General features: G+C 43.4%; 1 protein-coding gene across 1 annotated transcript; it reads left to right on the top strand.

Moving 5' to 3' along the window:
• Positions 1-22,888: 22,888 nt before the first annotated feature.
• HS3ST1 (heparan sulfate-glucosamine 3-sulfotransferase 1) lies at positions 22,889-54,318 on the top strand. The gene is made up of 2 exons (XM_081304801.1): positions 22,889-24,240; positions 52,604-54,318. Exon 2 carries the CDS (start codon positions 52,712-52,714, stop codon positions 53,645-53,647), a length of 936 nt encoding a protein of 311 aa, XP_081160927.1. The 5' UTR covers positions 22,889-24,240; positions 52,604-52,711; the 3' UTR covers positions 53,648-54,318.
• The last annotated feature ends 17,771 nt before the right edge of the window (positions 54,319-72,089 follow it).

Raw genomic sequence — 72,089 nt, 5'->3', positions numbered from 1 at the left:
TTTAGGAGTTCTATTATCCTCAACCATGGTCCGTCCACCAAAAATTCAAATACAAGTAGATCAACTTAAATCACTTAATGACTTTCAGAAGTTATTGGGAGACATAAATTGGATAAGGCCTTATCTAGGCATACCAACAGGAGAGTTGGGACCTTTATTTGATATTCTAAAAGGTCCATCAGATCCAAATTCACCCCGCATATTAATGCTTGAAGCAAGAAAAGCATTAAAAATCATTGAGATATATATGGAAAATATGCATTTGGATAGAATTGATATGTTTGCCTTTATTATTTATTGTACTACCAACAAAAAATATTCCTACAGGAGTATTTTGGCAAGAAGGTCCATTATTGTGGATACACTTATCTTATTCTCCTGACACTATTCTTACTAGATATCCTGAGGCTGTAGGACAATTAATACTCAAAGGAATAAAAACAGCAAAGGGAGTATTTGGAATTTCTCCCAATAAAATTATTACTCCATATACTATGAATCAAATTGATGAATTAGCTAATGAGTTAAATACTTGGGCAATAATCATGTGCAAATCTAATGTTTCATTTGATAACCACTTACCATCTAATCCTTTATTGTCTTTTTGGTCATTGCATCCTGTAATTTTTCCAAAAATGCCAAGAAAAACACCTATCATGAATGCTCCAAATATATTCACTGATGGGTCAAATAATGGTACAGCAGCAATAGTTACACCTGATCAAACTTTTACATTTTTAGTACCCAAACAATCAGCTCAAAAGGTAGAGCTTAATGCAGTATTACAAGCTTTTATGATGTTTAAAGATTCTGTATTTAATTTGTTTTCTGATAGTCAGTATGTAGTTAATGCTATAGTATCCCTTGAAGATGCTGGTAGGATTTCACCTTCTTCTACTGTTTTCTCTTTGTTTTCCGCTATACAAAGTCTAATCTGGGACAGAAAAGATCCATTCTTTATAGGACATATCAGGGCACATACAGGATTGCCTGGAGCCCTTAGTTTGGGCAATGAACTAGCAGATAAATCTACACATGACATACATATTTTCTCCACAATAAAAGAAGCTATAAATTTTCATAAAAGGTTCCATGTCAATGCTAATACTTTACAAAAGCGTTTTAAAATAACTAAAGAACAAGCTAGACATATAATAAAACAATGTCAAAATTGTGTGACATTTTTACCACAAGTTACTCTTGGAGTCAATCCTAGAGGACTGATACCTAACCATATTTGTCAGATGGACATCACACACTTGCCAAAATTTGAAAAATTAAAATATTTGCATGTTACAGTTGATACTTCTTCCGGATTTTTGATGGGCTCCCTTCATGCCGGAGAAAAAACTAAAGATGTTATAGCTCATTGCTTACAAAATTTTGCCACTGTGGGCATTCCAAAACAGTTAAAAACGGACAATGGTCCTGGTTATACTTCTACCTCTTTTAAACAATTTTGCTCATCATTTGGCATTACTCACATAACAGGAATTCCATACAATCCACAAGGACAAGGCATAGTTGAAAGAGCTCATCAAACTATTAAAATGTACTTATTAAAACAAAAGGAGGGAATTAGAAAGGGGTATATATCCCCCAAAGATAAACTTAAAATAACCCTTTTTACTCTAAACTTTTTAAATTTGGATTCATCAGGTCTTAGTGCTACGGAAAGACATTTGTACCCCAAAAATACACATAAACCTAAGGTACTTTGGAAGAATATTCTAACAGGACAATGGAAAGGTCCAGACCCAGTGATAGTCTGGATTCAGGGCTCTGTCTGTGTTTTTCCACAGGATTAACAGCAGTCGATTTGGATTCCAGAGAGGTTAACCAAAACAATTTCTACAGAAAAAGAAGATGATTTGACTCAAATCCATAACAGCTGATATCCAGAGCTCCAGCTTGGCTATTCTTACATCTGCGACAGTGATCAACCAGGATGCTTTTTTCAATATCTATTTTATTATTGCTTTTTCCCACATCATAAAGTTCCATTTTATTTTTGAGCTCATACAGACATAAATTAATGTTTTTCTGATCAGTTTTATTTTTTGACTATGGAGTTTTTAAACATTGCAATGGAGATTTCACCTAGGTAAATCTACAAGGCCTTTACTATTGTCTTATGTGTTGTATGTTACGTGTGCACATTTCTGTTTTGTGTTGTATGTCTGTATGTGTGTATGTCCATATATCATATATAAGGAGCGCTCATAAAAATATGGATCCAAATTTTTTTTTTATTATTCACGTAATTTTAATGGTTTAATTTAATTTGGGTAAACAGCTGTTGAAGACTGTTTTAATATGTGTACAAATAAGCAGGTTAACAGATCTGTTTGTTTACTTTCACCTTTCCTTTTCATTATATTTAATAATTCTGTTCAGGATAATGTAAATTGTTCTAAAAATTGTTTTCTTAATACCTGTTAAAATGTTACATTTTTTTCTTTTCTTAACATCATTGTCAATCCCTATTTTCATCCCAGTGCTGGTGAAGACAAAGATGAAACCAAACTACAACTTCTTCAATAATTATCACAACAAACTGTATAAACTGATGCATCAATGAATAATAACTCAACAAGTAATGCTCAATCACTGAGTCATTTATCTTGGGAGGAAATGGACATATTGATAGATTCCTCCACTTTGAACTGCTTACAAAACTTGCCTGGACTATGTATCACTTGTATGCATTGTGTTCTATTTGTTGATACAGCAAATTATGGTAGTGCTGGCGTATCTTAGCTGATGTGTCACCAGTGTTACAATTTTTCCTAAGGAGCCGTCAATTGACTTGATGTCGTGGCATTTCTGTATTCTCCTCCCTTCTACTAGTGATGGTCTAATTTTGGGGGCCAACTGAGGTGAGGCAAAGAACCTCACCCCCCCACCGGCACCAAGGCCAAATTTGGGGGCCAACAGAGGTGAGGCAAAGAACCTCACCCCCCCACTGGTGCATAGGCCTATCCACAGGTATGGCTATATACTGGACCGGTAGTCAGTGATGGGTATGATTCAGTTTCAGTGGTATCAACCTAAGACAGGAGGCTGACGCCTAGAGGTCAGTTTTCTGATGACGGGTAAGAACCATATGTTGAATTGGACATACCTAAAAGGCACGGTCCCTAGCCACAGCCACATTGCCTGTTGATTAATTAGAAGGGGGCAGATGCTAGGAGCCACAACCAAATAACATGATGAATGGCACTTTTGGTTGTAAGGTGACGCCAGCTAGCCACTGAGATGATATGATTATGTTAAGATTTACATTCATATGGAAATTGGACTCCTGCTGTTCACCTTGGCCTGCTACAGGACTCATGTTACGGGACTCCTGGAGAGTTCCCATTGGTTGGGGAAGGATAGTAGGAGGGAATTCCGGGGGAGGTCCTGGGCCCCAGTTCCGGTAGACGCAACCACGTGGGTGGACCGGCTTGCTTGCCGGACGCGTACGGGGTATTGGTGGCATTTTCAAAAATAAAGTTTTGTTCCTGCTTGAATGGCTCGTGATTCTGTGCCCAGCCAGACTGCGGCAAAACTCCTTTTATTTTTGAAGTCTTCTTCAGGCATACAATTTTATTGTATTTCCAATTGCAAAAGGATGAAAACATGGGGAACTCAGAGAAGGACATTGTCTGGGATTTAGGTCATGTAATCACTGGTTTTTAGAGAATTGTGTATGTTTTAAGGGTGGACCCAGTTTACACAGAGGCCTGTGGTGATTTCAGCAAGAGATTATCCATCTCGGTATGTCCCCAGGCAGACTGGACACACATAAAGTCCATGACTAAGCAAAGGCATTTGGTGGGAGATAGAGGGATGTTGTTAACAGATAGTTATTTTATGTTGGTATACAGAAATCTACTCATGCCGAATGTGGAATTTTTGGAAATTAAACAAATGCAAAAGTTTGAAAAGAAAAATATTTTTAAATCTTTCACCAAGAAGCCTCTCATTTAAAAGCAATTCCTGTAATAGCATGTCTAACTCCTGTTCTTTCTCACTCCATAGGTTTCTGTTCTTTGTACTTACTCTATATTTTATGCAACATCTAACTTCACATTTAACTTCAACATCTAACTTCAACATCACTTCACATTTTAACAAACATTTTCCAAATTTTAAATGCTTCAAAAACATTCATACTGTAAAGTGAGCATGCAAGGAGTTACTTATCTCATACAGATGACTTCCAATTAGAAAGCTGTTATATGCAAAGCTGAAATGTATATTTTTCTGTATAAAAATTTTCAGGGGTTATTTTCTTGCAGAGGAATATCTCTAGGAACATTTCTGAATTAAAGGTTAAATGTTAGAAGTACCTTCAAACGCAAAAGCATTTGTTTGGTTTGTTTGTTTGTTTGTCATCTTGGGATCAGACCCAGGGCTTCAGGCAGGCTAGGCACAAGCTCTTCTTCCATTGAGCTGCACCCCCCCGGCTTGCTCTTAGGGCCTGTTTTAGTGAACACCTGGATGCTGTACGCTGGAGAGACCCCCCAAAATTGATGCTACAAACTCCTGGTAGCTTTAGATCATCGACTCTCATGAACATTCAGAACCCTACCTTCCAATGTCTTCTCTGAAGTTCGTCTAACCATTTTTCCAACACTGAACAAAACATCATGGTTAGTAAAAGTACAGAAAGAAACGATCAGACACAGATAGAAGAGGAAAAGAAGAGGAAAGGAGAGGAGAGGAGAGAGGAAGAGAAAAGAAAAGGAAGAAAAGAGAGGAAGGGAGGGGGGAGAAAGAGGGAATGGGGGAGAAAAGAGTGAGGAGGAGAGGTGAAGGGAAGGGAAGGGAGACGAGAGGAGAGAACAGAAGAAACACAAGAGGACATTTAATACATTATATTCAAAAAGGCCACAAATCTTGTGTAACTAATACTTTTCTCCAAATATTTGAGTTTGTAGAGGCTGGATCACTGGCTTCCCAATTGCAGGTCCTCTGACAACCAACCCTGGGTTGGTGTTGTCCCTGTCTCCCCGTGGGGAAGCTCTTCTCAAGAGCCACTTCCTCTTACCAGAGAAGGAAAGCACCCGCAGTTCTTCCTGCCCTGTTCTTGTTAAAAAAAAACTGGTCCCTGGCGGGGCTCAGCAAGTAGACAATCAATTCTGGGTTTGCTCAGGGGACAGTGACACAATAATGTGGGAGCCGGGGTTACCGTCATCATCAACATGTCAGCCCACACCTCTGCCGTGATCTCTGCTGCGCTCTTTGAGGATCAGCTCTCCTGAGTGACAGCCATTTCTGTCTGGTCCTCTTGCCCCGTTGCTTCATGGCCCTAGTGACACTTTCAACAGTCTCTCTTTTTTAAATGTAGCTTGCAGTTTGCAGGAGTCCACTTTTTATTGCTCCTAAAGAAGTCTCTGCCTGAGTCAGATAGGAAGGACTAGGTTACATTTAAAAGTTTAGCCTTGATCTTTAGAGCAATGAGAAACCACTCCATGGGTAAAACTCTTCCGGCACAGGACTACTTATCTGGGGGAGAAAATAGAGACATGGAGCATGAATAAAATTAGGTAGTAAAAGAATGTCAGTAAGATCAGGTAGACACACATGAGATTGCGGGGAGAGTAAGAGCAGAGAGAAGGCTTCTAAGAGGGGCTGCCACACTAGGACCAAATATGACCTCACTGAGCATCATACAGAGACCAGGAAAGGACCGGCAAGGGACAGAGACTGCACTGTGTGTGTGCAAGCAAGTGCAGGAGGAGATGGGCAGAGACAACTTATGCCACTCTTGAGTCGTACAGAGCTTTGTGTTGTCTACTTGTGGAGACAAAAATAAAAATAAAAAACACTTTGGTCATAATTTGTTCTGATGGTTTCTGACCCTGAAATACTTATCTTTATTGTGTTAAGTAGAAAAAAAAAGGCCACCTCCGCACAAAGCCACCTCTGTCACCATCAAGTTTCCCCACTGATAAGATTAACTTGAAACTGGTTAAAAACTCATCTTCTCAAGCACTGTTCCTGGAGATTCTGACATGCAGAGTCAAGGGTCAAACATGAAAAGAATATTGATGAGTACTTTCATGTGGGTCTTGTCATCATGAAAGGTGGAGAAACACAATCACACCTTATCTCATGTGAGGGATTCCCATAGTCTTCTGTGGTACCACCTCAGGAGAGTGGCTCAAAAGCCTGGAGGGATTGTTCTTAATATTGCACATGACAGCAGGGACTTGGAGGACTTGGGAAGTACAGATTGGTAGTCCCACTACAGAATTTGTACTTCTGTGGGTCTTGGATGGGGTCTGATAATCTATATTCCTAAAAAGTTCTTGGGTGATGCTGTAGGAGCTAGTGCAGGACCACACTTCAAGAATTGCTGACAGAGGGCTGGGGATGTGGCTCAAGCGATGGCACGCTCGCCTGGCATGTGTGCGACCCCGGTTGGATCCTCAGCACCACATACAAACAAAGATGTTGTGTCCGCTGAAAACTAAAAAACAAACATTAAGAAATTCTCTCTCTCTCTCTCTCTCTCTCTCTCTCTCTCTCTCTCTCTCTCAAAAAAAAAAAATAATGATTAAAAAAAAAAGAATTGCTGACAGAAAAGCATATAAAGTCAGTGGGTGTACAGCACATTGAAGACCAGGCCTTGGTAATTACCGTCCATGGATTCTTGCCAGAAAACCCCACCCGAGTCAGACACCTCAAAACAGCACAGAGGATCCTCTATTCAGATTTGCACAGCTTGAGCCACCAGCGATCAAGGTTGCTATCCCACCCCTCATGATTCTGTCAGAACATAAAATGAAGAATTTTGAGTGTTATTCTAAATCCTAACTCTCGGGGATTACATAAAGAGAAAGTTTAGAGGTTAAAGGAGAGAGATGCTCCTACAGCACTGTTGTTTCCATAGTTCAGCCTTAGAGGAACTGTGATAGAATTTAAATAAGGGAAACGCAGGCAAAAGATGTTTTGGTATGTGTTCCTGCATTAAGCAGAGGGCAAAGGAGATGTGGGGAAATTGTGCTGGAAGTGAACTTGGGGGCAGAGACTGGGAAGTGTTGCTTGACAGAACCGAGTCTGAGCTTCTGCCATCACCTATCAAGTAAAGACCACAGGGCCCCAGGCTCAGGGATGACCCTCAGGAGGGCTTTCCTATGCCAGTGATGGAATGTTCTAAGTGTTTTTCTGAATTAACTATCTTAATATTTACACCAACCCAATGAGTAGACATTACTAACATGATGCTTTACAAATGTGAAAACTTGGGTGCAGAAATGTCAAGCATTTTGGTAGAAGCCAGAGGGTAAGAACTTTGGGAGCCACATTCCAACCAGGATGATTACAGAGGTCATAGCCTAACTTCTGTGTGTTGCTGCTTTTTTTCTATCAGAATACATACTTCTTGAGCACCTGCTAACTTAAAATTAGTATTTTAACCACTTGGAATGAGGTTTAAGGAGTAGGTTTATATTTAAAAAAAAAAAAAAGATGCATTCCCTGCACTGAATGATATTATAATTATGGGAAGGACAGGCCTCTTCATAGCTAACTCTAAGACAAGGCAGACTTATGTTCAAGGGTTATGAGCCACAGAAGATAGTGTTAGGGTAACAGATGCCAAATCATGGATATCTGATGATAAATGGAACCTTTACCAGAGCCCTAAATGGATTCTTAGCAAAACTTAACAACACATCCCTCCACAGCACCAAAAAGAGAATTCTCTGGAGGAATTTTAAAAAACAGCTTTGACCTCATTTTCAAATTCCACTTTGCTTTGCATCCCTCTCTGGTTCCCACTATCCCCATCCTGCTGGCCTCAGAGGGTAATAATCTTCAAATTCTCCAGCCGAGACAAAAAGACCTTTCCATTAACTCCCCACCGTATGGCTGAGGCGAGGCTGGAATTAAAAATAATGAAAATCAATAGGCCTTTTACTAAATGCTGAAGAGCAGAAACAAGGAAATAAACAGTCCCATAATATCAAAATTTCATCTAAGAGGCTTGCCGTATCCACATGGGACTGCAGAGAGAAGAGATGGTGCCTGACTCTGTGTCCTCCAGATCCTGGTATCCCTTAACTTGCAGATGCTATTTTTACCCCACCCCTATTATCTGGACTCCTCCTGGGCTAGACAAGGAGATGGAGAATGATTCTCCTTGGATCCGGTGACTGCCCCCTTGGGTCTATCCTCCTATGTAAGAACTCACCCCTTCTCCAAGTAATTGAAAGTGATTGACTTTCCCCTCTGGGCTTCAATTTCTTTACAGCCTTTCAAAGCACACCATTGCTCCCCTGTTTGAAGTCAAGTCTGAAAGCTGCCATTAATTAACCACATAAATTTGGTCCAAACGTTAAACCTTTCTGAGTTTCCATTTCTCTGTCAGTAAAATTAAGGGTTTGTATTAACATTCTCTCAGTCCCATTTCTGATTTTTCCATAATTCTGGGACTGTCCACTGGTCTGAGTCAAATTGTTCATACCATATGTTTTGCCTCTACTGTAATAGATTAAGGAATTGCATGTCCCCAAAAGGTCGAAGCTAAGAGAAGTGCTCATATTCTGAGGCTCAAAGATCCCTTTGTTTCTGAAGAACAAATCTTAGTGTATAGCACCTGGATTCTCTTCCTCTCCATGCATGACATTTAAAGTACATTAGGACAATTGGAATCTAGGAAACTTTTCTCTGGCAATCTCAGTACATGTAAAAATAGCAGAGATGTATAAACAAAAGCCAAGTCATCAGCTCCTTGCTCAGATCCCAGTGTCCATCTCTGAACCATCACAAACGTCAAGAAGAATTTGAACTAGCTTCATGACTGAAGCACATTCTCAGAATCCACAAATTATGGCCTGGGATCATTCACCAAAGAGCCATTAGCACATGCATGGAAGTGACTCTTGGCCAATGCTGGTGCTCATGACTTTCATTTTATACGTAATATATGCATAGAATTTCAATATGATGATGATGATGATGATGATGAAGAAGAAGAAGAAGAAGAAGAAGAAGAAGAAGAAGAAGAAGAAGAAGCAGCAGCTCAGATTCAAAGAGGAAAGGGACCCTAATGGAAGGAACAAAATAGCTTCAGGTGACTTTGCTGATGTTGTCAGTATCTGTCATTGAGCTGAAGTTTGCAGCATTAGCTGGAGGCTTTCACAATTCCAGAAGCCACTAGATATTTCTCCTTTGGCAGAAGGTCTGGGAAGTTGGAACCAGAAGAAATATGTCAATGTTTCTCAGTGACTGTGGGAGGGATCAAATTCAGAAATTTATTGCAAAGGAGAATCAATGTTAGGATCCCAGGAGGACAGGTAGCAAGCATTTAGACCTGGGTACCAAACCAAGCAACCCAAAAGGCAGAGAAAGATGATACCCAGAATCATAGAGGAAAAGGGTGAGCAGAAAGCCGGCCTAGGGAAATGGCAGACAGCATCTCTAATAATGGTATTTACTGGTGCCCCTTTAACAGCTTGGTAATGTGGGGCATGCGCATCATCAAGCTTCAGTAAGCCAATACGACCCACCAAAAGGAGAAAGTAGGTTCGGGTCTCTTGGCTTCATGATGTCATGGGCCTATCACTGAATTTTGTTTTCCACCATCTGATTACATGGTATATTAGAGACATCTCGAAAGATAATGTTTTACAACAAACTTAAAAGCTTAAAATACCACACACTTAGTGTATCGATTGTTGTGTGTCACGAGCTAAGCCCTGGTTTTGTCAAATCCTTGCTTCCAAGTCTCATCTGAAAGCTGCCAAAAGGTGGCAGCCAGGGCCACACGCAAGTCAAGGCCTGGCTGCAAAAGCATCCTCCTCCAGGCCCATGTGGTGCTTGGCAGCACCCTGCTTCCTGAAAGCCACCAGACCCAAGATCTCAGCTTCATTGCTATCTGTCAGTGTCAGGTTCCTCAGTTCCCGCAAGTGGCCTCCTTACAGGGCAGCTCACAGCCTGGGGCCCTCGCATTCTAATAGCTCACAAGGTGAGTCTCCAAACAAGACCATGTCACAATCTCCCATAACCTAATCATGTACGTGGAAGCACATATATCCTAGTACCTTTGCTGTATTTGATGGGTTAGAAGCAAATTACAGGACATGGCCCTATTTAGAAGAGATGATTCAAGGGCATGATTGCAAAGAGACCGGGGTCAGGAGCTGCCTAGAGATAGAGTGGCTCTATCACGTTCCTGAGTGATATCAATGCCACTCTTCTACCTTCCTTGAAAAATTAAGCAAAGACTCCACAGTACTAGCAATGAGCTACATCACAAAGTTAAGTACAGATAGTTGGGTCAGACAATGGGCTTCTCATATCATGCTAGGTTAGTGGGACAAGGTTGGTTTTTCTTTCTCTTTGGTCCTGGCTATATTTCTTTCCCAGAAACCAAAGCCTTCCTTTTCCCAAATAGGCAAGATTCATGAACTAGAAGAAATCAGATGAGTAATCCAGAAGGGAAAAGTGTAAGGCTCAACAATTTGGGTCCCCTAAATATACTGCACAAGTTGAGGCAGGCTTGGTAATAAAGGCTTGTGAATAAGACTAAGAGATTTGGTTGACTCTGTGAGTCAGCAGCGTGACGTGGCTGCCCAGAATAGCAAAGGCGAGAGTGGGCTGTGACACACTGTGGAAATTATCTGGAAGGGAGGAGGAGATGACCCTTCCTCACTTTGTGCTACTGTGACGACCTGTGGAGGCTGGAGCTCCTGGCAGGTCCTTTCTTCCAAGGGGGGCGGCCATGGGTGCATTTGAGGTCCTGCAAAGGAGAAGCCTGGGGAAGATGAAGAGGGTCAAGCCACGGGGATCACAGAACAGAGAAGCCTGAGAATATTTAATCTGCAAAGACAAAATCATAAAGTGGATAGATATATCCTTTAACCCTGGAGGGCTCTCCTAGGGACAAGCAATTAGATGGTTTTATGTGAGCCCAAGGGGCAGAACTAAAACCCACAGAGGAAGGAATAAAGGATCCGATTTCTGCTCAGGCTGAAAAACAGCTTCAGAGGCACAGCTGCCACAGCAGAGAATCAGTGCTTCTCGTCAGGGTCTTCATGGAGTCCTTGCCTTATTCTCACTGACCCCAAGCACCAAATATGCAGAAACCCAGCAAAGGAGATGCTGTCCCCTTGTGCAAGGAATGTACCTTGAACAAGACAAGCCAGCAAATGACTTCTAAAGAACAGGGGAAGTGTCAAGGGCTGGAGGAACCAACAGCCCCCATCCTCTCAAGTTTATTTCTTGTCAATGTCACATGTAGGAGACCATAGCTCAGCTCCTGTGACTCTGTGTGCTTTCTTGATTTGGGGACCACACTGAAGGAACTTGGGGCAGAAGAGCAAGAGAGATGGTGAGAATTTGCTGCAGGTTTGAAATTTTCCTCTGGGAAATTTTCCCTGGTTCAGCTGCTCACTGCACAGCGGACATCACAAAGGAAGTCTGCTAACCCTTCACAGGAACAGGTCTTCTGAAATGACTATGGGAATGCAGAGGACAGAATATTCCTTTCCCCCAGGGGATACCAGAGACAATTTCATGGCAGAGGTAACTCTTGGAAGGACCTTTGAAGATGGAGGGGATCATCCTCAACAGCCTGAGACTAATCATTCTCTTGAAAAATCTCTATTACATCGATTATGTAGAATAATGCATTTTAATGTGAACATTTATAAATCAGTTAGCTCTGGTCTAAGAGGGATCGTTGTCTTGCCCAGAAGAGAGGGGAAAGGAATAAACAATCAGCCTTCTACTAGGGGGAGAAATCTACAGAAATTTAAATGATGTAAATGAAATTTAACAGTTGAGAAATTACAACTTTGAAGAGCTAGGTTAATCTGGGAAGGAATGGGAGTGAATCAAGAGAAAAATAGAAGAAGCTGAATTTAATTAAGGGACCTAGAAGGAAGATATTAGTAGCTGTTCTCCGTGAGGAATAATAAATGAAAGATTGTCTGTCATTTTGGGTTGCAAAGGCATAAATTATGGTTCTCTCATGTTTCCCTCCCCAAAACAGAATATATTTAATCTAGTTGTGAACATTCCACAGATGGAGGGAGAAGAATCATGCTGATTAAAGTTTGTTTGTTTGTTTAAAAGAAATTTTTATTTTCTGAACACCAGGAGCAAAGCAATTCCCAGTAGCGTAGAAGAGGAAAATTGTTCCTTTTCTCTTGAGTGAGGCCAGTGCATAGGGGAAGTTGGATGAGGCAAGGATGGGCACATAGCCCAAAGCACCTGAAGGCCCCTGTCACGCATGCTTTAATTTTTAATACATTTCATTTCTGTGTTTGGGGAGTGGTTTTGTTTTGTTTCCTTTTTATCCTGGTGAAAAATCACTCTTGTAAAGTTTTTGGAAGGAACAAACCAAATGCCAATTGCACCACGCCAAGCCGGTGAGAAGGAGGTTTCCCTGGGAATAATCAACGTGAAAACCACTGTCCCTGCTCGTGAGGAGCAGCATGATTTCCCTGCATTAAAAAGTGCTGTGATGTAATAAAATGACAACAGTAATCGCCTCAAATGCTGGTGTGGGGAGGAATACGATGCGTACCCATGGGCGAAGCTGCTGCTACACAAGGCTCAGTCTGGAGAGTGGGATTTGAAAGGCCCCGATGGGGGCAGCTCTGTGTCTGCAAGGCCAACCATGTGATCCCCGCGAGTGGTCATAACACTGGGTCCTAAGTATGTGCCACACTTGCTTCTCAGATATTCCAGGCATTTTCTCATGTATTTCTCCTACGAATATCATATATGAACATACAAGTCAATAAAAATAAGTGAAAATTACAAATAGGCTCTTCTTAAAAGAAGATCTGCAGATAGCTATTAAGCATAGGAAAAGTAACCAACCTCCTACGTCATCAAAAAGAAAAGAAAAAAAAATCAAGTTAAAACCCACATGACACCCTTGCTGCGGTCAGCAGAGTGGCTACAGTTGAACAGACTGGAACCTACAGGTTCTGGAGAAGAAATGCAGGGACATCACTGGTAGAGTCTGAGTTGGCCCAACCCATCTGGAAAATAGTCCCGCCTCAACAACTGGGATGGGGTGCTGGCGAGTCCAGTGATGCAGCGATCCTATGCATAGGGGTGCACCAGACAGACATAAATATTTGCACAAAAAATACACACTAGAGTATTCATAGAAGCATGATTTGTGAAAGTCCTAAACCTGAAACAAATATCATCCACAGAAGGATTGCTAAGAATAGTCATAGTGTTCATACAGCACAGCACTGTTCACCAAGAGAAATGAACTTCATCCAAATACAGCATTATGGACGAATTTACAAAGTTGGGCCAGAGGACACCAGAGGACATGGTGTTATGGCATCAAAATAAAGTTCCAAAGTTTGCAAAATTAAACTCTAGTTGTAAATCTCAAGATGCTGGTGGCTCAGGAAGGGGTGAAAGAATATTGATGAGGGAGAGGTATAGCAGCCTCCTGGAGTGGCCCAGTGGCCCTCATCTTGTCCTGGGTGGTCAGGGAAACCTGTCAGTGTCTCCTGAGCCCACTTTAATCCTGATCCAGAAGAGGGGAAAAGCCAGGTTTGATGTGCTGTTTGCCTTCCCTCTAATCTCCATGCACAAATGAATTTTCACTTTATTTTCTTCCTAAAGAGAACATTGAAGTCCTACACTAATTGATTTAAAAAAAAAAAAAACTCTATCACTAACCTACTCCTAATAAATGGGAAATCTAGCCACACACAGTGGCACATGCCTGCCATTCCAGCTACATGGGCAGCCGAAGCAAGAGAATCACAAGTTTAAGACTATCCTCAGCAACTTGGCAAGGTCCTAAGCAACTTAGCGAATCCCCATCTCAAAAAAGAAAAAAAAAAAGATTCTTAAAAAGGCAGGCGATGTGGCTCAGTGATACAGTGCTTGCCTAGCATGTGCAAGATTCTGGATTCAATCTCAGAGAGAGAGACAGAGACAGAGGCAGAGACAGAGACAGAGACAGAGAAAGTAAGGAGGAGGGGGGAGAAAGGGAGGGAAGGTAGGAAGAAAGAAAGGGGGATGGAGGGAGGGAGGAAGGAGGGAGGGGAGAGAGAGGAGAGGGAAGGAGGGAGGGAAGAAAGGAAGGGAGGGAGGGAGGGAGAGAGAAATTAGGAGTCTAAATATATAATAAATGCTTCATTTAATAAAGATATGCATAAACAACTTTAAATGTTAAAGACTTACAAGTACACAGTACAACAAACTAATAATTTCGTTTTCCTTTTTCATTTTAACTTGTTATTTACTCAGTCTCAATCTTTGAATTGCCTTTAGGTAGTGAAATTATTAGTATTATTTTTCTTCTTTCTAATTTTCTGTAACTTTCCCAATTAGCTGTAATAAATAATTAGTACTTCTCAATAGAATGAATGCAAAAGTAAACTTTAAAAATTCAGCTTAACTCTTCAATACATGTGCAGCCCTTCTTTGGGATCAGTGGAGAATTCTGCCATGTGAAGTTGCTCCTCTGGAACTCAGGCCACGTTCCCTGGCTGCTATGGTCTGGCCTCCTCCGTGAGGCTCCCATTCCCTGTCCATCCAGCTGGAGGCTGAGCTTCCAAGCCTTTGCACTAAAGCCATCTTATTTATTTCTGTATGACCGACATTTTAAGGGTTGTTTATCATTCCTAGAAAACTAAATAGTATCCATCTCTTGACTGATTAGATGATTTACTGATTGATAAATGCCCCAACATTTGATTTAGGGTTGCTGTTTCTTGCTTTTGCTATTATAATACCATTCCCTCTTATATAATACAAAATCTAATGTTAAAGTCCAAAGGAAAAAATGTCATAAAATATGATTTTGGAGTGTGGTTTCAAAGAGTTTGAGAAATAACATATTGCATCTCATTGACCTTAAGATTTTTTTTTTTCATTTTAATGTTTATAAAATTGGGAGCATCTTGTGATTGACAGCATCACAGTGCTGGTCTCACTGCCTCCTCCTTCCTGGATGTAGCCTAGTGATCTAGTGGCCAGGAGTCTCTGGACTAGCCACAAGTGACATCAGCTCCTAATATTCATGCTCTTTGGTTGGACCTAGTGACTTGCTTCCAACAACTGTAAAATAGTAAATGTGACAAGACATCACTTCTGAGGCTAGTTTCCAAGAATGGTATTGTATTTGTCTTGGATGCCCTCTTTTGCTATCACCTGCTTACTCAATGAAGCAAATTGCCATGTTGTGATATGCTCTACAAAGAAGACACTTCAGGGAGAGTTGAGGCAATTTGCTGGGATAGACAGCCAGGAACTCTGGCTCCCAGTCCAATCACCTTCACCCAAGTTTGTCCTCTCAGAAGCCACATGAGTGAACTTGGAAGCAGATCCTTCCCTATCCAGGGTTTGCAGTCCTGGTTAACACCTTGAACACAGCTTAAGTTGGAAGACACAGCCAAACCAAATTTCTGACGCATAGCAACCATGATTTAAAAAAACAAAAATGTGTGTGTGTTGCTTTAAGCATGAACTTTTGGGTCCTTTGTTATACAGCATTAGGTAACTGATACACTCACACTGGCTTCACTTCAACTGAAATATTTACATGATTTGAGGACATGTATTAAGTGGAATTGCCATTTGTAGGATCGTTAAAATACATTAGATTTGACATTAGAATGAAAAGGTTTTTTTTCTGTAGGCAAAAAGGGCAAAAATACAGTTTATGAAGTCAATAAGCTTAGTTGCAGGAACGATCAGAAATTCTATATTATTTTACTAAGCCACCAAGTTCTTTATGGGGTTGTAGAAGTTTGCCAGGATTGCTGAAACACAGTACCACAGACTAGGTGACTTAAAACAACAGAAATTTATCATTTCCATTCTGGAGGCCTAAAGTAGAAGATCAAGGATTAGCCCAGTTGATTTCTTCCAAGGTCCATTAGGGACGATCTGTTCTATGCCCTTTTCCTTGGTTGAAAGATTGCCAACTCTTCCCTGTGTCTTCTCTGTCCTTGTCACCATGCCCAAAGTTCCCCGTTTTTCAGGGATCTCTGTGTCTAGGGCCAACTCTAATGTCCTTACCTACCTTGACTACTTCTGCCAAGCCTCCATCTCTCAATCCCATTCTATGGTCCTGGGGTTGTGACTTCAAATGAATTTGGGAAACATATGGCTCAACCTATAATACCAGGCAAAGTGACATACTCATAGATTCTGGGCATTAGGTTGTACACATCTTCAGAGGCCACCATTATGCCCCAAATCACATATTTTGTTGTGTTCCAGTGTGAGTTGTGTGTTGCCATGGAGAGAGGAGAAATGGCAAACGTAGAAGAAAATGATGTTCTCTGCCCTAGAATGGCTCCCTGTAATATTTTTCCAATGGGAATGGGCTGGTTGTCTGTTTTTCCATCGAGGGTCCCTTCTCCCTGCTCTGCCTTTTCAGAGTCACTTGCTTTGGAGGTGAACACAGGTAAACTCACAAGTTAATTCTGGTAAAAGGCACTATTCAACCTCAGTGGCAGAAGGAATTCTCCCTATATCCAGTCATTCAAAGTATATACACCAACTGTATGCTATGCACTGTTCTGATGAACCATCTAAACTGAATCTAAAAATATGGTATCATACGTAAATACCACTGTATCCATTTTATAAAAGAAGAAGTGAGGTTCAAAGAGAATCTGTGAATGGATTTGGAGGACGGAAATTCAAACTTAGGACTCCAAAGTCCTGCTCTTTGAGAATTTTCTTTGCACCCTGTGATTTCCAACCATTAACGATGTCCAGGGCAGTTATTGTCTATTCACAGAAATGGTCCCGCAGAGGATCTGTATGTACCACAAAGCTCCTTAGGATGCTGAGGAGAGTATCAGAGTCATATGTGGACTTTATCTACCTAAGGAAGAAGGGATCATCTCATTTAATTACTTGTTATAACAACAATGCACATTTACTTCCTGTACACTGTGTGTTATTACTTAATGGTTAATAACATAAGAAATCTATCCTTAATGTTTTTCTCATTTTATAGAATATAGAACTGAGATTATGTGATGTGAGTGAAATCAGAGGGCTAACAGTGCAGAGCTGGGATCTGACCCCCAGCCACCCCGTGGTGGAGCCTGCATCTTGGGGTTCGTGGTATCTGTTGACTGTACTGGGGGAGCTCAACTCCCGTCCTCTTTCTAAGTATAACTAGAGCCTGAATGACATAGGCCGTGAGCACAGGGAACTCTTGCAAATGCCAGGAAAGAGCAAATGCCATGGTCAGAATTCGAGACGAGACGAGGCCAGTGCCTGTGAGTGCTGACTGTGGGGACGGGGGTAGCCAAGAGGAGCCAGAAAGACAGGAATGAAGGAGCTTGTCAGTCTGTGGGTTTCAAGCAACCTCAGTAAATGGCACCCTCTTCCTGGCTGATGCAGCAAACACTAAGGCAATCAAGAGGGAAGCATTCCTTGTATCGGTGCCAGCTCTTGTATTGGATTACAAGAGCTGGTGATGGGCATCCTGCCCTCCAGAGAATCCACCAAAATCTCTCTGAAACTTAGCTCCACAGGGAGAGGGGTGTTCTCACTATCTTACTTATCTCCAGGGTCTACCCCAGTCCTGGGCAGAGCTGGAGAGCTGAGAGAAAGGAGTGACCAAGGGCACAGCTGAGTTCTGAAGCACCTGCAAAGTCGAGGACCCCTGCATGAGAATAATTGTGTCAGGAACAGCCGTCCTGACAGCTTTCAGAGTTAAAGGCTGATCATAATGTGGAGAGCCAATTACACCGAGAACTAAGCTTTTAAGCCTAGCATTTTCTTTCAGCAATTAGTTTACGCAATACAATTATAACAACATCATGAATATCATATTTAAATACCTTAAGGATAATTACATTCCTAGAATGTAGGTACAGGGCACAAATCCGTTCTCCTTCACTTAAAGAACTAATAATATATTGTGTATTCCTCTATTTTTTATGGTGTGCACAGGTGAAGGTAAGAAAGGGTGTAAGCATTAGACTTCGACCTATTTCTAAGTCCAGACCTGCTAGGTGCACGCTGGAACATACAACCTTCAGCTTGAACTTCTCATGTTTGTATATAAGATGGGGTAAGTTGAGAATATATCCAGGTCATAACACTCAGTGGCTCAGTTAATACCATGATTTATAATATGTCTATATATCTCTGTCTTATTTCACATGGACTCTCCTGATTTGTACAAGACAGTCATATTTATTAGTTTACAAAAAAAACTCTATTATACATGTATTGTGAGATGCTAACTTGATCACTTTATGAAATTTTTTTCCAATTATGAACTAATTGCTTAAACTTCAAAGCTTGCTATGAAATAGTTATTACTACTACAAAGGGGAAAATATAAGTACTAGATCTTCTAAGTGTCAATGCAATTATTTCAAAAAGGTTCCGACAGTCTGTGCAAAGAGAATTCCAGTTTGCATGGCTTTGGTTCCATTTAGAATCTGGAATTCAAACGAAGCCATGCAAGGAGGACAATAGGACCACATCTAGAGGACATTTCTGGGGACTCCAGGCTGGAGAGAGATGCTAGAAGTGTTCAGGGTAAGATGCAAGCTCAATGCAGAAAAGTCCCCTAAAAAGTACATATATGCTGTAGTTTCTGTATTGTTTAGCTTTATATAATATATATATTTAAGTCTCCAATATTGGCACCTTAACATGTAAGAAATATGTTTACATTGCTAAGAATAAAGGTTTAACTTACAGTGAAAAAAAAAAAAAAGATGCAATCTCAGAGATCCACATGCCAAAGACTCCTTCAGCCTTCCTAGCATACAGAGACAGAGATGATTTGTTATTTTTCAGTCCATGCTTATCTGTGAGCTCCTTAAGGGGGAACTGTTTTCCCTTCTTCCCCACAAATCACCCAGGTACCCAGCCCAGGTGCTGCTATCGAGCTGGTACCAGGTAAATGTTGGTTCAATGAACTGATGGGGCTGCAAGGAGAGGAAAAGACTTTTGTTTTTGTTTTTGTTTCCCTGTAGAGAGTGAGTATCTTCAAATAAGGTCTAAAAGAAAATCAAGATTTGCTCATCAGAAGATCAGCCAGCTTTGGTCCCAGGAAACCAAAATCTAAAAGAGTGCCACAATTGTCCACTGCCCTAAAGGCATTCCAGCACTCAACAGGATCTAATAATCTTACAAAGGAAACAACTTCAGGCCTGTAATATTGCCGTTTTTATTGCACTAATGTGTAATAAAATTCCAGGCGAAGTTTGACAGAAGATCAGAAATAAAAGCAATATGTTGTCTGTAGTTGTTTATCCAACACAACAAATGGACTATAAGCTATTTATATGAAATTGTATTTAACAGACTTCCTCTACCTGAATCAACTAAGCATTCCTGCTCTGCAATGTCATTATCTATACAGAGCCAAGCTTGCCATTAAAAGTCACAGGCTCAGTGCCTCGGGCCCACAGTGCTTTCGGGCCCTCTAAAAATATTATAATTTCTTTTAAAATCAGAAGAAAAAAGTAATATTTGAAGTTAAATAAAACATTTAAACAAAAATTCATCTTTATGCCAATATGATTATTAAATGTAATGTTTATTTGTGTATGTATGTGTGTTACTCAGTTTTCTGTTAGTATAACAAAATACTAGAAGCAGGCCAATGTATAGGTAAAGAGGCTTTCTGAATGCAGGTTCTGGCAAGGTCTCTGCCTAAGCAGCATCTCCCCATGGTGGATGACAGTGTCAGGATGGCAATCAGGAGCAAGCCATCACATCTAGAGCCAGGAAGCAAAGTGGGAGGTAGGCCAGGCTTGCACCTTTCACAGCCACCCCTTCTGGAGATTTACCAAGGGTTCACAGAGAACCACATAAACCCCTCTGTTGGGCATGCTTCCTATGATCCAAGGACATCCCACTAAGCCTACTTCCTAAAAGTTCCACCACCTCCCACTGCTGCCACCCTGAGAATTGAGTGGTTGACAAATGGGCCCTTGGGGGACATTCAACCCATATCTAAATCATAGCATTATGTAAAGATGTGACCCACAGAGGTGTAAGTGCTACAAGTCATAACTCAACCCTGTAACCACACACAACAACAGGAAACCTGCTATCGTACAAAGAACAGAAACCATGTTTCAAAAAAGAAAAACACCAAATAACCCATTGATGATAGATATGGGGACTGGGATGATTGCTTTGGGGGAAATGTGAAGGGTGAGATGAATTGGAAGGACAGACAATCCTCCATGTTTTGTGGCTCTGACCCTCATTTCCTCTCTCACAGGCAGACTACTCTGGCTAATTAGCAAATCAAAAGAAATAGAAACAATTCTAGACCTCAGCACAATCAAATTAGTGGAGTTATTTGAGGATACCATTTTCACACAGCATAATCATGCTCTCTTTGTTTTGGTCAAAACATGTGGAAATTATCTTGCAAACCCAATGCCTTCCCCTCTACCCAGCCAGTTCTATGGATAGCTGCATTTCCTATCAGCTCTCTTCAGTTTTACAGATGATCTTTTTCTATGAAGACAGGAATGCACAATGTGCAATTAAGCAATATCCATCAAGCTTCCCATGCAAGAAGGACCTTTTAAAAATACATTTGACTTTTAAGGTGATTCAGCAGTAAGAGCCATTAGCACAACCAGCTAAATCAAGACTTGGAAAGTTTATTAAAATTGGATTTTTAACCTGATCCCAATTTCCTCCGCTTGTAAAGAATCCCATTGGACTCCTCAATATTCATGCTATTAACCTGAAAGATTCCAACGGCCATTATGAGAGGAGAAGTATATAAGGCAACCCAGTGGACAGGGCTTGCAGGTAAAATCCCCCTGAGTCTGGGCAGGTGGAGTGAAGTGGTCCTATATAGACAGCTTCAGGAGAAGTAAGCTCACTCTTTTCCTCTCTCCCTGCCTCTCCTTCTCTTGACCTCACTAGTCATTGCACAGGAGAGGAAAAACAATAGCCAAGCCAACAACAGCAAACCACTCAATTATAAGGAGCACTGGGTTGGGAGTCTATTTTTTAGTGGAAGGAAGATATGGGCGCTCTTAGCTACAAAATCGGGGAAGTCTGGACTAATGTTCTTTAAGATTGGTTAAGGGAGACCCTTTCTTGCTGTGTCATGCTGAATCAATTGCTTCACTTCTGTCAACCTAAGTTTCCATTTGTCAAATGGATACATCCTAGCTTCTCTCTAACAAGGCTGCCTTAAGAACATGAGGTGCAGCTTACATAACTCATTTTCCACAGTTCCCTGCACATGAGCCTTGGTTGTATCTTAGTTGCTGGTATTGTCCATGATTGACCAAACTCATAGGTCACTTCCTTTGGTTTCTACTTCACTCTTGAAACTTCCCTTCTGCTAATGCAGCTTTCAACTTAACCAATGTCAAGGGGTTTTTGCAAAGATGGCCTGTGAGTTTACATTGTCTCTGTTTCAAACAAGATTTTATTATTCTCCCTTAGGGCAGTGGTAGCATCTCAGCTTTCCATTTCTCCCCCAGCACCTGCAGTAGCGTTGGATACATACTATGTGCTCAGTCAGTATTTTTTTTAATTTTTTTTTTTAGTTGTAGATGGATACAATAGCTTTATTTTGTTTATTTATTTGTATGTGGTGCTAAGGATTGAACCCAGTGTCTGGCACGTGCCAGACAGGTGCTCTACCTCTGAGTCACAACCCCAGTTCCTCAATCAATATTTTAATAGCTTGAATGAAAGCAATGCAGAGATCAATAATCACACTCCCCCATTTTTCAGTTGATGACACTGTCTTGGGTCACATAACTAAGAAGGACCGTTGATCTTCCATGGATATCCATTCTCACATCATGCTTGTGGAGTGGGAACATATCTACCCTAAGTCATCACACCATAAAGGAAATTAAATCTATAGACTTTTTTTTTTTCTTTAGAGCAAGGTATGTTTCAGACACCATACAAGGGTCTGGGGGAGAGAATGATGTCATGGTGCCCATGCTGAAGGCACTTCTCATCTTCTGGGGAGCACCAGCCCCTAGACAGATATTTTCCGCAGAATATTGGTGTTGTTACAGCAGAGGTAGGCCGTTGTGCCTAGCTTCCTGGATAGGAAGTGTAATTCTGGTCCAGAGCCTTCAGAGAAGACTGATTAGGGGAGGTGGTAAATATCTGCACAGAGACATGATGCTAAATAAGAACAAAATAATGCATTTGTATTTTCACTTATCTAAACATAAGAACATTATTGATTAATGAATGTGTGCTATTTTTTTTTTTTAACAAGAATATCTAAAGTGCCTGTTCTCAAATTCTTGTCACTTGTCAGATGGGCCTGGAGTCACTTTTGAAAATGGAAACAACTAACAGACACAGAACTGGAGCCTGGGATTCTAGTTTCTTTCAAGTTTTTGGGATAGATAATGAAGTAGATCAGTTAATCTACCTTTGGCTTCTACGGTGTAAGTAGAAGCATTGTTATCCCTCTTTGTGTCTCACAAATGAGTTGTGAAATTCATATTATGGGTGGCATAACACTTTGAAACCTTTAGAAAAAGGCATCATAACAAGTTTGACTATCAAAACCTCTGCCTCTTTTGGAGAACTCATGATTTGCACTGTGCTTGGCTGCAGATAGAAACACAAGGATACCATGATTGACAGGGCTTTATCTTAGACTGGCATTTGACCAGAAAAACCTTATACATGACTTTACACAGCTTCATAGAGTGGAGGAGAAAAGCAGTCCCCTATATCTAAGTTAAATTTAAATGCTAAGGTTTTTCAAAGTGCAGCCTTAAAGTGATTTTTTAAAAGTTCACATAGCCAGGGTCATTAAAACTCCTAAATATTTATTTTTAAAAAGGAAGTCTTGTTTCAGTCCTTTTGGACACATCTCGTCTTACCAAACAGAAAATACTGCGCTGGGTGTAGCTTTGCCTTCTAAAATGGCAGAGACTAATCTTTGTAGAAATTAAGGGGTTTATTCCCTGTAGACATCCCCTATAAAAACTTTCCCTTAGTTGGAAGACTATCAAATAAGAAAGAAAAAAAGAAGTAAATGGCAAGTTTGAATCCTTCCAAATATTTATCTTCGAAGAGTATTTAAGATATGGAAGAGGTATTGAAATCTCATGCAAAGAAGATTGTTTTGATGTACATTTGATTAAAAAAAATTACCACTTTTGCTGAGCGGCCTTTGAGAACGACTTGCTTAGGCTTAGGTAGCCAGGCAGCCCAGTTTCTCCAAGATTCCAAACCCATGCTCTCCAAATCTTAAATTGAACTACTGTGTGCGGGTCGGTTCTCACAGAATACCCCTCAGCTTCCGAACTAGGGGGTGGCGGAGGGGACCTTGCTTAATTTCAGCGCTGACATTTGCCATCCTAGCACACTAGCAAAAGCAGAACGGAATTCTCCATTCCCTCTTCACAAGTCCTCATCTACGTTCTGACGCGAAACCAAAGGGAGGGTGTGTTCAGTGGCTACACTGTGCACTCCCGAAGTGGGTTCCTCGAGCGGTTCCTGGCCCAGGCGTCGCTGCTGTCCCAGGTCCGCTGCAGTGCGAATTGGAGAGAATGGCTCCCTCTGCTTCCTGGGCGGCGCAGCAATCACCCCTGCTTAAGGTGGGTCACCTGCCCGTAAGGAAACACGTGGTGCGAACACAGTGGGAGGAGCGCATGTTTGAGGGACCGTGCAGAGCTGGAAAGTGGGGGAACAGATGGGTTCCAAGCTCGGGGTCAGAGAGTAGACAGGACATTCCAAGTTTGCAGCGACAGCGAAGTCTGCCAATCCACTCGCCCCACTCTCTTGTAAGCGCTGGTCCCTCACCTTGGATAGAAACCCGAGGAGCTGCAACACGGGGTAGGCGGGACCAACTACTCCAGGACCCGCGGCTGACGCTTCTGCCAGGTAGGGTCCTGCTGAGCCGCCCAGCGCTGAGTGGCTCCCGGCTTCCAGCGAGCTTGACTCGGGGCCGCACCGGAACCGGCCAGGCAGCAGTGGGCGCTCGCGATCCTCCTCTGCCCAACGCGCTCTCCCTCAGGGCTCGGCCTCCTTCGTCCCTCCTCCTGCTCCTGCTCCTCCTCCTGCTCCTCCCCTCTTCAGGATAGAGCACCAAAAACGCCCGCCTGCAAGGTCCTCCGCGGGCTGGCAGCCTTGAGCCGCCGCCACCGCCGGTTCTCTGTGGGTGTCGGAGCCCCTTCCCCGCCCTGGTCTGGGCGTCCCGGAATTCACTCCACTCGCCGCGGGTGCTCGGCGGTGCTGCACATGGCCCAGCCTTGGAGCCAATTTAGGGAGCCCGACGGGCTGGACCACACCGCGGCTCAGGTGAGTGCAGCGCTCGTGGGGCGGGGGCCTCCAGTCTGGGAAGCGGCACCCAGGTGCCCTCGCCTGGCGCCCGGACTCGGGGCAAGTGCAGAACCCAAGGTGAGTCAAGGCTGAAGCAGGTGGAGTGGAAAGGGAGGAGACAAGGAGAGACAGGGTCTTCTCATCGTCCTCACCTCCTTCTCTCGCACCTCAGCTCTGGAAGTCTCGAGGACTGGTCTACAAGGGCAGAAACTGGAGTTTCTGACTCTTAATGAATTGGATTTTTTTCCCCCTAGCAGATTCGGAGGTTCCCACCAGTCCGCCGCTACGCGCCGGCGGCTTCCCATTAGGACCCTGTGCGGAGGCTGGAGCACAGCGCTCAGCCAAGCCTGGGTACCGGTACCACCTGGGGCGGAGAACTAGCGGGCGGACGGTCGGCAAGTCACTCAGCTGACCGGGCATCCTGGGTGGGGACGATTTGGTCCAGCTGACCTTTGCGGTCGGTTGGAGTAAGGAGGCGATGGGGCATCTCCCGAGGGATGGGGTGCTAGCGAGAAAAGAGATTGAAGCGACAGCCCGGACTGTAAGTAGCCTATCATACGGAAACCAATTACAACTGGATCTTGATATTTCAGCTTACTTTTTACTTTTTTTTTTTTCCGCCTCGGTTTCTATTTCGGGTACCGTGGATAGTGGAGGAGGTTGGGGGCAGGGGGATAAGGGGAGCGAACCCGCCGTGGGAGCGCTTAGCCCACTCCTCGGGAACCAGGGACTTACTCGCCCAGCCTGACTTCTCCAGGTGTGCTTTCCCAGCTGGGCGGCTGACCTGGCGCTGCTCCCCCTTCTGGCACCCGCTGTCCAGGAACCCGAGGGCCGGCTTCAAGGGCCTAACTTGGAGCGCAGGCGGATGGTGAGATGGAGAAGCTGGAGCCAAAGCCAGGTTACCCGCACCACAGTCAAAGGGCTGTGCTGGGCTCAGCAGTTATTTTCCAGCGCTATAGGTCTTACTCTTACTACTTCAACCAAGATGGCATGAGAGCCTCCTTGCACGCCCAGGGCCTTCTCTTGGGCCAAGAGTTGCACCCCTCCCTCCCTAACCCGCTCTTTGCAGAACCAGTCGTATCCTTGACTTGCATTGCCTTGTGCGAGACTCGCTCCTCCCCTTCCCTCAGCATTATCCCAGGCTATTTTTATCCGCAACTTGAGCCAAGACGATTTTGGGGGATCCTGGGGACGCAACTCCAAATGCGCTGTCTTCAGACTGCGCTCCCAGAAGCAATTTCTTGCTACCTAGTGTAGCCCAAGGAGTATCAGGGAGAGCGGCCAATGGGAGGAGGGAGTGCAGGGCTCCGCTCCTTCTTTAGCAAACCAAGCTCTCCTGCGCTGCTCCAGGGCTGGATTGCTCCTCCAGACACTGGTCCATCAGGGAGGGCAGGGAGTTGGTCCTTAGCTGAGTTCCAAGGAGCTCGGGCACTCAGTGTTTGGCCAGCTGCTGCAGCGGCTACAGCCAGAATACATGCAAATTCCTTCAGTTTTAGCTGTTCGTTCTCGCTTTGCAATCAAATATCACCTCATTTTGTTAAGATACAATTACCAGATTCCACTCGAAGATTAATTGCAGGAATTTTCTATTTCTTTTTTTAAGGAGGGGATATAACCCAACTTTTGCCTCCCTGCATTTCAAAGCGCTGCCTTTGGTTTTCAGAATTATTTTTGCTTTCTGCTTTCCCAGCAAAAGTGGGTGCAGTTAGAATAAGCCTAACCAACTGAAATTCCAGGAGATGAATGTTTCAGCTGCAAATCCCTGCACTAGCCTTCCCTTCGTATTTCCAGTGCTTAGATAGCCCCACCACAGGATTGCAGAAAATACAATATTGAAATGGACCACTATGTTATATAAGATTTTTTCCTGCCCTAGTCAGGAAAAGATTCATTCTAAACAGAGACTTTCCAGGCTTCAGCTACCTATCTAACTCTTCCAGCAGATTTTGACAGGGATGGACAACTTCATGACTAAGCACTCCTAAATCAGCAGTTAATTAGGACAGCAGCATAGAGCGAAGCTTGTTGAGCTGTTACTGGGCTGCAGGTCCACTGTGAAGCTGCTGCTATAATAAGATGCACTGTAGCTTGAAGATGGAAAGTATTTACTGGGGAAGCTGATGACAAAATGATGCCTTGAACTAGCAAATAGGAGTTTCCACAGGCCAGGGGGACTTGACTCTGCTGGTGATAGGATTAGCAGGGAGCCTACAGTCCTTTGCAGGGTGCATCCACTTTGTAACCCTGTTAAAAGAGAGGGATTTGCATTACTGGGATTCCACAATGTAGTTGGGGCTTTTGCTTTTATTGTCAAAAGAAGAAACTTTCTTATTAGAAAAAAAAAATCCCAGGCATTCTCTAAAAGGACAAGCCATGTGGAAGCTTTTCTTGTTTTGAATTGAAATTTGGTGGTGACTAGAAAGAGGCCAGGAGGTGGACTGGCTGGTAGAAATCGCTTGATAGTGCATGCTGCCTTTCTGGGACTGTGGCATCTTTACTTGGTGACACATAACCACCGTGTGGATGGAGTCCTGTTCTCTCTGTGGAGGCTAGGGTTTGGAAGGAGGGACAGATAGTGGATGTTCTGAATGGAGCCTATGCCAAGGTTGTGCTCAAGTGTTGGGTATTGGGCCAGCACCTAAACCAAGGTCCCCATGTGAGACACTTGTGGCAGGAGAATAGTAGCTTTCCGGCTGCTCAGCAGGAAATCCAGTAACTTTCCAGTCATTACAGAAGGCAGGAACTTCCCAGCTGAGTTGGAAAAACCAGGGTAGTTCCTTATCTACTGGGGGTAATTGTCTTCCTTCAACCTGGTTACATGATCTGGTGCTTTCTATTGAGACTGCCTTTTTCTGGTAGGGGAAAGAGAGAGACCTCCAGGCACTATAGAGCCGACTTCTTGTCCCATGACCTTGGCTAAATGTTTTTCCCTCCAGGAGCTTCAGGGTTTTTTTTTGTTTTTTTTTTTTTTTTTTTTTTTCTTTTCTGCAAAATAGAGATTAATGGAATATTTGGGAGAAATAAGGAAAAAAATATATGAACAGCATTTTGACAATCATAAAACCCTTATGAAACTCTTTACTAAATTGCCCTCCCCCCATTTTTATTTTATGTCTATTTTAATTTTCAGGTTAATTGTAGTTTGGGTATCTCTGAGTTAGTTATGTATGCAAAATATTAAATGAGAGTGAGGATTTCATATAATTTGACATTTTCTTCTTCTGATCACTCTATGTGAATTCTACCAGCACAAGGCTTTGATGCTTCTCAGAATTATGATTGTCTTGTTTTAGTATTGTAGTTAATTTTTAGAGTATTTCTTTTTGTTTGTTTGGTTGTTTGTTTGTTTATTCTGCTTTTTTACCTTTTAGATAACATATATCTTAAGAAAATCTATTTATAGGCAGGGACTTGACATTGAATAATCTAAAAATGTAAGTTGCAGATAGGGGAGTCAGTTAAACATGACTACTTTCATGGGATTACCTGAGTTTCTCTTGTCTAAATCTGTTCTCAGAACAGAGCTCTGGCTGTTCTAGGTGTTTTTCATATTTTTGTCCCCCAAATTATCCTGGTACTTACTAGATGTTTGATAAATGTGTTTGCAAAAGTGAATGAATGATTGAATTGAATTTTCACAACAACCCTAGAGAGCAGATGGCATTATTTCTATTTAAAGATTGGGAATCGGCAGATTAGGAAACTTCATTAATTTTCTAAAAGTACAAAAGATTCCAGATTGGAACGCAGATCTGTCTGTTCTTATTTCACTCCAAGATACTGCTTGTCTTGCCCTTTCCCTCCATCTCTACTTGAACTCCTACAAAGTGTTTAGAAGATACCCAGCCACTGAAGGTCTTCTTATTTAGAGGGAACTACACTCTTGTTCTAGGGAGATGGTTTTGGTAAACAAGGTGAGGCTCTTTCTCCTTGTCCATATCTCCTAGCTCTGAACTCAGTTAAATGACCCACCTGGGGCTTGGAATCTTGCGGGAGTAGTTAAAGGACACAAGGACAAAGGAGTGTTTATTTAGCACTGTGGGTCATGGATCCGGCCGGCTGGCGTCAGCAGCAGCATCAATGTACCAAGATGTGGTCCCAGTGGAACCATTCCTTTGGCACCATCTTGACATGATCCTTAGAGCTTGGTTCCCTTCATTTCTTTTCAGTTTCTAATCCTGGATTTTTGGCTTCTCACCAGTTCCTAGAGGCCATCCACAATCTCCAAGCAGACTCCTTTTCCGAGTCGGGAGACATTGTAACCCACGGATGCACACAGCCTCTGCAATTCCTCTCCAGGCCTGCCTCCAACAGGAGGCATTCTGAGTTCCTCTAACCCATAGGGAATTAAGCCCCTAGCTGTTTCAGGCCATTAGAATAATATTTACTGGGCCATAGTTTATCAATAGTTATGTGGTACCACATGAGGTCCAGAAAAATGAATACATCATTCTTCCCAGGAATAGCTTGAACATAATGGAAATGGATCCCAGTGGGCATCTTTTCTTTAATTTTTTTTTTTCCATATTGCACGCTTTTTGTTAGTTTTCCAGCAGGGGTCGCAAGCTAAAATGCTTTCAGCAACCAAGCAAGAATCAGCCCTGATAGATTAGGCCATGCCTCGGCATGAGGCCTTAAGCTCAGACCCAAAACAGGGCTGCCAGTGGGCCTCAGGCCTAGCTGTGGTGCATTGTATTTATTTAGTTTTCAAGATAGAATTCCCTAAGTTCGTACTTTTATGGGGAATCTACTGATTTCTGGGTAGTGGCAGATTGAGTATTTCTAAATAGCACTATGTGGATCCAATAGAATATTTCTGTAATTAGACCTCTTGTCTGCCTCAAAGCCTTCATTTTATAGCCTCCAGTTCCTGGGATAGGAAGGAAATTTGTCTGGACAGGGGGATTCAGGAGAATTAGTTATCTAGAATATTCTGGATGGAGTGTCAGGGTTATGGGGTACACAGTGTTAGAATCACCTATGATTCACGTTTACACAGTTTTTATTTTAACTCACTTGGGATGCCTCTTGTCACTGTCCCAGTAAGCATTTAGAGAGATCGCACTTATTCCTTGACCACGTGTTTATTGAATTACCGCCTTGTGCCAAGTATTGTTTGGCTTACTAGTGACACAGTAAGGAATAAAGCAGATAGAAATCCTCACCCTTGTGCGAGGCAGAGGAGACAGACAAAAAGCCAGAGAGATAAATAAAATCTCTCCAAGTGAGATAGTGATATGCTAAGGATTCAAAATAAATCAGGGAAGGCGATGTGGGTGCTGGATGGGAGACCTGTGGCAGGTAGCCAGTGAGACTGCAGTCTGGTCTGTGGCTCCATAGAACCAAGTTCCAGGTCACGGCCCAACATGAACAGGGAGTCTGGAGACTTTATAGTTTTCTGGGAGTTGCAGTTGTGAGTTAATCCCACATAGTGGCCTCTGCTCCCCATTTTCACAAAAGTGACTCTGGAGCACATCTATTGTCAGGCTGTGTAATGTTAGAGTAGGTTACTGGGAAAAAAACACTGAGGGCCAGCCCTCAAGGAAATCTCAGACCAGCATGAAAGGCGCTCATGCATGATCCCAGGTCGTTAGCTAACTGTAATGACTGAGGAGCTCACGGAGGACATCTGAACCATGGAGTGTCCCAGTTCAATACTCCACGCTCGGCCTTGTTTTCACGGATCCTTATTATGTGACAGGGTTAGTTCCCCTCAGTGTCTCTCACTTGCTTTATATCTGTACTCCATTATCAGTGACTTTTTTGAAGCTTTTATTTGACATTTTTTTAAAATTTTTGTTGTTGTTTTTTTAATTGCAGCATTTCATTTTATCCTATAAAAACAAACCAAGTGTTTAGAAAATGCCTTCCAAGTGTGAAACCTACATGTGCCTTGGGAAACTCTGATACACCTTTTTCCAAATCCAGTCCAGCCTTGGGTGTTGCCTGTTGCTGGCAGGAGAGCTGTCCAAGAGATTAAGAAATAGTTGGTGTTCTTAAAATTGCAGTTTAGTGCAAAGTTAGATAAACTGGCAAACTTTCCCGTAAGAGATGAAAAATGCATCATGTACATTCCTAGGCCACCCCAATATGCCCCTCCTGTGGTCCTGTTTCCTTCTTTCATAGCCATACTTTCTTAACATAATTGTGCAGCTATTGTGTTTATCTCTAGTCATCTTGTTACTTGATCAACTCATTTGCGTACTATGTCTCACTATTCCCCAGAATACATGCTCCATGAGAGCAGAGAGCTGGAGGTGGATGTTTGCTTCAGTTTCTAGAACAGTACGTCCACTTCCCAGTAGTTGCTCAAAAAAGGCATTTTCTGTCTGGAGGAATTAGGGAGGACTTCATGGGGGAAGAAATATTTAAGAAAAAAGAGATGTGTGGGAAGAATAGCCAAAAAAAAAAAAAAAAAAAAGATCCAACATAGCTGAAGTCTGTATTCTCCCAAATTCTTGTTGAGTACTCACTAAACTGTTTTTTGGATCTCCAAAAGGGTGACTCCTGCTGAGTGAGGGCACTTTCACAGGAACCCTTTGCACAACAGATCTCAACCTTGCAAAGTGCTCTGGCATGAAGAGAATGTAGCCATGATAATGCCTCACTTTCATATAGTGTGATAACCCCATCCCCACTCTCTCATACCCAGTCCTGCAAGGGACTAGAGGAGTTCTTAGCATCTCTATTTTATATTTAAGGAAATTGAGTCTCAAAATGAAACAACTTTTCTTGCATGCCCAGAGGGAAGGTGGCGGGCTCTGAATCTGCACCCAGGATCCTCTACCTGCGTTGAGCAGATGGTTCAAGGTAGAGATTTTTGAATCCCTGGAGGACTAAGAAGCTCACATTTCCTATAAGTGAAGAAATGCATTTAGATTTAAAACATCCCTATCTCCTTTTATAGCCATCAAGAACTTCCATTTCAGCATTTTAAGTCTTGTCGAACTTCCCTGAGAGTTCATGCAGATTAGGTGCCTGTACATCCAGCAGTAGGTTGTTTTATGTAAATATCTTCATTTTTTAGGAGGGTAAATCAAAGTCCTAGATCAGCAGTTAAAATACAGTGAGAGAAAGGTGTTTGAAGATGCAAGTGAAATGAAAAGACATCCTTGCCTGGCTGTGCTCAGAAAAATAAATACTTCAGTGGCACTGAGTGAGGGTAGGCTGGGAGTTTCCTCTGAAATACTGGCTTGTGCTTAACTCCAATTACTTCTTAACCCAGATCTTCCTCAGCATCCTGGATAGAAAGGAGAGACAAGGTGTCAATTACAGATTTCTGAGATTGGATTTTGGAATTACTCTTATCATAGGAAGAGTATTCCTCTGCATTCCACTTCTGTTTGAATTTTTGGCCTATTCCTTCTGGTTGTGTCACCTTAATAGATGGATGGTTTTTCTGGGCCTTAGTTTTCTTAGCATTCTAATGAGTGTAAAAGAGATTGCCAATATGAAAGAGCAGAGCTCACTGCTTTATAAAAGGGATCTTCTTGTGTAAAGTTACTAAACTTAGCAAATAAAAATATAAGACATCCAATTCAATTCAAATTTCAGATAAACAACAGATAATCTGGTTAGATCCCAGATACTAAATACTATGAAATTATTTCCTGTTGGCTGGGCTGTGGCTCAGGGGTAGAAGGCTTGCTTAGCATGGAAGGAGCACCCTGTGTTCAATCCTAGCACCCTCCGTTCCCAATTATTTTATCTGTAACTTAAGTTTAACTGGGCATCCTGCTTTTTACTATCCTTGTTCTTCTCATAACTGTTCTGAGAGATTACTTTTCTGAAAATTCTAGGACCCTAGCAAGTTACAGCAGAGGTAGCACTGTAATCTCAAAGGTAAAGTGAGTGAGCCTGGGGGGAATGGTCCAAGATGAAAGAGAAGGGTTGTTTTCCCTGGTGAGCTAAGCAACAGAATAATCAAACCAAGGAGAGCTTATTTATTTGCTAAAAGAGCAAAACAGGACTCACTGTGCATTTAATATGTGAGTCACACTCTCTCCCGGGCTAGGAAATCACCAGCCAGATTATTCTCAACACTTTTTGGGAGGAAGGTATTTCAAGGCCTGAGGCCACAGGGGCAGTGTTGGGTCCACGAAGGCAGGGCCTTATTAAATACCAATGTTGCTCCAAGCTTGTTACGGGAGACCTGGAATTGGAAAAGCTGGGTTCACACAAGAGCTCCGCTGAGGACACTGAGGGGATATTTTGTGCTTTGAAAACTCACACCTGAAATTGCTCCTGCATCAGAGGAATCCAGAGCTAGTAAAACTGTTAGAGGGCCTTTCAGAGCCGCTCCCCGCAGTGGATGACCTCAGGTTATAAATGATCCGTGGTCTTCCTACGACTGCTGGAGCATGTTCTGAGGATGACTGTGAAAATATTGTGTTTCCATTTCAGGTAATAACCTGGCAGGGAATTAACAAGAATTTTGTGGCATGTGTAGTTTCCAAAGCAATAGTTTTATGGTTTCTTCAATATAGAGTTATCGCTTGCACCAAAACAACCAGTTTCTGTTGCATATAATATTAATAACTCCTCATTTACCCTGAGCTGCTTCCTAGCAGTGCGTTTATATGGAATATAGACTAGAAAAATAAAAAAGGCACAACAGCATTTGGTTAGCAGGAGGTGTATCCAGCCAAAGGGATCAGGTTAGAATACACTTCACCTCTTCTTAGCCACACCCCAGGAGGTGAGTTAAGCCTCAGTCACCACATCTGGGAAATGGGCATAATTAAAATCATAGGAGAGGATTGTTTAATGTTCAATTATCCAAATAAATGATATCAAGCATATACACAGTGACTGACCTATATATAGGCAGCGTTAAAGAGGGGCGGGGAAGGTTGCTGCTACTAGGTAATAAGAGAAAGCAAGGCCAGCCTCTGGATAGCAAACTCTACATCATGTCCAGGGACCGCCAGCTGCATCTCGTGCATCACAGTTACAGGAGCGTGTCTCAGTCTTTCACCTTAGTCCCACTTCATATAATTCACTTATTTTAGGGGCCAAAAGACTAGAAGCAGCAATGCAGAGAGAACATAGAAGGAATATGAGAAGACACATGTATAGGGAGAAGGAGGGAAGGAGGGAGCAAGAAGGGAGAGAAAGAATAAGAGAAGAGAGGAGAGGAGAGAGAGGACAGAAACCCATTAAAAGCAGACAAAAGGACATGAAGGGCATCCAGGGACATTTGTGACAAAGCAGTTCTCAGCCATCCTGGTTGAATCCCCCTTGCACACACTTAGGTAAGTCCCAGAGCTTCTCAGGACCCCACATAATGCCTGTGATCTTGATGGAAAGGCATAAAAGTCACAATTGTCAAACTGGAAAGATGACAAATGATATAAACAGGGACACGTGCTGTGCTCTTTCCTCCTGTTCTGTGACAGCATAAAATCACAGATAAAAGCAAAAGACAAGGGAACTGAGTGCCATCTTGTGGAAGGACTGACCACCATATCATAGTGGTCCTAGGATTGTGTGGGGGCTGTATTCAGCTTGGTTTTAATTTTCCATTAGATAAGCTTCAGTTCTTTCAGGGTGGCATCTCCGCTGCTGGACTCCTCCCTGTGAGATGCTTTTCAGGGAGCACCTGGCTTATGCCTCTCTAAGCTCTCTCTGAACACCCCATGAGGACTATCACTTCTGGAGTGAGAATTCATACCTTTCAATCATTCTGTAAGGCAGGACCATCTTTGCAGTCAGAACCGTTCCCTGAGCAGTCTGTAGTTCACCATGACTCTGGGCACAAGAGAATGTGAAGTGTTTTATTCGATGCATTTGACATTGGGGAAGTGATTTTTCTTATGTGAATCTTGGTTGCCTAATGTGCAAAATGGAATTATACTTTATTATGGACTTTTTGCTGTGAGAATCATATTTTGTGAGAATCATTTAAAGCACCCGTTAGGGAGTGATACTTAGTAAATGTCTGTACTGCAGCACTTCAACACGATGATTAATGGTTCTTGCTGGAAAGCTTGATTTTGATTGGAAACCAGATTGAGAATGTCATCCTGGGTCTGACTGCTCATTGCCATCCTACCCACCTGCTCTTTTTGGCGGATCCTTCCCACCAGGTGGTGAAAGGCCACAGTGTCTCCAAGCAGCTGATCTCATCACTCAGCTCTAAAAAAGGAAAAGAATAAGGTTCAGGCCTCTCTTCTGTTAACCCGGGAAGGCAATCTTTCTCAAAACTCTCCAGAAGATTTCTCCCTTATATTGTATTAGCTAAAAACTAGGACACATGTCCACAGATTTATATATATATAATATAAACATTATATATATAATAAAGAATAGGAAACTGAGGCACCAAGACATTTGAAACAGTTAGAGGTTAATTAATCAAACCTGGTAACCCTGAATTGATCGCTCTTGCCTTTGAGCAATGGTTGCACTTAAGTTTGTACATTTCAGTTGGTGATTGATCCTGCTCAGCTTCAAAACTTCTTTTTTATTGCTATCTTCAGCTCAAATACAAATCTTCTGTTTTTCTGCCCTCCCCAGCTCTGTAACTTCTGCAAGGGTTTGCAAACTGCCATCCTTCTCCACTATGACCTGAGCAATCTTTGCAAACCCCAAAGATAATCAGGTCCCTGCTCTGACCTCTGATACAGAATGTTCCTTGGATTCCCATTATCTGGAATGGGAATGTGCAAATGAAATTATACTTTAATGGTGAAGTGCAGGGCACTTAGACACAAGAAGAGATCTCATCCCTGCTACGTGGCTGAATTGTAGTGTCACCTTGGATGAGTTAATAACTCTCTAAACCTCGGGTATTCTTTTGTAGTTTTTAATTAAATATTCATCATATACTCATTTATTTATTGTTTAATCTGTTCTAGGAGCTTAAATTGTAGGAGGGTGGGGAATTTTTCTAGAGTCCCTAAACTTGGATCCAACTTGAACCAATGCCTGGCAGACGATTGGCACCCAGTGAAAAACCAGAAACCCTAATGCCTTCCATTTTCACTGAGTCATCATGGTTAAATGCACGAGTGCCTTTAATGAGGAGTTTAATAATGATGCATTTGATTCACTCAGAGTGTTCCAGGCACATAGTGGGTGCATACCAGCCAGCTCCTTTGGCTGTGTTGTTTGTAGAGTCAGAGTCTCTCTGGACTGCAGGTTGTGACTGTGGCACTCACATTCTAATCCTCAGGCCTCACCCCACACCATTCTGTCTTTCACATGTACACCTCAGAATCTGACCATGATGTCCCCGTTGATCCCCTAGAGAAGTCAGAAATGTGGACATCTCCACACCCTGAACCTACTGTTTTCTCTACTTGGACACCATCCCCAGGCATCTTCTCCCTTTTCTCATCAGACTTAGACTGCATCATTCTGTAAGGTCTGTTGAATAGTCTCCCTACTCACTGCCACACCATTCAATGGAAGTCATAGTAGGTGTGATCTTCACCACGGATCTCTCTTCCAGGCACATGATAGGACTGTATTATTTTTCTTAGTTGAAGTTCAGCATGGCCGTGTAGAGGACAGATAGACAGGTATGTCATCTGGCCTGACCTTTAGGATCCAGAAGTTGCCTGGAGCACAGGTGTATGCCCTCCCAGCTCTAGGCTTGGGACTGGTCCTGCACAAGGCGCCAATTGCTATGTCTGTCGGGTCCCTGAGAGACTTGAGTGAGCAGAAGCCAGTACCCACCTACATGGGACAAACAGCTCAACGTGTGGTGTGTGTGTGTGTGTGTGTGTGTGTGTGTGCACACGCACGTGCATGTGCTGAGGTGGGGATGCTTCTTTTAGGCTAAACCAGTCTTTCCTGAGTGAGGCCCACCTGTGCAGTGCCACTAGTATGCCACTAGTTTTGCAGGTAACATAGTTATATTTGCTGTTGACTTGGTTACTTCCCTCAGGAAATGGCTTCTGGAGAGCTGGGAACACCCTGCGCCTGCTGCTTGCCCGGTGCCTGTCTGGGTGTTGGAACACAGTCACCGGTGAACTGGGGACTGAGGAGCTGAGGGGTGAAAGGAAGGGCCCGCAGCCCTCAGAGTTGGGAAGTGAGAGTACCACAGTTAGAAACTGAAAGTACCACCATTATAAATAGAAATATCTTTTTTTGAGGGGAGGCTGATGTTTCAGTTCAGATGGGCAGCTGTGTTCTGTTGGCTCGTGAGGGATTTAAGGTGACCCAGGAAAACGTCTTCTGGCTGAGGGCAGTGCCACGTGCACTGTCCTTTCCTGACGTTGCTCTTATCTGCATCATCCTATGTACCGTCTTCTCCCTGGCCTGAAGCCACCTGCTTCAGGGGCATCTCTACTCTTCCCAGTCTTGGAGGAGCAGCCTGCCCTGTCCTGTCCTGGTCACCAGCCGTGGTTCTTTAGCTGCACAAATTCCAACAGAAGCTGCAGCGAGACTCTGTGTGGCCATTGGCCATTCAGTAGATTCTGCTGACCTGGGCTACCAGGCCCCACTCCTGTCCACCATCCTGTGTTGAAAATTGTCCTCCAGCAGCCTTTTCTTTCTTGAATAGTTCTGTAACATTCCCTGATAAGCAATAATTGTGTCATAATGACATTCTTTAAAGACAATAGATTAAGAGCTGCTTTGTGCTTGGGATTCTGCTCGTTCTCTGTGCTTGGCTCTGTGTAGCTATCAGCTCGGCAACAGTTCTGCACTTTCCCTGAATAATTTTTCAAAGGCGTCAGTTCTTGGAATGTTGTAGTTCCTTTTAATTTTTTTTTTCCAACAATTATTTAAGCAGAGAAAAACTAGTTGTTATCAAATCTGAATTATTCCCATTGTTGTCCTTTCATTTTTCTCCTCAATGTAGTATCACCCAGCTGCGATGGATGGAGCATATAATCACTGAACTCTTCCCTATGGGAAGTCTACCTCATGTGGGTGCACTAGCTAGCATGCTGTATGTAATAGCCCTTTTAGTTCTCATGGCTGCCCATGACGGTCAGCAGTGTTCCCCTTCTTGAGGAAAACTGAGGCTCAGACAGAAAAGTAGCATTTCCAATGGCACTTGGATTTAACCCCAAGAAGATTAAACTCACACCACTTTATTTATTGGCTTCTTTAGTTACACACTTCAGCTTGGACTTTGTTTGAAAGTGTTGAACCTTGTTCTTGCCCTTGCCTGACCTCTGCATGTCGCCCAGGTGTCTTCTCCACAAATCATATCTCTACATTTATTCTCCCTGGCCGCCTTTGAGTTGCCAATATCACATCTATTCCATAGTCTGTTTTATATTTGCATTGGACATGATTTTTCCACACCAAGTTTTCTTCTTACACCTGGCTTCTTGGGGTGGGGCCCCATTTTCATCCTATATTATTGGACTGGGCCCAGTAGAAACTGATCAGGGGAGTCTGCTTCTTGAGCAAACGTCAGATATCCCCAGGCTGTGATGAATCTGCTACTTCTACAGTATAGTAAGGGAGGTAGGAGGATAGTAATTGTCATAAGATATCTTAGAATCCAACTTGGTGATGCACAATATTAGTAGTCTCTTTGTACAAAAAGAGATTCTTGAAAGAAAAATGTGGAAAGCCAATCCAGGAAGCTCAGCACAATGGTCACAGCCTCATGTAGCTTGAATCATTGTATTTTGGACAAACCTAGTACATTTAGTTAGCTTTTCATCACTGCAACAATATATCAGTGACAGTCAATTTAAAAAGATGAAAAGGTTATTTGGGTTCACATTTTGTAAGTTTCAGTCCATGTTCAGTCGCTCTGTTGCTTTTCTGCCTGTGGCAGGACATTACATCATGGTGACAGCACATGACAGAGCAAGCTATGACAATGGAAAGCCCAAACAGAGCGGAAGAGACTGGCATCCCACCATCCCCTGTGAAGGCCTATCCCCAGTGGCTGTAACCTCCCACGAGGCCCCACGGGCTAGGGATCAAGCCTTTCACAGACAGGCCTTGGGGAACACTTAACCAAAGATAGAAGTGATTCATTTTTTGAGGAGTGTTGGACACTAATGAATCCGCTGATATAGTACCAATCTAGAATACAAAGCCAAACCTGAGGATCATACCAGCTTCTGGGGACACAAATGTAGTTGTCACAGCTGAACTGCAATGTGACTGGGGGACCAAGGTGGTGGAGGTCAGTTGTATTCTGCAGACACCTATGAAAACTTGTTCTTATAGAATCAGTGTTAGGGTTGAAGAGTCGCAGGGCTTTGAGTTATGTGTTATAGTGTGGATGGCCTTAGAGGGTGGCAGGGGTCTTGAAGCCCTAGCTCATTGGTGGTTAGTGCTCACACCTGCACCATGGATTATTATGGCAGGTTCCTCTGGGAACCTTTAGAATTGGGTGCTTCCTGAGTGAACCCTTACAATAGCCTGTCAGACCCGTGGACATCACAAAAGTAGTGTCTCGGAGCATGTGGTAGGCAGGCCCCTTTTCTGCCCCCCTTATTCCCAGCCTCTTTGTTTTCCTTTCTTGTTCATGAAGAGGAGATGGGAGAATACAGCTGTCAAGAGGTGATAATTCATTTCTGTGTCATCATTTTGTGATTTATAACACAGAACAAACCATTTCTAAATGTAATCTTAAATATTGTTTTCTTATTTCATAACACATTTATAAGGCAAAACTGGTTTCTATGGGTGAGAGAGTCTGTCCGTTACCCCCCATGCTATAAACTCCTGAGCATTGCAGTCTGTCCCTGTTCCTCTCCCAACCCAACCCTAATGTCATCTCCATTAATTTTTTTCCTATACCCTCCGTGGACCTGAGCTAACTGGGGGAAGAGATGGCAGGGATGTTGACTTTGTCTCCAATTCACTCCTCTCTGATATACAGCATGCCTATTCAAGTCTTGACTAAATTATAGCTGCCATGGCCAGGTGATTTGGGCACATATCCTGTTATCCTTCCCATTTTGCTACCCTGTTTACATAGGAAGATGTTGAGTGCTGTATGTGGTAAGAACTAGGATGCTGGACATCAGGGACAGTTCTCAGGCCCCCTACTGTACCAAACAATTCTGTGTACTCCTGAATGTTGTGTATATGGAGTGAGAAGCTGGGGACTCAATCCCTGACCTCATGCATGCTAAGCGCATGCTCTGCCTCTGAGCTAAACCCCAACACTCACTCCCAAGCTGACATAACTCTTGTAAGCAGGCAAATTCCCTGGAGTAAACCTGTCTTCTCCAGCCCAGAAGGTCATTAAGTGACCCCCTTGGAGCCAGGAGAATGGAAATATTTTTCCACTACAAGCAAAGTTCCTTTGCCCCTGCCTCAGGCAGAAGATCTTTTTCCAATGGTATTTTCTATTGTCATTGAGAAACTTTTTATACAATACTTGTCTCATTTTATTCAGACCACTATATCCTACCATGACAACATAAATTGGAATTTTATTTTTATTTTTTCCTTTTGTGGTGCTAGGGATTGAACCCATGGGTTGCTTATAGACAGGAAATTTATTTCTCACAGTTCTGGAGGCTGGAAAGTCAGAAATCAGAGTGCCATCATAGAAGAGAGTTCTGGTGAGATGCTCTTATAAGTTGCAAACTGTCACATCCCCATCATATTCCACATGGTGGAAAGAGCTTGAAGTAGCTCGGGGAACTTTTCATTTCACAACAATCACATTAACAAGGGCTAATCAGTTCCTAGAAGCCCTCGCCTCCAAAACTATTACAATGGGAAGTATATTTCAACATATGAATTTTGGAGCTGCACAAACATTCAACTCCATCATTGTCCATTTTCTGCTGCTATAACAGAATACCTGAGGCTAGGTATTTTGCATAAAGAGAAATATATTTGATTTCTGGTTTCTGCATCTGAAAGCATGGGAGCTGCCATCAGGTGTGGGCTGTCATGCTGCATCATTCCATGACAGAGGGTGGAAGGACAAGAGAGGTTCTCAAGCAAGAAATTGTGGCCTCAAGTCCCTTTATAATCCAACCATGTGTGTGGAGCCGTCATGGTCTAAGCACCTCCCATTAGGCCCTGCCTACCAAGACGGCTGCGTCTGGAATTAAGTCTCCAGTTCATGCATTTTGGAGGACATATTCAAACAAAAGCAGGTTCATAACCAGTCTGGTTATGACAGTATTTTTCTCTTCATCTGATTCTGTCCCCATGACTGAACATTTTTATAGCTTGCCCCATCTCACTATCCACCTCTCCATCAGATCCTAGCTTCAGTTCTTATCCAAGGAATGTGTGCTAGGTCGGATCCGATCACAATGAGCCGCGATTTGAGAGACCTTACCCCAGGAGGGTCTTCTTTCCTACCAAAGGTGGTTTAACTGCCTTTATCAATGAGACCTTAGCAGCTTAGAAATGGAATGCATGTGGCTATCCTTTCCTGTGTATTGTATGATGGAAGTGACAAGCCTGGTGGAAGTGACAAGACTTTGGGGTTAACTTTTAGCAGTGACCATTTCATTTGGAATTTAGGATAATTGTTAAGAAAAGTAGATATTTTTTTAAAATTCCATTTTAAGGTGGATATAAAAAGATTTTTGAATTGGTGCCCCAATTGTTTCCCTTTGTCAGTGAGGCCTGGAGTATTTCATGTCTTGCTCAAGGTCACATGGAACATGGGCAGAACTCAGGCGTAAACCCCAGCTCCTCACCTCCAGCTCAGCACCCCAACCACTCTCGAGCATTGACCCCTCCAAGTCAAGAACTTTGTGGAGATGAATTTCACAATATTATCTGAGTTAGTGACATTGATTGCCTGGATAGAACCCTATTAGCCACCACAATCGGAGACAGAGTCTGATAGTGACAGTGACTGACATTTCTTGTGGTGTTTTCATTTGCTGGGCTCTTTCTTTAACCCTTCCTGCAGTAATGTCTTGTTCTTGTCCGATGCTCTTGATGTCCCATGAATCTGGTACTGTTGCCAGGCCCATATATCAGATGAGGAGATGAGGTGCATGCTGGGCTCCCTGGCTCACAAAGATAATCCTAGCAGCTCCAGAGGCTCAGACAGGATGATTATAAGTTCAAATCAGCCTCAGCAACTTAGTGAGACCCTGTCTAAATAAAATATAAAAAGGACTGGGGATGTGGCTTAGTGGTTAACTGCCCCTTGATTCAATCCCTTGTACAATTAGATAAAGAAGAAGAAGAGAAGAAAAAAAAAATGAGGCACATGAGTCACATGGCACATGACAGCCTCTTGGTCACGTAGAGGGAGCCCAAGCAGGATCAAGATTCAAATCCACATTTTAACCACCTGCATCCCATTCTGAGCTCCAATAATTTTTCCATATGATTCCAGAATCTCTCAGAATCTCTTCTCCCACTTCCTGTCTCAAATGCTTTATTAAATAATAACATAATATTTTAAAAGCATACATTATAAATCAATCATTTTGTGTCAACATTCAGAAGCAATGAATGACAAGGCCCGTGATGACTTGTGCAATTGCATGTGAGCTGGAGATATTGTAATTACAATAAAAGATGACAAGAGATTGCAGAGAGGGTTGTGTTGAGGGCAAGATATGGGTGGTATTGTAACTTGGGGTAGATTACATGACATTTAAATATTTTAAGATGAACAAGATAATAAAACAGGTATGCCCTGTTTAAAGTAAATCATTGTGGATAAATTCAGCTTGAATGAGAGGCACATGAGGCAATAATTCATTTTGTGGAACCCAAAGCATCAGAATAAAGGGAATAGAATTTGAATAGCATTTTATATGTTTTTTAAGTAAGGGACAAATGGAAGTCACAGCAGTGGGGGGTGGAGGAGGAACTAGGCACATTGCTTTACTCAGTGCTATCACATTGACAGCAGCAGATTTATTTTAAAAAAAGAAAAAATATGGCCAACATAAATTCAAAACATGCTTCCCGGCCCCCCTTTCTTTGTTCCCATTCCAGGTTCCTGGAGCTCCGTGCAGGCTGGCTGATACCACAGTCATCGGTCTCTCCGTGGCTCATTTTGTGGTGCCTGGCAATACAAATGGTCCCTGACTTATAATGGTTCAACTTTCAGTATTTCAACTTTAGGATGGTGTGAAAGAGAAAGGCATATTTTGAATTTTGAATTTTGAGCTTTTCCTAGGCTAGTGATACCTGGTACAATCCTGTCCTTCCATGCTCCACAGCAGCAGTGAGAGGTGGCTCCTAGTTACCCAAGGGGTGACCAGGGGAACAACGGATACTCTACACTGTGCCATGCAGCTAGGCTGGGCTGTTCAGTGGGTCACATGTGCTCAATGCATTTTCGACTTAATGATATTTTCAGCTTATGGGGGACATAACCCCATGGTGTGTGATCAGGACATAACCCATTATGAGTCAAGGAGCACGTGTACTCAGTACCTACTTCAATATTTGTTTTTAAATGATTGTGATAAACCAAGCATGCATTTGCCAAAATATCCTGAGTAAAAGTTTTCAAAAATTTCCATTAACTGTCCCCAAGTCAGAACCTGTCTGTGCTGAAGTGGCATTGCTGGAATTTGTGCTCAGGACCCATTTCTCGTTCCTCTACTGTGTTTCTAAGTTCCTCAGGAGACACTGCAGCCTCTGAAGGTTCCTACGGCCTGTGTCCACCATCCCCTGCCTTAACCTGAGTGCCCAGCCTGGGTGCATCACTGTTCCACTCTACATGTGGGACTTTCCTTTATTTTACTTTTATGTGGTGCTGAGGATCGAACCCAGTGCCTCAAGCATGCTAGGCAAGCACTCTACCACTGGGCCACAGCCCCAGTCCCCCTACTTGTGGGACTTTCTACAGAGCAAACTCCAGGTCTTCTTCATTCTATGTCCACACACCACCTTTCCTGTGGCCTCCTACCAGGTGCTGCCTGCTCCTCTAGCTCCGTCTCTCCCCTTGGGCTCTGGTTGGCCTAGCTCCATCCGTGTCTACTCTGAAACCTAGGGCTTAGCTCCTTCCAGGTCTGTCTTCGAATTACAGGGCTCTCATTGAGGACAGTGAATGGACAACCTCTGTGTCTCCAGGAACTCAGGACAGTCTTTGAAACCATGTATATGCCTCATAACAATGAGTGATCCCCCTATGTGTGATGAGGAGTAGCTTAGTCTTATGTCTTTGTTTTTCCACTTATTACATTAATAAAAACCAGGTCATATTGCAAAGATATCCCTAGTTGAATCTTGAAAAATCCAGAGATCAGACCACCCTGGCCTCTGGTCTCCAGCAAGTTCTGCCAGAGTTGGCAGCAGCTCCTTGCCATAGTCCCCACCTGCCAACTGGCTCCACACATGGATGTCACCTGCCTGAATCCAGGAGGCAGTTCTGTAGTTCTGTGTTTACACAGCTGAAGGGGACCCACACAAACTCCTTCCTCCCCTGCTGTTTATCTGCTGGTGATGTGTCAGTCAGCCAGGGCCACTGTCAGCGAACAGGACAGATTGGCTCAACAACTGCCATTTATTCCTCTCACTCTGGGTGCTGGAAGCCCAAGATCAAGGTGTTGGCATACTCAGTTCCTGGAGGTCCCCTTCTTGGTTTGCACATGGCCACCTTCTCCCTGTCTTCACACAGTAGAGAAAGAGAACTATGGTCCTTTCCTTTCCTTTCCAGGGCCCCACCTTCATGACCTTGTGTCAACCTAACCATCTCCCAAAGTTCTCCCCTTCAAATGCCCTCACACGGGGGGTCAAGGTTTTAATGCATGAGGATTGGCAGGACCCAAGCGTTCAGTCTATAATAGACTGAAGAAATGAAACAAATCCTCACTGTGCCTTTGACCATCCCAGAGAAAGAATTCACTTTGGTTCTGACATATCTGATTCTCATCTTCCCCGGGGCCAGCTCACAGGAAGAGCAGATCCCCATGTGTCTGGAGTTCAATGGTGAGGGCAGAAGGAGACCTTGGTTTCCTTCAGCTCAGCCCCCACAGGCCTGACTTTGAGGTTCCTATTCTTTGCTAAACTCAGTTTCCTTTTCTGCAAAATCATAAGACAGAACAAGATGAAGGCACATGACCCTTTGGCCTCCCATGCCGCTAGGATCTTTTATGTCACTTTCTGGAGAAACACACGGGGTTTGTGGGTGCTCACCACCTGTGGAGTGATGAGTGACCCAGGGGGGCTTCCGCAGCCGAGATGGCACCTGGCAGAGGGTGCAGGGTGAACCCTACCTGGGCAGCGCTGAAGCCACCCATTCTAGAGTGAGCCGAGGCAGCCCAGCCTCCCCTCTGCTCACAGAGCCCTGTTTCCACTCAGCTGCACTGAGTAATAGGAGAGGCCCTGTCCGCCCTCCTGTCACAGAGCTCTGCCACGCACTGCCTGTGCCAGTGTGTTTCTGCGTCTGATGAAGGATTTATTTAGGTCACTGCTGCCTTCTCTCCCCAGCAATGCAGATGAAGCACTCAGAGAGCGAGCCTCCTCCTCCTCCGCCAGGGCCTGCCACTGCACACACCTGGCCGGCGGCATTCATTCGGGAAGCATTTATAAAGGACCTGCTTCGTGCCCTTCCACAAGCAGGGAGCCTGGATAATTTCTATTGTCGCTGTCCTTTCTTCCTTGAGCCTCTGTCTGGTTGAGTCACTGCAGTACTTTGGATCGTGAACAAATGCGTTTGACTAATTATCATCCCTGAATCCCATTTAGACCATGCAGCATTTTTCTTTTTAGAGACAAAAATAGCTACCATCATGTGAAGGCTTGCCACGGGCCAGGCAATATGGCAATATCTGAAGTACCCTGTATATACTGTTTATTTTAATCCTCACCATAAATATATAAGACCAATGTGTTTGATCTCAGGCTTCTAGTTCCAGGGCTTTCTTGGGGATTTTAAATTGTGGGACTGAGATTCAAGCCTGGGGTTTGGGGCTCTAAATCCTCTGCTAATTCCAGCAAACCTCCCTATAACCCAGTCCTCCCATAATACTACCTCTGTAATCAGCCAGGTCCCTCTGTATGTTGTCTACCACAGTGGTTTTTAATCCTGGAATAAAAAAAAAACAAACCATCTCAATCACAGTAAGAAATCAAGAGAAGGCAGAGAACACCCTTCCACAAGCACCCACTTTCCAAGCCTATTCTAGGGATTCCAGCTACCCTGTGAAGGTCTTAGGAATGCAGAGTCTCAAACCTCTCCCCAGCCCTTATGGAATAAAATCTGCCTTTTTAAATGGACCTCCAAGTTGCTCTGTGCCTCCCGCTGTTTGGAAAGATCTATGCCAGGTTATTGTATCCTGCATGCAGAGCTGTGGTCACCTCCCTCTGCACCGTTCATCCCAACTCTGGGGCTCTAGTCTTCTCTAAAGTGAAGTATAGTGTTTGTGAGGTGACATCAGGTCACACTGTGGAGCATTTTATACTTACCATTTACCATGGAGCATTCAGAGGCTCCCAAACAACATTGAGATTAAATCTTTGCCTCCAAATTCCTGATTCTGGAAGGATACCATGCTACCTCCCTTGGGGGTCTCCAAGGCATCTCCATCCTTGCATGCTAGAAAGTTATGTTCATTATCCAGTTAACCTTTTACAAATGTGGAACCTCCAGCATTACCCAGGACTCATGGGGGCATAGAATGCCTGGAAGTGTTGCATCTTAAGAGGCTCAATCTTTCTCAAGGGGAAAGTGGGGCCAATTACACTTCATTTTCCCCCAGACATTAAATGTGGTCCAAGGAAATGTATTAACAGGTGTGGTGGGTCTTTGCTCTCCTACCCTGAACTCTTTGCACTCCACCCCACCACACAGCGATTACCATAAGTCCAAACCACAGTGAATGTCAACATCTGTTGACGAGTGTCATGTATAGGCAATTTCAAGAAAATAAATATTTATGCAGGTCTCAAAATATCAGTGTCCTTTCGCAGACTGACAGGCACACGCTCAACTCTTCCCTGTCTCTAAGTTTCCGAGATGACCTGCCAAGGATGAAAATTTGACACCGTGGCAACAGGCTATTAAGTAATTGTACGAAAGATGAAAGTGAAGACATTTTTGACTCTTCAAGATGAACAAACAACCTTACACTTTTGATTGCCTGGAAGTTTAGTTGCATAAAAAATGACAGCTCTGTTGTTGAAGCTGTCTTTACTCAGGTTTCAGTACATTCCAGAAATTAAATAACTCGACACTATGGGATGCTTGGAGGAAGCAGCTTTTCACAGCAGTACTTTAGGTCCCCTAATTTCTGCTATCTTATGTGTAAGCTCCATGTGGAATGCACTCCCCCACTGCCCACAGGGATGCAGCCCCACTGAGGGGGGTGGGCAAGCATGGCAAGGCCTTTGGAGATGGCTCATGGAATCTGTTTTTGATCCTCCCTGATTCTGTGACCTTGAGAAGGTCATTCAACCTTAGTAGCATGCTTCCCTATCTACCAGGGTTCCAGGCAGGCTATTGACGTTTGTTGAATGCCTACTATGTGCCAGGCCTAAGCTATCTACTGGGCATGAGTAGCCTTATTTAATCATGATGACACCCTGATGAAGTAGGCGTAAGTCCCTTCTATAATGGGGCACACTGAGGTCCCCAGAGGAAGGACACTTACCTGATCTTTCTTGTTTTTCCCTACTCCTCACCATCTTTTCACCACTTAACCACATAAAATAAAGTGAAAACAGCCACCTCTCCATAGTGTGGCAAGTCTTAGAAGAAAGAATTTATATGCAAATGATCACCTTACCTCCAGGCGCAGTGATGCTCAGCAAGTGATCATTCCCTTTCCACCTCTTGTTAAATCCCATAAACTACTTGGGCTGAGTGTTTTGATCACTGTGTTCCATAGACAGTTCTTCGCCCATGCCAGCCAAGTCACCTTCCTGTCGGGATCTGAGAAGCTGGCCTGCAGACAGGGGGATGGCAGGTGTCTCTGTTCCTAATGCATTCAATTTACCTCTCATGAAATATTCTACATACTTCATTTGATCCACGAATCTTTTCCAGTGGTGGGACTAAGAGAATATATTATAGTTAATTACATTTGAAATCTAGGTCATGATGTGAATTATGTAATAAGGAGACTTAAGGAGAAAATTAAAATATTTTCGAAGGGTTATTTCATAGCTTTCCCTCCTTTTTAATTAAAATGTTTTCTAGACTCTCAGGTGATTGAGTCCAATCACCAGTAGGAGTGGGGAGTCCTCCTTTCAACATCTGGTTTCCACTTGACTCTCTAGGGAGGGAAGACTTGCTAATACTTGATGAAGTAGTTTGCATAAACTGTCAAGTTTCTCTTTCTGCTAAATTAAAACCCTTCCCTAGTAACTTCTAGTCATTGGCCTAAGTGTCCACAGTATTGGAAGACTTCAGGCAGCAAGTAGGGCCTCTGGCATGTACTAAGTACTACAAATCACACCAGACCCTGGGCTATGCAGCAGAGGCAGACGAAACACCAACAGAGTGACAGTGTGCGGTGCTAAGTACAGGCAGTCCCCAAGCAATGTGTATGTGAGGTCTAGAATGTGGAATGATGTGACAGGAAGTGATTAAAAGAGAGAGGTGGGCTCATGCTGCAGGGAAAGCTGGTGTTTGAAATAAAATCCAAATGACAAGAAAGAGCCAGCCTCAGAAAGCCAAGGGAGCAGAAAATCCCATGGCCACAGTTGGTGGGCTCATAGGGACAGAAAGGTGCGCTGGGCTGGAACTTGGCTGTAGGACCACATTGAGGCCTGCGGGGCAGTCCGGTCCCATTTTAGCAGTCTCCAACCTAGGAAAGAAGTTGGAACAAATTCCAAGGGCAAGGGAAGCCTCCATCTGGAAACTGCTGTGTACTGCCCACTGTGGTCCTCTGCCTGGTGTGTGGTCAATATCTTCACAGTCAAGATCTTCTTGTGCTGCTCATGGAGAGGACTTGGGTCTTTTGAAGTCTTGAAACTCAGGGACTGGCTTGTCACTGCAACACCCACAAAGCAACCTCCCTGATAAGGAAAGTAAACAGAAAAGGTGGCCAAACCTCCCTTTGGGACCTACTGTCCCTCTGCAAAAGGAAGGAGGGTTCCCTTTGCCCATGCTAGCCAGGCTGGCTCTTCAAAGAAACCCTGTCCTTCAGCCAATAATTGGTTCCAGGTGTGAATGTTCAAGAGGACTGAAGGAAAACCAAGAGGCCCAGTGACCAGAAAGCAGATGCCCTGATTCTTGGTGGAGAATCAAACCCAGGGGTGACTAACCCCAGGCCTTGCCAAGGAGCAAGGCTCCACTATGCCTTCTCATGCTGAGTTTGATCCCTAGTTCTGCCTCTTGCTTCCTCCACAGACCACTTCATTCTTCTGAGCCTTGGTTTTGACCCTAAGATTGTTTCCTTGAGGGATCATGGTGAGGTGAGCAGAAACATAGTGGTGTGCTGAGCTGCCAGCCCAGGGCCTGCCTAATGCAAATGCCTCAGATGGGAGATGTGGTCCTTGCAGTTGCCAAGGGACTGGGCCCCTACTCCAGGTGCCGTGGAGCACTCTGTCTCCAAGCCCTTAGCAGCTATGGTCTCCCAAATTTCAGGAAGTGGCTGGTGTTCAGTATTACCTGGCTCATTCCTTGTGGGGGAATAGTACATGGATCTCTGCTCTTTGCAAGTGCACATTCACTTTCTTTGTCCTTGTTCTGCTCAAGAGCTCCTCCTCTGTGAGAGGGGAAAGCATCTCACTATGACAAGAGAGCTTTCAGATGAAGAGCACGGCTGTGCCCACTGCCCTCTGTGCCCTGCACCTCAGTTGCTGCATGTCACTTGGACCCGGGGTGAGCAGTGAGGGGAGAGATACACACACTTGGTGTTCAAGGCTTAGTACCAAAGGATGCATAACAGCTTCTTCATTGTTTATAGAGCTTGTATGTCAGAGCAATGGCATTTAGATATATTGGATTACCAAAAATACATTAGTTGGCTTTTGATGTGGCTCTTTGAAAATTTAAAAGTGCAGATGTAGCTCACACTATATTTTTGTTGGACAGCCCTGGTACATTTTATCTTATTTCACCCTTAGATAGAGTAATAATTGGAGGGTGGTGGAAATGTTATCATTTAAAAGATGAAGAAACTGAGAGAGGCTAAGTTGCTTTCACTAAAATCAAAACTAGAGCCAGGACTCTGACTCCACAGCCTGTGTGCTTCCCTCAGACCCCTCTACTGAAAAGAACAAATGGACGTGTTCAACACCTGATGCATGTACCCAGTGTGTTGGTGGCTGAGGTATTGTCACTGTTGGGTACGTTGTTGGGCTTTTCTTCTTTGGGACCCCAAAACGCTGTCATCATTTTACCTTAAGACCATTATGTTGGGAGACAGTGGCCTCCAAACTATAGGGTTAGAGTTCAGGACCCAAAAGTTCTAGGCCCAGAGAGTCTCCATGACTGGGCAAGTCACCTCGGGGCCTCCTCAACAATGAAATGAAAAGCAAGGACTAAGGACTGACTGTTTTCTGCTTTGAGGTTTGAAATCCCATGTCAAGGTCCAAGTGGCCTAGATGTGGGCTGATCGGCTCACCTGAACTTGAAGATCTTTCCTGGCCTGAGAATGTCATGAAAAGGCCCGGAAATTCTGTGTGTGTCACTAGGAAGTCCAACTATCAAACCACGACAAGAAATTAACTCCCAGTGGCTACTGTTTATGCATATTTACTCCATTACATATGTTAATATGTCACATGTGTTAATGAATATATGTTTAGACGTGCATACATATATAGTTTTATACACACATCAAAGACTTATTAAACATGTATCTATAGCTGTGTCAAGAGCCCTGCGTATGTGTGTGTACATGTTTACATCTATTTCATGTACCTATATAGGACATTAGCTGAATTTTTTCCCACACACCTCAAATATTTTTGGAATGAAAAACAACTAGACATAAGTAAATTCATTTCTGGAAAGTGTTAAAGCAGAAACCAGGAGATTTTAAACTACTAACTGCACATTTTTTTTTTTTAATAAAGGACAAACTATATTTAGTTTCTTCTCTGCTGTCTGCTGGCAATTCCCCTTTAGGGAGAAATCCCAGATGCACACTCTGCTGACCAGAATGCCTGGTGTTAGTGTGGAAAGAGTACCGATATAAAGAGTCAGATAATATAAATTTCAGCTCTGGCTGCTGCCTCTGTCCCATAGGTGTTGAATAATTCGCATCCCATTGCTTCCTGAGGCTGGATGCAGAACTAAGAGAGGGGCCAGCAGGGCCTACTACACAGAGGCTGCTCTCTAGCGCATAGGAGTTACTGCCTCCCTCACTTTGCCCTCTCCCACCAATTGCCAGTGCGCGCGCGCACACACACACACACACACACACACACACACACACACATGCCCACAGACACAGGTATACGTACACACCCCCAAACATGTAAAGAGCAAACACAACTGGTCCGTTTGGTTGACCCACATGAGCACTGAGAAGGAAGTGAAATTTGAAACAGTCTGAGACTTTCAGCTGAATAAAGCAAAGGACCCGTTGCATGCAGCTCATCCCAGTAGCTGAACCAAACTAGAAACACCTGCTGCTTTGTTAGCCCTCCCTAGAGACTATTTCCCCTAAAGAATTTTGTGGCTGATGGTCCCTTCTCCCATGTTCTGTGTGTGATTCTCTATGTCCAACTAATCATTGCTCACTTTCAATATGTTTTCCAAAGCCTATAACCCTCTCCTGAGGCAGATACATCAACTGGCTTGATCATCCAAAGGGAAACCGGGGATTTGTCCTTTGTTTATACAGTCTAATAATGTTTTAAACCAATGAAGTGAGTTTTAAACCTGAGGGATCCTCTTGGTGCAGAAGAGTTTTACTGGCTTTCTAAACCCTACAATCCCCTTGCTGGGCCTGCCTCCAACTCTTCCCTTAATGTGTTTAAACAGGAATAACTTATATGAAAGCTTCCAATCTCCCTTTGGGGAGAGTGTCACACACAGGTTGTTGTATAGAAAGCATCAACCCTTGACGCTTGTCCACATTTGGGAACCCTTAGCTTCTATCCCCACAATCTCTGTGACCTTAAGGGACTTTTTTATCTGAATGTGATAAATCCCAGACATAGGAGACATTTGGTAGAGGAGAGGCAGTTGGTGGAAAGAGAACCCTGCATTAGAGTTTTGCATTTAGGCTCTGAATTTTGAAAAAGATGAAATATTTGTGCATTTAATATTTGTGCATCTAAGCAGTGATGGTGACAGTTGTCCTGGTTTCCTCTCTTACACTGGAGTGTCGTGATGACAATCATCTGAGACAACCATGAGCCACTTTATGTATTATAAAGCCTAGTACACAAGAAGGCCGTTTGCTCTTTCTGGTAGCCTCACCTTTTTAATCCCTCTGGGCCTACTTCAAACATTTCCTTTTCTCTGCAGACTTTCCCAGTTGTTTCAGGCAAATGAAACAACAGGTATCCTCACAGAACCCCACTGAACTCCCACCATAACATACAGCACCCTGCTGCCTGGAGTCAGGTTGCACCTGTTATCATTTGACAGATTCATCCGCAAAGCAAACTATCCCAGACTCTGTGATTCAAAACCACAATCACATATTCTCTCTCGGGAGCCAGGACAGTTGTGCTGTACATGGTGGACTTGCAGGGCCACTCTGCTGCACGAATCTCTCACCTTCCCTTGAGATCAGCAGCTGGCCAGATCACTTTCTTCTCATGGTGATGGCACAAATGCGGGAGTGCACAGCTCTTGAGGAAGGGTTTGGTCTGGATATTGTCATGTCTGTTCACATGGTACCATGGTCCAAGCCAGAATCAAGTTGCTGAGAAGCACCCTGCTCCACAAAGAGGCCATGGCAAGGACCAGGTGCTGGGGGAAGAGCTGGGACTCAGTCTTGGACATGGGTTCATCTGCCCTATTAAATTAGGAGCCCCTTACTGGGGAGGTGGGATGCAGAAACAAAGACTGCTTCTGCACCATCTGCCCCTGTGCCAGGAGGGCTGCCAGGTGCTAGATATTTCACTGACGTTTGCTGAAGTCCAAAGGATTTTTCCAACTCTTTTCTTTATAGCAGAGGTTGGCAAATTATGGCTGGTGGGGGCAAGTCTGGTCCTGTTTGGGTGGGGCTAGCAAGCTAAACATGTAAGTGGTTACAAAAAGAAAACAAATAAAAGAGAATAATAGTAATATGAATAATATTTAATATTGGAGTTTCAGCATCCATAGAGAAAGTTTGGTTGGAGTCCATCCACACCCATTCCTTTGTCTATTCTTTTGTTTCTTTAGATGGGTAACAGCACAGTTGGAACTGGAGTTGCCTTAGAGACCATATGTCCCCCAGAGCCGAAAATATTTACTCTCTAGGCTTTTACTGAGAATGTCTGCCACCCCCTGCTTTACAGGATACAGAAAGAGAGAGAGTCCTGGGGAGGTGGATATAGCACCCAGTCTACAGTTGTCACCTGGATTATTCCTGTGTTTATTTGGGGTTAATATTTTCCCTTTCCTCTTTAGTAATTGACAGCCTGGGACGCTCATGCACCACTGAGTAGGAGGCATTCCCTGCTGAGAGCTTCATGACCCAGCGGTGCGGGACCCAGTGAAGCCACCGTGGTGTCCAGCATGGCCGCGCTACTACTGGGCGCGGTGCTGCTGGTGACACAGCCGCAGCTGGTGCCTTCCCGCCCTGCGGTCTCCGGGATGGAGCCCAGTCAGCAGGAGCTCCTGCGGAAAGCAGGCACCCTCCGGGATGACATGCAAGACAGCGGGGCCACCAACGGCTCTGCCCAGCAGCTTCCACAGACCATCATCATCGGAGTGCGCAAGGGCGGCACCCGCGCACTGCTGGAGATGCTCAGCCTGCACCCCGACGTGGCAGCCGCAGAGAACGAGGTGCACTTCTTCGACTGGGAGGAGCATTACAGCCACGGCCTGGGCTGGTACCTCAGCCAGATGCCCTTCTCCTTCCCGCACCAGCTCACGGTGGAAAAGACCCCCGCCTACTTCACGTCGCCCAAAGTGCCTGAGAGAGTCCACAGCATGAACCCCTCCATCCGGCTGCTGCTTATCCTGCGAGACCCGTCGGAACGCGTGCTGTCAGACTACACCCAAGTGTTCTACAACCACATGCAGAAGCGCAAGCCCTACCCGTCCATCGAGGAGTTCCTGCTGCGGGACGGCCGGCTCAACGTGGACTACAAGGCGCTCAACCGCAGCCTCTACCACGTGCACATGCAGAACTGGCTGCGCTTCTTCCCGCTGCGCCACATCCACATCGTGGACGGCGACCGCCTCATCAGAAACCCCTTCCCCGAGATCCAGAAGGTTGAGAGGTTCCTGAAGCTGTCGCCCCAGATCAACGCCTCGAACTTCTACTTTAACAAAACCAAGGGCTTTTACTGTCTGAGGGACAGTGGCCGGGACCGCTGCTTACATGAGTCCAAAGGCCGGGCTCACCCCCAGGTCGACCCCAAACTACTCAACAAACTGCACGAATATTTCCACGAGCCAAATAAGAAATTCTTCGAGCTGGTGGGCAGGACATTTGACTGGCACTGATTTGCAGTAAGCTAGGCTCAGAGCCTTTCCAATTGTAACTTCTGGTTGTACATCTAGAGGGAAAAAGAGTTTTAAAAGGGCATTTAAGCTATAATTTATTTGTAAAAATCCATAAATTACTTCTGTACAGTATTAGATTCACAATTGCCATATATACTAGTTATATTTTTCTACTTGTTAAATGGAGGGCATTTTGTATTGTTTTTCATGGTTGTTAACATTGTGTAATATGTCTCTATATGAAGGAACTAAACTATTTCACTGAAAAAAATAGATTTTTTCTGGAAATGATGTCTTTTCTTGAATATAATTAACTTGCCCCCAACTCAGAACAGTTATCTGTGTTGCATTCATTGCAGAATCTATATTCTTCTGTTACTTGGAAAAAAAAATGTCTTCATGGCTATTATGGTCCTCTTTCCCTCCTCTCCTTTCTGTTTGGTTCTTTTAATTTTTAATATTTCACTGTGGTCATCAGCTTTATTTTTTTCCTACTTGCATTGTAAGATGTATCTTCACTGAGATTCCCTATTATTTTTGGAGTTGGCACTTTTACCCACTCCCAACATCAGCCTGAATGTGAATTTTAACCCTATATACAAAGTGGATAAGGTGATATTAAGGATGGAAAAGCAGGGAATAACTGGCAAGAAGATCCCTATCATCCAGCTTTGCCTCAAAGGGTGTTTGCACATATTTCTGATCTCATCATTGGGCAAAACCTACAATAAACAGGATTAAATCCTTGGCTTTCAAAATGGTCTTGGGGCTGTGTACTTGGCCCCGGGTGGCAATTGACCTCCAGAAAGCTACTTGGAATAGAAAACAAAATTGTCAAATCTGTGTCTGTCTCCATTCTGTAGATTCTGTGAAAATCTGACTAAAGGTATAGTCTTTGCCTTAGTCTGGGCATTTATCTATTTCCTAAAATATCAATTTGCAGTTATGAACATGTATCCCACACTCACTGAGACCTAAATATGGGTATGTTCTAAAATCACCTCCAGATATGGAGTTCTGAATGTGAAAGAAATTTTAAACCACCATGGGTTGAACTTGAGAAGTGAAAGAGTACATTTTGGGGGACAGACATGAGGAAGCCCCTGCACCTGCTTCCAGAGTGAGTTTCACTTCTGTCCCCTGAATAGGCATGCTGCTGGGGTGGGGAGCCTGCTCAGACCCTTAGATTTCTCATGCCCTCCTCAATCAGCCAGATTTTTACAATTAAATAGGTTGAATAATTTTTCTTATGAATTTGGAAACATATTCATTAGATGAAGAGAGAAAAGACAAGCAAAATAAATCCCTTTCTGGGGCATGGTTTATTCTTAAGGAAAAGAAGAAAAATAGGCATTATTAATCAATCACTATACCCCAAACTCAGAGAATCTTCCCAAAGTACCTTCAATATGAGGGAATTATTATGGCAAGTTCAAAAGGAGGGAATAGTTTCAAGAACATGAGGAATGTGGCCAGGGTCACATTGATTATAAGCGAGGGCTTGGAGTTCAGTTACAGCTAAAGTATAGGTTATTTATTTATGTATGTATTTATTAATACCTACTGTTTATAAGCTCAAGAGGAAAAGCTCAGATTCAGAGATGGTTAGCTCTTCCTGACTTGACCTGACATTTTTTTTCTGGTGCCAAAAGCCTTCCGCCCTGAGAGGTGTGCCCCTGCTAGAGGAAGGGCAAGAAGGAGCCTGCATTTTTCTCAGCAGCCTTATCGGGGAAGTGAGTCATCCTGGTTGTGTTTCAGCAGCTCCTGCCTGACCTGACCTTAGCATGGCCCATGCTCCACCCCAGGCCATGCACAGGCTGCAGAAAGAGAGCCTTCCTCTTCAGAACCCATTAAGGCTGCCATTAAAATACCATCTCCCCAGAGGGAGTAATAGGAATATTTGTAGCACAACTTCCCATGGACTTGTATGAAGCAATACCCAGAGTACTTTCCTCTGTAACACATTGATGGATTTTGCTTTGATCACATTCATTTAAGAACTTAAAGAAATGAGTGGGCCAAAAAAGGTGAAATCAAGCTCCCAAGGCTATCCAGGACAGTAGTGACTGGGAGAAAACTCTCCCCTGAGAATCTCTGATTCTGAAGAGGATGGTCTTTGCACACCACCCACAGATACCCATTTCCTAGGGAGGATGGTGTGATTGAAGCCTGGACTGTCACAGCCAGGAATAGAAGAAGACAGAACCACAACTAGGGACATGAACAAGCTGCTAGACCTGGCGTAGTGGAAAGCAGGAGTGACCCAGTGTAAAGTGGTGAAACTTCTGGCCTGGAGGTGGAGTCTTAACTAAGAGACTGTTCGAGCATGTCTATCATGAGCAAGGGGTCGAGGTTCCCAGTAGCAGCTCTATCCACTTTTGATTCAACCTGCTAATCTTGGGGAAGGAACAGGAATAAGAAACCCAAACTTCAGACCCCAGGTGTTTCGATCTCATATGAGCACTGTCACATTCAGAGGATACCGCAGTAGACCCAGGCCTATTCTGGTAGGTCCAAAATGCAAAGTCTCAGAAGCCAAATGACATTTGGTTCCTCCTGAGCCTGCCTAATATCAATTCTGTTAACAGAGCCAGTTGCCAACTGGAGGGAGTGAGGTTCCTGCCTCTACCAAAGACCATGGGCAGTCTGGAGGCTTTCATGAAGGCTCCTTCCAGAGACCAGCTTAACAAAGGCTCAGCTCGGGATTGGAAAGATACATGACACTTGTGCTCCTGGCTCAGGACAGTGCTTGCCTCATCCTTCCTCCAGGAATCAGAGAGTGCTGCAATTCTGTTAGCACCGCTCTCAGGCTGCAAATTGGCTAGTTTGGGGAAAAGAGATGTGGCATTGCGCACAGCTGCCTCCCCTATCCTGTAGACTGTTGTCCGCTGAAAGGAGGTGAGGGCAGCACAGGCCTGTTGCCTCTGGGGTGGGGTCAGAGGTCACCACCACTCATTAAAATTTTGTTTTTCTTTTGAGCCTCTATTATGAACCAAGCGTGGATATAAAAAAGAAGCATAACAGAATTAATTGTCAATAACTATTTTGGGTTTTATTAAGAGGAAAAGGAAGCCAGGAGTGCAAGAAAAATGTCACTGAGCTGTGTACAGACAGGGCAGTGCAATGCGCGCATGATAATTCAGCCACATCCCTGGAAGGAATCAACGAGCCCCATTAATTAAAACAGGGGAGTAAGCAGAGCTATAAGAAAGGGTCCTGCCTGCAAATCATGTTTCTAGAAGGAAAGGAATAAAGACGGGTCCAGTGATGGGATATGTGGGCGTGGAGGATCACAGAGGTGAGACATGGCAGGTACTGCTCCACCAGTGCTTCTCAGAAATAGTAAGAAATGAAGAATGTCCCCAAAGGGCACATGGTAGAGCTATGACCTAGAGTTACTCGTGGGCCTCGAAGCCCCTGCCCTTTTATAGGAAGGCTTTGGGGAGGAATGTCTGTGGGGTCAGAAAGATGGGAAGCAATGTTGTCATCTGAACTGGATTTGGGGATAAGGACAGCTTGAAGAATCAACAGTGGGGAGAGGAAAGGGTGGGAGGGTTCAGGGAGAGGCTTATCCAGCGGGCATGCCAAGTGGGAATGCGTTATATCCCCTGAGCAGCCACTACCTATCAGGCACTTGTGGCCTCAACAGCTGCTTTCCAAAGGCTGAGGTGTTGGAAGATTATTTATCATGCACCCGTGTATCTTTGGCTCCTGTGCAGGTGTGTTGCATAAAAATAACTATCATTTATTACACACCTGCTATGTACTTGGTATTTTAAATGTGTTGCTCCTAACTCACATAACACCTCTGATGAGTAGGATATGGTGCACTAATTTTACAGAGGAGAAAAGTCAAATTCAGACATGGAAGTGTTATGGCGAGATTGCAATAAATCACCAAGTAGATCTTAGAGCAGGAGACGGAAACTTTATTCACCAGTCGGTGGTCTGGATTCACCAACTGACAGCCAAGTCTACACCCTTTGACCCCCTCCTGGGGTCGGAGTATACCTTTTATAGTCCCAAACCATATTAATCATAAGTGGCTGTCACTATGATTCAAAACCATAAACAAATGTCATGAGATCTAAAATCATAAGCAGAAGAGCGAGTGGGTCAAAACGTCCCTAGTTGAGAATGGTTAAAGAATGGTTACCAACATCTAGACAAACCAATCTCTGACAGGGTACATTGTCCAAGAAAAATGGGAACCAAAGAGAGAACTATTTTACATTGTATAAGAATTGCCATTTTGTGTTGCCAAACATGCTAAGCTAAGCGACTGTTGATGGGTAGAGAGGCAGGGCTTTCCCAGGGAAGAAGCAGTTTTACGTGATGTGGGGTCTCAGGGTAAGATGGAGTCTGTTTGGTAATGACCAAATCTAGGCCCGTGTAGCCTGGCCCATAACAGAAGGGTTTGCAGGTGATGACAGGGTCCTTTCTTGTTACCTCTGGAATCTTCTCCAGGGTCCTGGGTCTGTCCGCAGGGCAGGGTTGTCAAGGGAACTATGGGAATCTGGGATGTGAGACGGACAGATGGGGGTGCCAAAGTTCCCTTTGAGCAAATAGTGGCTGTGATTCAATGCCACAGGGAGCTGATAGGACATGTTCCTGCCAGCAGAAGTTCACTTAGGAGACCTGAGTTTGAGAGAAAGGCTAGAGCAGGCTCCTCAGTGAGCCACAGGAGACAGGAGTCAGACTTAAGATGTCATTCAGTTGAGTTGCTTGACTGAGTAGTTTGATAAACGAAGTAGCCTGGGCTCCTCAGATATCAAGGTCTTGGCTCCATTTCCCCCAATTCCTAGTTTGACAAAGGAAGAGAAAAATAATCAGAGCCAAAAAGCCAGGTCTTGGTCCTGTGGCCTTAAGCTAATTCTCAGAGCCTTAATTTCCATTTTTGTAAAAATGGGTTGATGTTTCATTCTGTTTGGGGAAAAATTCAATGAGAAAAAGATCTGATAAACCGTACCTTTGCCACATATGTGATGTGGCTGAGTGGTTAAGAGAATTTAGGGACTTTGGGAGACAGATCAAAACTAATTTTGAAGCTGGGTATGGTGGTGCACACCTATAATCCTGGTGGCTTTGGAGGCTGAGGCAGGAGAATGGCGAATTCAAAGCCAGTCTCAGCAAAAGCGAGGAAGGGGAAGCAAGTCTGTGAGATCCTGTCTCTAAATAAAATATAAAATAAGGCTGGGGGTGTAGCTCAGTGACCGAGTGCCCCTGAGTTCAACCCCTGGTACCCTCCCCCCCACAAAAAAGCTGGTTATGAACAAGTCAGCAGAGATCCCTTTTGCTTTTGTGCCCTCCCCCACACTTCACTCTATGACTAGAGCTGATCCTGCCCCATTCAGATCCGACTTGCAGGGTAGTGCTCCTATCCTATGTGTAACAGGTTTGGCTACTAATGGCTCATCCCAAGCTATTTTTTAAGGCTGTCCTTTAGTAGGAGCAGACTTACTTGGAGATGTCTGGAAAATGATGACCCCTCTTCTGGGGGTGGTTTGAGAGTAGGGTCTAACTGGGAGTGTGGGGAGTGTGGTTGGTGCATGAACAGTCTAATCTTACTTCTGCACAGAAAAACCTGTGCTGAGGATTACAACCCTTTCAATTCAATGAGACAGCATAAAATAAGGCTGTTTTATTGGCTGGCATATAGAAGTATTAAATATAATAGTAGAGGAAATTGTTAACCAATAAGCTGTCTATTAAAATAGTATCAATGCATCAATGTCCAATATCGACTTCAACTTCATGAAATATTTCTGATCCCACAAATACAGATGCCTTGCTCCATCTTGTAATATAGGGTATGGCATCTCTCTCTTCTGGCTATGTACTTCACCTGGAACTAGCACATGGACTTGTCTTCCTTGGATCGCTACCTCCTGGCACCTTGCATAGTGTCTGGCTAGATGGAAAGTAGCTTCAAGAGTAAGTAGAAAGTACTTATTTGTGGATTGAATGATACTCTAGTCTAGCTGTCAATCTAATGTGAAAATCCTGTCCAACTCCTCCCAGTCTCAGGACCTCGCCTCTTCCTGGGAATACTTTTTCTGACCCAGGTACCGGTAGGTGCTTTCCAACACGCTCTCTTATTCAGTACTCACAAAACCCCTGGGGAAATAATCCATCCAAATTCCACAGGGTTGCTTATCATACTGCTAGCAAATAGTGCAACACTTGGCATAGAGTTACAAATATTTATTTACTAAGTAAATCATCCAAATGACCAATTTCTTTCCACCATGCCATACTTTGCAGTCTCCTCTTAAATGTATAGCTAATGGATAGTTCAGTGTTTTCTAAGACAACCCATTTATCACCAAAGTGGGCTACTGAAATTCAGACTTCCTGTACCGAAGCCTACGTCCCCCTCACTTCCTTCCATGGATCTCAGCTCTACAACCTGGTGTCATGAGAAATACATCTATTATCACTTTCTTATGTTGGTTTCTCACTGACCTTGGATTAGGAAGACCTGGATTTAGAAATTTAGCTTGTTATGGTTTGGATGTGAAGTGTCCCCCATAAGCTCTGGGTGAGACAATGCAAGAAGGTTTAGAGGAGAAATGACTGGATTATGAGTCTTTGCACGGTCTTTGAAATAATCCCACTGACTGGATTAACTGAGTGGTAACTGAAGGTGGGTCGGGTGAAGCTGGAGAAAGTAGGAACTGGGGGCCTGGATTTGGGGTGTATATTTTATGTCTGGAGACTGGAGTCTCTCTGCTTCTGATCATCATGTGAGCTATCTCCCTCTACCACATTTTTCTGCCACGTTGTTCTGCCTCACCTCCAGCCCCTAGGAATGGGGCCAGCTATCTATAGACTGTGACCTCTGAAACTGAGCCCCTGAATAAACTTTTCCTCCTCTACAATTGTCCTAGTTGGGTGTTTTAGTCACAGCAGTGGAAAAGCTGATTGAAATGGAGTTCAACCTTTTTCATGGCCACATGAACTTGGACAGTTAACTTCTCTGAACTTTTAGTACCTTTCTGGAAAACTGGAGTAATAACTCCTTTTTTTCAAAAATCCTTTGAGTCCAAATATGGATCATGGACAAGGTTCAAGTATAAGAGATCATCATTTTATAAACTCTCTTCTGCTGCGCTGTAACTGTCTGTGGTTCCTGGTAAACTCTTCTTCATGTGTCATCTTCTACAGAGGGTAAAGGGGTAAAGAGCTGAACACTGACTAGGAGGCAGATGAGTGAGGTGGATACCACCAGCTTATGCAATCTCACATTCACCACTGAGACTATTACTACCTTAGCCTTCTTGTATGGATGAGAAAACCAAAGCACAAACCTATGTCCAGAGTCATAGCTAGTAAATGACAGAGGTAGAAATGTTCCCCGAGTAGTCTCCTGGTAGCTAGCATACTTAACCTCCAGGCTGCCCTGCCTTTCAATGAAGAAGAGAAACTCTTTTTTAACATATCTATCCATGGAAAGAGTAAGAACACAAAGAGGTAAAGATGGAAATCAGCAACCCAGGCTAAGTATCAGCCAAAGACTGTGATAGGCAGAATTCGTGGATGGTCCCCAAAATACCTGCCTCCTGTTATATGCATCTTGTTGAGCGAGCATCCTCCCCTTGAATGTGGAGGCATATGAGATGAAGGTGGGATAGCTACTCTCTTGGTTAGGATTTAATATGGCAAAGGTAATGGGATGTGGCTACATTAATGTGTTCACAGACTTCATGTTATCAGATTAGAGAGAGAGATGCCCTACTGGCTTTGGAGGTATCACTTGCTGTGTGAAAGAGGCCTGGGAGAGGGTGACATGGCAAAGGACTAAATTTTTCCAACAACCTGCGAGCATGGACAGAACCCAGAGTTCCTGATGAGGAATAATTTGGCTGAAGCCTTGATTGGTCCTTGGAGAAATGAAAAACAGAGCTGGGGCATACCTGAACCCCCAATCCATGGAAACTGAGGAGATAGATGCATGCTAGTATAAACTGTTAAATTTGATGTAATTTGTTTAGAACATATGCTAGTAATACAGAGACTTAAGTCTATTTACTAGCCCATCCCTCTTGGCTGATACTCAGAGTCTATAAATCTTACTTCAAAAAGAACAGAATTAAAGGCTTTTGTTACCCAGGAACACATTTCCATTGTATAATAACCAGTCTTCCCTTAAGATTATTCAGGGATAACAATTGTCAATATTTTGTCTTATATACTTCTAGATTTTTCCAACTTGGAAATCACATGACCACACTGCCTAGCTATGTATTTGTGGTCTATTCACTGGCTTCCCAAGGAAAGACCCGTGCTGACTGTGCAAACCCATGTCTCACATGGTTCTCTGCTGGGAGTTGCTGACTACACTTATGCTCCCCATTTAGCAGTGTTTTGGGTGTGGGAGGAAAACCAATAAAACTTTAGCAGACCTGTTGTACCAGTTACATATGCCTGTGTACCAAACCATTCCAAAGCATGATGGTTTTAAGAAAGAATTTATTATCTCCTAAGTTGCTGAGAATTAGTAGGCGCAGATGGCAGGAATACTTGGGGTTCATCCAGTTATGGTCAGATGGTGGCTAAGGTGGAAGTCATCAGAAGGTTGAACTGGGAAGATGCCCAAGGTGTCTTCTTTAATCCCATTTGGTGCCCACATTGAGATGACTGCAATGCCCGGGTAGAGACCAGGCATCATTCTCTCCCTCTCCCTCTCTCTTGCTATGTGGCCAACTTGAAGTTGTGGCCAACATCACAGTGTGGCAGACTTGTGGTTTATATGGTAGCTGGCTGGGGCCAGAGTGTTCTAAAAGGCCCAAGCAAAAGTGTAAAGTGTTGCTTAGGGAAAGGATTGTCATATTATATTGCTTCAACAATGCCAACCCAGGAAAATGGACATAACACCTCTTTAATAGATCTTTGGTCATATTTAAGATGGGAGATTAATATAGGTATAAACTTTCATAATAAGAAGGTTCATTATGCAAATATAAGACATCATTACCATAATTCCTTGGGCCTACTTTGACCTAAGGTGATAAATTATTTGCAATCCCATCTTTTGATTATATGTGATGGTGATGAAATGATTTTGCATAGATCTATTTGATCCATAAATAGGATGCAAGTATATATTCCAGTGCTGCTTCCTCTGAATCTTATTATAGCTCAACCAAACCATGTGAGGAAAGATACACTTTGAACAGATTGTGGGTTGGGGTCAACTTTATGTTAGGAAAGCACAAACCCTGGCAGACCCATCACACCTCTTAGACAATTTGTCAAGCATCAAAGAATGCTACTGAGGCATTTAACACTGGATATTAAAAGCTGTATACAGAATTCAACACTGTCTTTAATTTGGAAGTTCTATCTTTAGTAGCAATTTACATTTTCCACACAATTAAAGACTGTACCTAGTTCTGATTTGCACTTCAAGTATCCAATTCAGCTGTGATTTACATTTCTTTTCTCTATTTATCTGTTTATTTTCTACTCTGTAAGAAAACTGGGTTTTAAATGTTGGCATCTTCACTTAAAATCTGGGTAATATTAGGCAACTCTGATTAACCCTTTCAGAAGGTCAGTTTGCTGGTGTGCTAAATGGAAATGACATTTTATTGAAGGAATGGTTGTGGGAACAGCCTTAATGTATGTATATTTGTTCCAATTATTATCTTTTAACGTACTTTGTGTGCACCCATGCAAAGGGTCTATATGTAGGAATCCACTGCCAATGACTGAACATTTCTTCAGATATCATTGTGTTGCCCTGAACATTAAGGCCAGTACATCTGAAACCAAATTTATGCCTCTAAACCTAAATCAGAGCCATGGGCAAATGGGAAGTGATATAGTCAGAGGTATATACTCTATTTGGACCTTTATCCCTATTCCTGGTTCAGAGCTCCTAAAACCCTAGGATTTTTCTACATGTTATGACCAATAAATGTGAGAAGAGAATTTGGGGTAATTTATAAGAAGCCACACCTGAGTTTACCTGAAGGGAGAGACCTTTGCAAAGCTTCTGAACAACCATAGGGTGGGAGCTGGCTGCCCTGGGAACGCCCCTTGTCCTAAGGATCTAAGTTTTCCTTTGCCTCTTTTCCACTCTACCTCTGCTGATGTCCTGGGGGCAGAGAGATGTACAGAGGGTAAAGTTGGTGAACAGTGACCAGCTATTTAATCAGCCAGTGTAGAAGGAAGCGTTGATGTCCAACGTCCATTGGTTTTTATCAAGCAATCCTCCTGAACCAAGCATCCACTAAAACCCAGAAGGGCATAGTCAAGAGCTTCTGGTGGACCTGCCAGGCAACTCTGCAAGGCTGTGACCAAAACACCCAACAATAACAATGCAGAAAAGGGAAAGTCTGTTTGGTTCACAGTTTCAGAGATTTCATGCATGGTCTGGCCACTCCATTGCTCTAGGCCCAAGGGAGGCAGAACATCAATGTGGAAGAGTGTGGTAGAGGGGCACTGCTCCGTTCCTGGTGACAAGGAATCAGAGAGAGAGGAAAGACATTGGACAGGTGAAAAGTGAACCAGGGCATGTCCCCAGTGACCCACCTCCTCCAGCCACGCCTCCTACAGTTATCACCCAATCAATCCATCCCCTCTAGGATCCACTGATTAGGTCACACACCTCTCGCCATCCAATCATCTCACCTCTGAACATTGCTGCATTAACACAGGAGCTTTGGGGGGACATCTCATACACAAGCCATAGAAGTTGGAGAACATGTGTAGTTCCTGGGAGGGCAGCGTGCTTGGAGAGGACAGGGAAGCTTCTTGACCCCTCCCCCGTACCGTGAGCTACGCACTCTCTCATTTGGCAGTTCCTGAGTGTATCCTTCAATCATAAACCAGGAATCGAGTACATAAGCTGTTTTCTGAGTTCTGTGAGTTGTGGTAGCTTTTACTGACCCAGAGGGAGAGTTTGCAAGGAACTTAATTTGTAGCCGGTGGGCCAGAAGCGCAGGTGGCAGCCTTGACCTGCAAGTGGTTTCTGAAGTGGGGTTAATCATGGGACCAAGCCACAGAATCTGATGCTGCCTTAGGAAATTCAAATAAACTGGAGGACACCCAGTTGGTGTCTCCTGAGGAGAATTGCTTGGAGTTGGGAAAGACCCACATAGTTGGTGACCAGAGAGTGAGTTGAGTAAAGAGAAATAGTTTGCTTTTTCTGAACTAAAAAAAAAAAAAAAAATTCAGTTTTTGAAACAATAAAGGTCATTTTATTTTCCTGAAATATTCAAATAGTGGAAAAGAAAAGGTTGAGTGTTATCTCTATTCCTTCTTCTCATACATAGGGAGATACAGATGAAAGATAATTTTAAAAGAAAACTACTTCTACTAAATAGTTTGGGAATTTACCTTCTCAAGTAGAGAAGTCTGTTATCTATTTTCCAAAAACATAAAAAGACTGTTTTTTCCTATTAGCTGTCATTTTTTTTTCATTTGTACCAGTCCTTTAAAATTCAATTTCTCCTCTCCCAAAATGTACAGTTTACTTATTTCTTCATTCTGGGGAGAGGGAATAACAACTTTGAAAAAAGAACACTTAAAGATATTTTTGTTTTGTTTTGTTTTGTACCCAGAGTTAAACACAAGGGCACTTAACCACTGAGGCATATCCCAGCACACTTTTGGTTTATTTTTAAATTTTGAGACAGGGTCTTGATAAATTGCTTAGGTCCTCATTAAATTTCTGAGGCTGATTTTGAAATTGTCATCTTCCTGCTTCAGCCTCCCAAGTCACCGGAATTACAGTTGTGTGCCACCATACATGACTATCAGAAAAAAATTTTTAAAGTTCAAGGGGTATCTTACCTATTTCTATTTCTATGTTAAAATTCAGTCTCACCTTTTATAATTGTCAAGAGGTAAAAGCAACTCAAGTAGCCGTAACAGTTGTCTGGATAAACAAAACATGATCTATCCATACAATGGAATATTGTTCAGGTATGAAAAGTAATAAGTTTTGATATATGGTACAGCGTGAATAGCACAAAAGAACAAATATTTTATGATTCCACTTATGTAAAATACTTAGAATGGCAAATCACTGAGGGAGAAAGTTGATTATAGGTTTCCAGGGGAGAGGGGAGGGAGTGACAAGGAGCTACTGGTTAATAAGTACAAAGTTTCTGTTTTGGGTAATGACATGTTTTGAAAATATTGATGAAGCATGCACAATATGTTGATTATAATTAATGCCTCTGAATCATGTATTTGAAATAATTAACATGACACAGCATATGTATTTTATCATAATTTTATATTTATGTACTATATATACGTGCACATGTATATGCATATATATGTATGTACAGTGCACATTTTCATATTATATATACATATGTGTATGTGTATATGTGTGCATATGTATGTGTGTGTGTCTGTGTGTGTACTCAAAAAGGAGAAATGTCCAATCTCAGTCTGTTCATTAACTTTGTATTTAATTCCAAGCAAGTCGACTTTGTTCTTGATTCCTTTTGCAGAATATGCAAAAAGACTTCCATAAGAGCTCTGAATCCAGGGTCATTTTTGCATGACAATTTCAGTTTACAATTGATGCATTATTTATCAGCTTGTAGAAAAGAAATAGACATGATGCCTAATGTGAAGCAAACCTCATTAGATCCACTTTCATGTGCCTAACTTGTGACTTCGCTTCAAACCAAATAAGTCATTTACACTTAAAATTTAAACCACTGTACACAGAGTTTTTAATTTCACCCATGCCAAGAAGTACATTTTTCCTATCTTAGTCACGTTGTTCCCAGTCTACCTGTAAAATATCCAAAAATCACAACTTCAAGGTAAATGCGTGATCGGCGAGTCCTTCCCAGGATAGAAATGAACCCATGACCTTGTCAGTTCCATAAATTTGTTTGTAAAACATATTTTTTAGTTGTAGTTAGACACAATATCTTTATTTTATTCATTTTTATGTGGTGCTGAGGATCAAAGCCAGTGCCTTTCAAGAGCTAGGTGAGCACTCTACCACTGAACCGTGACCCCAGCCCCCCCCCCCAAATTTTTGATCCTGACTTGAGCGTAGCTGAGAACATTGCTTAAAATAATTACCAAAACAATGAAGTTTGTAATGGGTAAAAGCAGATGATATACTTGATCTCTATGAAAAGTTAAAAAAAAAACAAAACAGAGTAGAATAACAAGAAGGGGCATCTTAAAATCTCTCCTTTCGGTTCTGTCTGTTCTCTTTCATACCTGTCTGTCACATAGACTAACTGATTGACTAGGTTTTACTGTGTTGCATATGTAGCTTCTTCCTAGACACCACTGAAATGGGACTGGCTCTACTGAACTCATACCTAGATACGAAGTTTACAATAAACTTAGTCTTAGAAAGAGAGAGATTGATGCTTACTGTGGTTTTAATGTGTCTCCAAAATGTCCGTTTGCTGGAAACTTTATCCCCAAATTAATATGCTGATGGTATTTAGAGGTGGGCTCTTTGTGGGCAATTTGGACTAGATGAAGCCCTGAGGTGAGGCCTCATGATGGCATTAGAGGCTGTATAAGAAGCGAAGGAGGCCGGAGCCACCAACCCCATTTTCTCCACGTGCTGCCTCCCACCATGACAAGATGCTGCAAAGACCCTTGCCCGATGCTAGAGTTCCTTCTTGAACTCCACGTCCTCTAGAATTGTAAGCCAAACTGATAGGTGTTTTTTTTTTTTTTTTTTTCTGCCCAGATTACCTTGTCCTGTCTTTCCTTTCCATGGTTTGGGTGTCTGTCTGCACTCCAAGATCCAAATGAATGAAACGTGGCTGACGGACAGTCCTTGCCTTGGAGGAGCCCACGGCCTGGTAGAGGAGGTGGGAACGTGGACACAAACTGAATTTCCATCTGTGTTCCTGACCACCCCGCTGAACCGTCGGCTCTCTGACCTGTGGATTGGCATGTAATTACAGTGTGGCCATTTCTCCTGCCAAAGTGCACAGCCAGGTTCTTGCCTCTGGGAGGATATGCCTTTCCCACTGTCCCCAGGAATGTGCTGGAATGGGGCTGCAATGCTCAGCCAACCACTTCCTTGTGTTGCCTTCACCTTCTTCATGACCATCTGAAAACCAGGCCTGATTCTTCTCTTCTGCCGTCTGATCACAGAGGACCTCCTAGAAAGGCCACAGGTATGGGTCACTGGGAGAAGGGAGTGCAGTGGGGGTGGGGACATGGGCCCCTTTTCCATGTAACTTGCTTGTTTGATAATAATGGGACCTCTTTGCTGCTTGTATGAGATCTAAATAATCTGAATCTGCTCTTAGTGGATAAATGATTAATAAATGTCCACTGATTGCTATCTCACGTGTATTTAACTCTCAACTCAAATATCACCTCCATTAGTAAAGTTTGTGAAATACCACTTACCACCATGTAACTTGTAACGACTTATTTAAAATTGCCGTTTATGTTTCTTCATCAAACTGATTATTAGATATGTTATATACTCATATATTAAATAATATTGGGAAATTTTCTCCCTGTTTCACTTTTCTTATGCCATCATTCTCTAGGTATTAACTGAGTGCTTATTATGTGCCAGGCACCATGCAGCTTCCCTAGAATAAGCCTGTCTCCATAAGGATAGGGAATTTATATTTTCAGTTTCCTTTTGGACCCTCAGAACCTAGAACAGTGCTCGCCCATAAAGTCAATGCATGGTAAATGAATGAAAAAATCATTTGTATCTGATACAGACATTGCCACCAGACAGATCTGTGTGATAGAATGCATCTCAGAATTTGCCTCATGATTTCATGTGCCAAAATCATTTCTCACTGTGGAAGGTGAGGCTCAGCAACATCAAGTAATTTCCTCATGGACATACAGCTAGAGAGGAACGGAGAATTTGAATCCACCATAGCTCCATACTCTACCCACTGTTGCGTGTGCAGAAGTGCATGGACTTACTGCTCAGTGGCAGGAAAGAGTGGTGGATCTGCAAAGATCGCAGGTACTTGAGGACATCATCATGCCTGGACGTCACCACTAACTCCATCTGAAATAGATGTACAGGGTTTCTAAATAGCCAAGGTTTGGATATGTGAAAAAAATAAATCACCTTAGTGGTTTATGAAAAAAGAAAAAGAGGAGGAGGAGAGAAGGGGGGAAAGTAGCAGGGAGACATTTAATCAGATTTTATTTGCATGAGTAGTTTATCCTTGGCCACCCACTGAACAGTGGAAGTTGTTTACTGTCCTGGAGAGATTTCCCAATCGTTTCTTGTGCAGCATTCCTACACAGTCTTCAGTGCAGAGCCAGGAGGCCCCTCCCAGCCAGAAGCCTCCCTCCCATTCAGGGCTGTCTCCTGGACACTTCCCCAGCTCTGCTGGCCAGGGACCAGGGCCTCAATCAAGCCCTGCCCTCCCAGCACAGAGACAAGTGCCTGGGTGCCAACACAGGACTGGATTCTCCAGACACAGAGAGGGTTGCCCAGGGAGGTCCCCCAGTCCTCAGAGCTGCTGTTCATGTGTGTATGTAGATGACGTACTGCAGGAGGAAGTGCTGCAGGAAGATTCAGTTCATCTGTTCCCTAGCTCTGTGATTGCAGAAGAGGCTCTTTACCTCTCTGAGCCTCATATTTTCTTCTGTAAAAAGTGTTATTGAACTAGATAACTGATCTTTGCACGTCCTAAAATGTTGTAAATTCTCCTAGGTAAGAAAAAGAGAGGGATTATTTTCTTTCATTTGTTTTTCCTTCCTTCTCTTCCTCCTTCCTTCTTCATAGGCAGAGTCTCTCTCTCTCTCTCTCTCTCTCTCTCTCTCTCTCTCTCTCTCTCTCCCTCCCTCCCTCCCTCCCTCCCTCCCTCATAAGTGTACCAAAATTTTTACTTTTGAGTAAGTTGAAGTTCCTCTGGCTGAAATCAGTACCTTAGATGCTGAAAATTGTACCACTTAGAAGTCAGAAAATAACTTATTAAAGCTGTAAATATTTTGTTGTGTTCCTTAGATGGATTTGAGGACTCCCTTGCAGCCATCTTTTCCTTTATTCTAAGAATTATCAACACACAATCCCCATTTATTGGAAAGTCACCTCTTGCATCCTGATCTTTTAGATACGGAGGTCTGGCTGTGGACTTGGACATGTGCACCTATTTTCCCGGTCTCCAGTTTTGTTGGCCAGCTCTTTCTGGGGAAGGAGTGGTCAGGTCAGCAGGTCCATATTGTCTAGAGCTGGGGCCTGGCAAAGACAGGAGAAAGGACATTGACTAGGAGTGCTCTGCAAACTGAGATAATGACATCTTATCATTACACAGATAGAGGTGGGTTCTGGAGGGTGTTTCTTGGCATGCAGGAGAGAGGACAAAGAGGAGGGACTGAAGAATCTGCTTTCCCTAAGATATTGTGCCATTCCAGATAATGACTTCATTGGGGTCCAGTAAGAAAGTAACACTCACATCCCAATCCCTTTCCTCCTGAGTCACACAGTCAACAGGAACAAATGGCAGAGGGGACAACTGTGCTGAAGCCACCTGGACTCTCAGTGGACTTAAAGTGAGCTAGAAATATGCTTTAGAGTATAAACCCTGTGAGATTTAGGGGTGCTGCTACTGTAAGGCAACCAAAGCTTAAGCAGACTAGTACTGCCCACAGGGCTAGAATGACCCCCTCGCTGTGAGCGCATCTGCACTGCTTTGGGGCTGGAAGAAAACATGGGAAGACATGGAATGGGAGGAGCTGGGAGGGTTCAGTGGCCTCCCCTTGGGGATAACTGTAAACATGAACTTGCTTGGAGACAGTGAACGTCTTGTGTGTTTTACCACCTTGAATCTTGACAATGACTCCTTAGGACAGGAAGCTGGGGTGGCTTCCGCCTGACGGTCTCAAACTAAAGTCAAGTTCAGCCCCACAGGCAACACGGACCCCACACTGCCTTTTCTCTGCTCTGCCCTCTGCTTGCACGAGCGTCACCGTCACCGAGGTATTCTCACACCATGGCGCATATTTTATTTTGTTATCACTGCACTAGAGACAATGGACTTTTCCTACTAAAATCCTTGACATATTCATAGCTGAGAAAAAAAAAAACAACAAAAAACTAATGTTTGAAATACTTTGTGATTGGTTCCCCTTCCTGTGACAAATACTTTGGAACTTGAACCCCCGTGAGCTCTTGTTCCACAGCTGTGGAAGCTGGTACGATTAAAAGGGTTTCCAATGTGGAGGGATTTTTGTTTCCTTGGCAATCTCCTAATTCAAACAACTTCAAGTTTTTAAATGTCACACTTGCAATGTGCTATGGATAGTCATTAATAAACATGAATGGATTTTTGAGGTTCAGGGAAATGGCAGTAAATAAAGGGATGAGAACACGGATGAAGAAAGCAGGTGCACAGTGTGGGGATCTCCCTTCCTCTCCTGGCCGACATTTATAAAGTTAAGGTCGGCCATGGGGACTGTGACGTTCAAGGGCAGCAGGGGAGGTTTTTGAAATCATGGGACAAATGCTGTCTTTTTCCACTCAGACATCTTGATGGCTGCCCATCAAAAGAAGATGATTTTGTTTCTTTTTTCCTCCTACAACATAGCATTCAAGGTCAAGTCCTGGCCCGACTTCACCTTTCAATCTTCTTTCTCTGCTACTTGATGTGCGTGACTATTTAAGCCACAAAAGTACCAGACATGTTAGCCTGAATTTCCAGACAGGCCATGAGTTTCCATGTCTCCATGCCTTCTCAAAACATCTTCTTCCCATTTCCACCTGGCAGTGGCCTCTGTGACTTTCAGAGTCCCGCTGACTCATTATCTCTTGCAAGTAACTTACCCAGTGTTCATGGGTAAAAGGACTCAGCACCTCTGTGGCAACCCCTCCAAAAAAAAAAAAAAATGGAAAAAGATTTGCATTCAGTGAAATGCTCCCCCAAGACCTAATTCAACACAGACCTGTGTCCCCAACCAGTCCCAAGTCCCAGAGCTTGCCTTTGTTACCGTGTCTCCTGTACAGCTCATGTGGTACTGTCTCATAGTAGATATTCAATAAAAGCTTCTGGAATAATATTTAAATAGTTGGTAAAAAGCTACAGAAGCCCCTTTACCTCCCTTAATTAATTACTTCCTCTCTCCACATTAAGAAGAGTATTAGCATCGGTCAGGGCAGTAGGAACAGGCAGCCCTGGGTGCAGGCAACGAAGGACATAATTGTCTGTATAGAGTTTAAAATGAGCAATGAACACAATTTAAAGTAGGCCTATTTCCTGTTACTACCATGCACTAGCAATTCCAAACAATGCCAGTGAGGAGATACGCCCTCCCTCCGGCCATTCTTGCTTTTCACCCCTCCTTGACAGGCCACCGTCGTCGTCAGGGTCAGGATGGGTCAGGATTTCCTGCCTGGCGCAGAGTTCTATCCAGTGCCCTGTTTTTATAGCGCTGTGTCCTAGGGTTCACGTACTTTCACGTGTTTGACAGCTATTCATAGAGTAACTAATACAGGCATTATATC

The sequence above is a fragment of the Spermophilus citellus genome, assembly GCF_964194105.1.
Source record: "Spermophilus citellus genome assembly, chromosome: 8".
Taxonomy (NCBI): domain Eukaryota; kingdom Metazoa; phylum Chordata; class Mammalia; order Rodentia; family Sciuridae; genus Spermophilus; species Spermophilus citellus.
Note: the sequence above shows the minus strand (reverse complement) of the source record. Positions and strands in the feature narration are given on the sequence as shown.

What these genes read in the sequence shown, in the direction of transcription:
- HS3ST1 (XM_081304801.1), top strand. Translation starts at nt 52,712, where the DNA reads ATGGCCGCGCTACTACTGGGCGCGGTGCTGCTGGTGACACAGCCGCAG.